A 72,089-nucleotide genomic window follows, 5' to 3' on the forward strand; every position below is an offset into this window, starting at 1 on the left:
CTCTTAAGGCTCTTCGATCAGATCGAGGAGGAGAATACCTTAGTGGGGAATTCCGGGACTATCTCAAAGAAAACGGCATAGTCTCACAATGGACACCTCCGGGTACACCTCAACTCAACGGGGTGTCAGAGAGGAGGAATCGGACCCTATTGGATATGGTCAGGTCCATGATGAGCTTCACTGATTTACCTATGTTCCTTTGGGGAGATGCCTTACTCACAGCGATTTATTTATTGAATAGAGTTCCCTCTAAATCCGTTCCTACCACACCGTATGAGATATGGCATGGTAAGAAACCAAGTCTGGGTCATCTCAAGATTTGGGGATGTCCGGCCCACGTCAAGCGACTACAGGCGGACAAGTTAGAGGCTAGGACCATAAGTGCTCGTTTTATAGGATATCCTAAAGAGTCATTAGGATACAATTTTTACGTCTCAGAGGATCACAATGTGTTTGTGAGCCGTCATGCCATCTTCTTGGAAAATCAGTTTATCCTTGATAGAGGCAGTGGGAGGAAAATTGAGCTTGAAGAGAAAGTCTCTGAAAAGCAACGAGTCATGGATCCTATAGAACCCATTCATAAGAGCCAGTACACGATGTCCCTCGACCACCTCGTAGATCTAGTAGGGTCTCCCATCCTCCCGATAGATACTTAGGTATACTAGAAGAGGATACCGAGGAAATGTTCCTAGTGGGAGATAGGGATCACATACAGGATCCCAAAACCTACAACGAGGCGATATCTGATATCGATTCCGAGAAATGGCTGGAAGCTATGAAGTCAGAGATAGACTCCATGCATTCCAACCAAGTCTGGACCTTAGTAGATCCACCAGAAGGTATTGTACCTATTGGATGCAAATGGATCTACAAAAGGAAGATAGGTTCGGATGGAGAGGTAGAGACCTATAAGGCAAGGCTTGTGGCGAAAGGGTATAGTCAGCGCGAAGGCATTGACTATCAGGAGACCTTTTCACCTGTAGCCATGCTAAAATCCATCCGAACATTGCTTGCCATTGCAGCATTTCATGATTATGAAATCTGGCAGATGGATGTGAAAACTGCTTTCCTGAATGGATATCTTGATGAAGATATCTATATGGAACAGCCTTTGGGTTTCACTTCCAGTGATGGAGATCACAAGGTCTGCAAGCTGCAAAGGTCCATCTATGGACTAAAGCAAGCATCTCGGAGTTGGAACACTCGTTTCGATGATGCAATCAAAACGTTTGATTTCATCAAAAACGAAGAAACCGTGTTTACAAAAAGGTTAGTGGGAGTGCTGTCGTTTTTCTCGTACTGTACGTAGATGACATTCTCCTGATTGGGAATGATATTCCCATGCTAACCTCGGTCAAGGTCTGGTTGTCAAAAGAATTCTCCATGAAAGACCTTGGGGAAGCATCCTATATTTTGGGAATAAAGGTCTATAGAGATAGATCTAAAAGGATGCTTGGCCTTTCACAGAAAATGTACATAGAGGAGGTGCTGAAGAGGTTCAGCATGGAAAACTCCAAGAGGGGTCTCTTACCCCTAAGGCATGGAATTCATCTCTCCAAGAAGATGTGCCCCAACACATCTGAAGAGATTCAACGCATGAGCAAGATTCCTTATGCATCGGCAATAGGAAGCCTCATGTATGCCATGCTATGTACACGACCTGATATAGCTCTTGCTGTGAGTGTCACAAGCAGATATCAGTCGAATCCAGGTGAAGAACACTGGACAGCTGTGAAGAATATTCTTAAGTACTTGAGAAGAACTAAAGATTTATTCTTGGTTTTTGGAGGATCATCAGAGTTAAAGGTAGAAGGGTACACAGATTCAGACTTCATGACTGATGTCGATGACAGGAAGTCAACATCTGGATACGTGTTCTTGTGCAATGGTGGTACGGTGAATTGGAAGAGTTCTAAACAACCGATCATTGCTGATTCTACTATGGAAGCTGAATACATCGCCGCCTCTGAAGCTGCTAAGGAAGGCTTCTGGTTCAAGAAATTCATTGCAGAGTTGGATGTGATGACATCAGATGCCATAACACTCTACTGCGATAATAATGGCGCCATAGCCCTTGCTAAGGAGCCAAGGTCTCATCAGAAGTCTAAGCATATAGAGCGGCGCTTTCACCTCATACGCGACTATGTGGAGAAGAAATATGTAGAGGTGCAGAGAGTAGACTCCGCGGATAACGTGGCAGACCCGTTCACTAAGCAGCTGAGTCAGCAAAAGACTGAAGCCCACCTTGAGAAGATGGGCCTAAGATATATGACCAATTGGCTTTAGTGCAAGTGGGAGATTGTTAGATGTATGCCCTAGAAGCCAATTTGGCTGACACATTGTTGATTCTAGGGACATAATTTTGTACTTGACTATTTATTATTGAATAAATAAAAGGCATCTTTTCATTCATATTGTTTATGTGTCTATGAATCGTCCAAGAAATTAATAAGATGATGATACATATTCTCAAGAGTTGAGAATTTGAGCCATGTATCATTGGTGATTAATTTCTAAATGCTCCTGATCAATGGATCATCACGAGGACGGTGATCGATCCGATCAGTGCACAGATCACTTTCCTTCTGGATGGACGAGACTTGAGTCCACAGTGTAGGGACACTGAAGTGATAGTGCAGGTGCTTGTTAGAGAACAAGGGTACTGAGCGTGACCAAGACAAGAAGTCACTTGGATGTCTATCCACTCGTCAGTGACTTGCTTGATGTTGCAGTAGTGTGACTGGTCCTTTGACCTGCGGTGCTTCGGCTACTCACAGTGAGGTTATTGTAGTTTGACTGCACACATACATGGTCTCTAGCCATATGGGTCCATGCAGTGTAGATTGGCTGCAGTAAGTTCACTGTAGGAGTAGGGTATGCACCTATAAGGAATCTATCGACCTTGATAGAAGAGGAGTGATCCTATGTGATTTGTTAGACTGAGTTCTAAGACCTTGGCCAGGGCAGTAATATAAAGTGGAAAAAGAGTTTTCCACTATCGAACTCAAGTCGAATAAATCTTGACATATGACAGACGATGGGGTTTGACGAGTTGTCCATGACCTCCGTCCTGTAGGGATCCACGATAGTAGGACTGTATCACATGTTAACTGCACCTAGAGGTTCATCATTCCATTCTGCTGGGTAGCCACTACATGCTGCTAGGTGTCACTGGTGGATGGTGGGACTCATAGGGATTATCTTGATGATCGATAAACCCTAATGAGTTGAGTTGGAATCGTTCCAACCCATTGAAAGGAGTTTTCAATGATATGTGATAGAGATCACAATATATCTCACTACCAGTCAGAATAGAACCTATGGGGTCACACACACTAGAAGTATTGACCGATCCGATGGTTGAAATCGTGATTAGGAATCACGAAATCAATTTGATTGATAAGAAGTTGAAGAAGGAACAAAGGGAATTAATTAATTGGACTTAAACACAAATCCTACTTCGGGTAGGATTCCTAGAGTCCTAATTGGATTAGGACTGGGAATCCTAGTTGGAGTAGGACTGGGATTCCTACTTGGAATAGGATTCCTACAATCCTAATGAGATTAGGAATTTTGAATTAAAATTGGATTCCTACTTGGAGTAGGATTCCTAGAAATCCTAATTGGATTAGGACTTCGGATTCAAATAGAGTCCTAATTGGATTAGGACTAAAATTAAATACATCCTAATTGGATTAGGATTCCTTAAGTCTAAATTAATTATTAATCTAATGAATCAACATGACTCCTAATTGGATTAGGATTGAAGAGTTCAATTGAGTCATGGTTCATTCAAGTCCAATTGGATTAGACTAGCATAGATTGAACCCAATTATTAATTTGGTTAACCTAATTGGATTAGGATTAAACCATAAGAGAGGCACCTAATCCTCTTTGGGAGGATTAGGGCATCACAAGAAGGAGGGATCACACCCCTCCTCCTCTCCTTGTGTGCGGCATGAAGAGAGGGGCCGGCGCCCCCTCTTGGAAATTCAAGGGCTCCTAACTTTAGGAGCCCTTGATGGTTATAAAAGGAGGCTAGGGCCGGCGCCCTAGCATCTTTTCTCCTTTGCTGTGGCCCCTCCCTCTCTTCTCCTTGGTTCAGCCGCAAGCAAGGAAGGCAATCCAAGTGTTGGTGGCCTCCTCCCTTCTCCTTTTTTCCAACGCAAGGAAGAAAGGAGGTTTTCTTCTTCCTTCTTCATCCTTCTTCTCCTTCTCAAGCACAATCAAGGTTGATTGAAAGAGAGGAGATCAGCCATCAAAGTCTTTGCAAGGGAGCTAGCACCCCGGAAAGACGAGAAAGATTTGATCGGTCTTCTACTTCGTGTGGATACCTGTAGAGGCCGGACGTTTGAACGGCTTCAAGCGAACCCTCTTCCGAAAACCACGAATTCAGATTTGCAGTGATCATCTACCCGCACAAGATGAAGATCTGATCTTCCTAATGGTTTTAAAAGTTTTAATTCTTACCTAATTACGAAAGGTCTCGAAACAACGTTCATGCGATGAACGTTGATCCCGCACATGCTCCCTTTCCGCTGCCATCTGATTTTGTTTTGAAATATCAGCGGCATGGGCGGGTTCCCAACAGAGTGCACCTAGGGGTGGCAAGCAGGTCGGGTTGGGTTAGATATGGGTAGGTTGGATGCAAGTCGGATCAAAAATTCGTCAATCCAAATCCAACATATTTATTCAATAGGTAAAAAATTCAGATTTGAGCCTGACTTATTAATTAAAGAGGCAACACGACCTTCCCTACATAACCCATTTGTTGAATAGGTCAAAACAAGTTATATGGGTCAAACAAGTTAAGTGGATTTTTTTTAAAGAATTAAATAGATTTAAATAGTTTTAAATAGGTTAAACAGATTAGATTAAATAGTACAGAAATGGGTTAAGCAAATTTTAAACAAGTTAAACATATCTTAAATAGATTAAATAGGTCCAATCATAAACCCGACACAATTAGTAAATGGGTCAAAACAAGTTAAACCGGTCAAAAGTCTAAATTTGGACCTAACTTATTTAATAAACAAGTCTACAAAGGTTAACTTATTTATGACCCAAATCCATTTATGTTAAATCTGAACATGCTTAAAGTGGGTCATTTGAAGGTCGAGTTATAAATTACCACCCTTGAGTGGATCTCTACTCAAATTTGGGATCGGGTCTAGATTGGACAATGGAAGTCTCAGATTGATGATCCAAGATATTGGATGTGATTTACTATCTCTAAACTACTTATATACTAAAATCATATGATTTGGAGATTCTGGCCTATGCATCAAGTAGCTAACATATATATATATTGCTAGGTTATTTAGACTGTCAAATTTTTTGATCACTCGATGCAAATGCTAGGGTTCTCCAATCCCAAGATGCTGCTCGCTGCATAGGCATGCAATGTCAGGTTGCATGAGATGAAGCACGAGGGCTGTGCAATTGTTGGTTAAGGTGGTTGTAGTGTGAAATGGATCTATCAATTGACTAGTTTAGTATGCTGTGAGGCATTTCAAGGCTCAAATGATAGCTGCAAGAGAGTGTTGAGGTACTGGAGCCACAAGAGTGAGGTAGGCTAGCCGTGTTATGACACAGCCGAATTCGGTTCATGACACGGCCGTGCTATTGCCAAGTTAAGCATACAATAACACGCAGCCACTTTAAAACTTCAAATTGTAAACAACTATATTCATGAAAGTCATTAAATGTTCATGTATTAAAATGCATACAAAGCTTCTAAAAACCATATCTACAATTAACATTTGTCTTTCCCATAAACCTGGAGCATGTTACGCTTCTTGTTCCTATCATCTCTTATTCATCTGTAAAAACATAATAAAATGGTGTGAGCTATAAAACCCAGTAAGTAAACAAGCATAATCTTATCGGATCAAGCATAATGTTTTGCATGCAAATACATTATTCAAAGAACAAACATTTTAAATAAAGAAAGCATTTATGTAATAAAACCGGTCATAAAACTATGCATGTCCATTCATGCAACTTCATAAATATGATTATGCATCATAAAAACTTTTGCCATTACTCCATGCTTTGAAATCCGTACTCTCAGATAGTAGTGCAGCTATGACCGCTCTTATTCCCACGGCAAGGCCTTTACCACTGCAGGGTGTTCTTCCAGTTACTATTACCCACTGGCGGGGGTCATAAAGCCAAGTTACTTTTACCCCACTGGCGGGGGTCATATGCCTAGTTACTTAAATTACCCACTGGCGGGGGTCATACATTAGCGATCTGAGAGTTCTTAAAAACATATCATGCTTTTCATAATTCTTATTTCATAGAAACATTGGAAAATGGATAATGGCATCATGATAAATAGAATTCATGATCATGCTGAAAACCTTGATTTTCGTGCAACTTATGTACCATCATAAATTTATATACCTAATATGATAATCATGATGAATGTCATTTAATTAAAATCATGCAACTATTGCTAACTCATGCTTGATCCTAATTTTGTAGAAACATAAATAATCATATACAAATTTCATAATCATGTAATCACATCTATTGATAAACCATAAGATTATCTCAAGGTTACTTACCTTAGATTGCCCACCAACTTTAGATTTTGAGTGCCAATTCTTTAATTACCTAAAAATATCATTAATTACTTGTTCAATTTCAACGTTCAACTTTAATTACAATCTTTCTTACATTAACATTTTTCAACTCATCTATAGGACTCAACTTCACTGTTAGGTCTCAAACCTGGTTCAATTTCTGATTTGGGTCAACTCAAATAATCAATTTGGGTCTGACCCAATGTCTGATTTTGGTCTAACAATTTCTGATTCGAGTTGACCAAGTTTCTGGTTCAGGTCTGAGCCTAATTGTATACTGGTTCAGATCTGACCCAATTACTGGTTCAGGTCTGGCCCAATTACTGGGTTTAATATTATTGGGCTCAAACCAGGGCCTAGCCCGATTTCAGGCTTCCCAGAGCCAAATTTATTTGAAGCCCAACTTGAAATCATGCCCAATTCGGGCCCACTGAACTTTTCATTTTTTTTTTCTTTTCCTTTTTCTTTTCTTTTTTTCTTCCTTCTTTTTCTTTTCTTCCTTCTTTTTCTTTTCTTTCTTCTCCTCCCTTCCCGAATCTTCCTTTCCCCTTCCTCTCTTCTTTCGTCCCGATCTCCTCTCCCTCCTTTTCTCCTCTTCTCCCCTGAAGCAAGGGGGCGAGTTCGGAAATGCTCAGGAGGAAGCCGACCCGGAAACTGGTGGGCTGCGGCCAACCAGCGGCGGCTACGGCGGCCGTGGCCCCTCCTGCAGTGGCCGCGGCCCAAATGGCCGCTCTCCTCCTCCACCTCCGGTGGAGGAGATGGGGTGCGGCACCCATCGAGGAGCAGCGGGGCCCAGCCGAAGCCGGGGGTGCTCGCGTAGAGGACGGCCGATGTCTGTGGTCGGCCCGATGGCGTCCGCAGTGCCCTGAGCCGGCGACATCCATGGTGCCCCAAGCCGGCGGCATCCATGGCAAAATGGGGAGATCCCCCTTCGGCTCCTCTCCTCCGGTCATAGATCAAGCCGGTTCCACCTATGGAAACCGAACTTGCACGAGCCGAGGACCCTCCCCATGAATCGAGAGGTAGGTTCATCTTTGGATTTTTAGATCTAGGGTTTTAATAGGAAGGGGAAGCCACTGTTGAGTGGAGGGGAAGGTTCTTCAACATGGGCCATCAATGGTTTTCGGTCAACCGATCCAGTGCCGGATGAATGCCGCCCCATGATGAGATCTTCCCCTCTACTACATCATCTCCCTACCCATCTTTCACTATTAACCATCTCCTAGCTAGGTTAGATCCAGCTTAACAGCATGTAAATGGAGGAGTTAGAAGTTTACCTAGCTCCGAGGAGCCGTGAAATGTTTCCGGCGAGCTCCTATGTCTGCTCCGGCGGCACAATGTGGTGGCGAGTTGGAGATCCTCCCCCCTCCGGCGCCACTGCTCTCGGTCCGGCTCCTTGCACAGAAGAAAGAGAGTAAGGGAGGTAAGAAGGTGATCAATGGAGTCCCCTACAGCGGACTCCAGGGCTTTTATAAGCCTCCAGCCACCTCAGAGGGGTGGGGGACCGCGGCTGTTAGGCAGTTTATTTTCGACTAAGCTATCCTTGATGATCCCATGATAAAAGGTTTATTTTGAATTTACTTATGTTTCATTTGTGCTCCAATCAAATATTCAGTGATGAGTTGGGTTTGTTGGAGCAAGATCTCGTCACACCATCAAATGCCCAAGTCGGTTATTTGAATTGTGTCCACTTGGAACTAGGCTATGGTTTGCAATTTTGTGTTTTTTTTTTGTAAGACATATTTATTATATCAATCTAGTGAAAATACACCCATAAGAACTAGAAAATAAAATATGCAAAAATTCAGAGGGTATATTTCCTATTTCAAAACCAAATATATTTATCTCCAGAATTATTTTTTTTCGAAATCTTGGAAGACAAAGGTACCCTGGTGACTTGGTAACATGACAAGCAAGTTAGATATTGTGCTAGCTTTTCAACTTGCTGCCATATAGAACTCTGTTCAAGATGAAGCATAGATACGTAGGAACCAAGAAAACTAGACCATAGACAAGCTCCCTACGCCCAAATGAACTTGTTTGATCATTAGGAAAATCTAATCACGCCTAAAAATTACTTGAATGGGTTAATGATGTTGCTTTGCATATGAACAGGGCTAAACATCATATAAACGGTGTCTCAAATTACTTGAGGTGGTTTAGACAAGGTTGCCTTCATACGAATAAGATCAAGTCTATTTAGACAAGCAATGATATCTCATCAAACGTTTATAAATAGATGCATATGATCTACTTTGGTACATGGTTAATCCAAATATACAATGAGCCTCCAAGTTGAGCAGAATGGCCATGAACACCACCTCCCGCACTGCATCTATGATGACTTGAAATTTTTATACCAATTTAATGGGATTCATACGACCTCCTCCAAGGAGACAGACCTACTTCGAATCCCACAACTATATACTTCGGCCGATTGCTTTCATCTCTTATGCTCAAAGCAACGTTTTTTTAGTCTCTGCCAAGCTACAGCCACCATGGATGGGACAAAGCAAGGTTTTAAGCAACTCATACAAACCCCCATTGAAACCTTTAATTGACTACTATAGGAGTTACATCGGTGTGGGCCGTTTTTATGAACGGCATGGCGTTAGCAGATGTGGCAGGATATGGCTCTTGACAGCAAGCATGCAGCATGGCATCGTCCTTAGTTGACGCGTCATGGCGTGGCCAGTAAGCAAAACATGGTCCGGTGAGGTTGTAATGCACGGCCACATGTGCGGGCGTAGGCGCGCGCATAGGTGCGCATGTGGATGCGGCCGCAGGCGAGGTCGGGCTCGCTTAGAGGCCGCAGCATATATTTGGCGAGGTCAACTCAATGGGCACTGAGGTCGAGCCAACTTGGGGGCCGCGACATGTTTAGTGAGGTCGGCTTAGCGGGCTCTGAGATCGGCCTAGCCTTCTCAATTCTGAAGTCTGCTCAGTAGGGCGCCCCGAACTCGAGCCGGGGCGTCATTGTGGTACCTGCGGTCAATGGGCCCTCTTCAGCTCTTGGTCGATCCTGCAGGGCGCCCCGAGGTCATGGCAACGGAAAGATCTAGCCAAGGTTGGCTTGGCCTTCGGCGAGGTCCGAGGTCGGATTGGCTCTCAGTAAGATCGGGGTCTGGCGTGCTCGGCACTAACGTCTATTTGGCTGAAATTGGGTGGTCCCACGTTGAGGTAGGACAATCCATTTTGCCTCTCATCAGCTTCCTTTGACATAAGCCCGTTTGTGCCGGATCTATGAGATCATTAAGCAAAGGCTAGAGACAGTTGGCGAGGACCTTCGTAATGATCTTAACATAACTATGAACCAAACTGATGGGCCGCAAGTCCGATGGCGCTTTTGCTGCTGCTTTTTTCGGGATAAGAGTGGTCGTGGCATAGTTAAGTCTAGAGAGGTCCAGGTTTTGGGCATGCAATTGTTGAAAGAGTGCAAGAAGATTATTTTTAACGAAATCTCAGAAATGCTGAAAAAACACAACGTGAAACCACGCGGCCCGGGGCTTTTATCGCCTTTGAAACCAAACCCAGCTTCTTTGATTTCTTCTGAGATGAGGGAGTGGAGTGGGGTAAAGCGCTTGCCAGTCAAGATCCATCTAAGAAGACTTGGGCTCATCAAAAATTATTTTAAAGTACTCAATGAGGATTCTTTTGATGTCCTTTTTGTCTACATAATTAGAACCATTCCATTCAACACCAGAGATCCAATTGATTTTCCTTCTAAGGTTGGCGTTCTTATGGAAAAAAGCAATATTGTTTTCCCCATCCACGAGCCACTTGGTCTTTGCCCTTTATATCCAATAGATTTTGTCTGCTTTTTAGATTTTGTACAACTGACCTCTAAATGATTCCCTTAGCTCCCTTTTAGCAGTAATGATAGGATGCTGTTCCTCCTTTTGGTCCAGTTCTTGAAAAATTTTCAAGAGCCTATTCTTTTCTTCTCTCTCTGATAATGTGATCTTCATTGACCACCATTTGAGAGCTTTTCTAGTCGCCCTTAATTCAAGAACCAAGTTCACCGCAGTATCTTCTGAGGATCCCGACTTCGCCCAAGCCTGAGCAACAACATCTGAATGCCAACATAATTCAGCCAATTTCAATCAAATCTGAAAATTCCTCTTAGTTCTTGCAAGCCCGCTAAGGAGAGTTATAGGTCGTCCATCTCTACAGACATCATGAATCTATCCAATTTTGCGAAGATCAGACACTCTTCGCTTACTCCAAGTGTAGCTTTGGCCTTTGAGGAGGAGGTCCATCAAATGAGTCGACCTGATGAGCGAGCGAAAGGCTTTCGATATTTTCCGAGCTTGAGAGAGACCATTCCTATCTTGCTCTTTAAGTGTAGCATTGAAGTCCCCTCCAACAATCCATGGACCGGGGTAAGCCGAGAAGATTTGTTTTACTTCTTTCCAAAAAGGATTCTTGAGGGCGTCGTCTGTGGAACCATAAACACAAGTGAAGATCCAGTTGATCTTGGGCTCACAGAAAATCTATTAATGCCACTTCTAATAACTTCAAATCTCGCATCATTCCGACCAACAAGTATACCCCGTTGACCCATCTTGGGTCAAGCATTCTTCAAACAATTCAGCTCCATCATAGCATCAGCAGCGATGGCGATTCCTCCATTGCCCTCATCATCCTCGGCCATGCCAGCTAAATTGTCCCTCTTGCAGTAAACCTTGTCAAAGTAGCGGCACCCCCAACATAATTATGACAAAAGAAACTCTGGAAAAAAAAAATGTTCAGGAGCTAGTCCTTGCCACAAAACAAAAAGATGGACAAATTGAACCTTCTTGAATCCGATATCTTCTATCCCTCCCGTTCTTTCCTTCATTTTTATAAGAAAAGCAGTCCACCAAAATCTTTTATATGAAAAATAGTCCATCAAAATCTTTTATATGAATATCTAAACATCTCTAAAGTTTTAAGATTATCTCTTCCCCATTGCTCAAAAGATTCTTTCTTCCACTTGTACGCCCATGACTCATCTTCCTTGTCATGGCCCCAAAGATACTCGAGATAGTTTTGCATGGAAGGGAGAATTGTTGGGGAGGAGATTTTGAATCAGATCTTGGAGGTTACTTGGTGGTGCTCAAGGCCATGGGAGGAGGCGTGGAATATCTGGAGAGGCACTGGCGGGAGACTGCCAAGGAGCCATGGCATCAAGGGAGAGAGGAGGTCTCTATCTGCACTTCACAAAAGCTCTTGTGTTTCTGAACCTGCTGGCCCCGTGCGGTTTCTGAAACTTTATCACTAACCATAATTAGCGTTGATGGATGGTGCATCCATCAATTACCTCAACTATTTGTACTTATGAAAAGCTTTGTGTTTGACAGTTCTAAATTTGAAAGGGAAGTTGCAGATGATCATCTCCACAAGCCATATATCATCGGTAACACTCAAATAGGCTGCCATAGTAAGGGGCTACTAATTAGAGCCTTGTAAGTGGATCTGCATTGCAAATCAAGCTGCATTGTAGGCAGTCCACCTGCAATGCACCCCATCCCGGTTGGTGGGTGCTAGAATGGGAGATGCGAGAAGAGAAAGGGACAGTAAGGTCGAGCAGTGGGGCTCAGACTTCACGGCCTACAAAGAAGTCCACTAACGGGGATGGCCAAGAGGCAATCAGGGCATCAAGGCAACCCTCTTACCACGATGGCGAAGGACCAACATGAATGGTTGCAGCAGCACCGGCGGTCACGATGCTGCATGACTAGTCATGAGCTGCATGACTGCATCCCTCTTGGTCGGTGGGAAGCAATGGGAAGAGGGATTGCAAGGAGCTCTGACTCATCCCCACAGCAGCCACGATGAAGAGTGTAGGCTACGGGAGGCAGCAGCAAAACCTTGGATTTTTTTGTCAGGAAAGGGTGTCGAGTAGATAGTAGTGGGACGCAAATGCCGTGGCTAATGAGAGTCCTGAGAAGGGTATCAAGCAGAGGGAGGGGCATGGACACCATGGCCAGAAAGGGTCAAGGGTCAAGGGTCAAGAGAAGGGTGATAGCCGAGGGTGGTGAGAGGGCTAGGAGGAGGGCGTAGGACTTTTTCCAGCAATGGTGGGAGTCAGGACGATGCAATAGAGCAAGGCTGTGCCTAAGCGAGGCAAAGCCCGAGAAAATTTTGGCAGAGTTCCAAAGTGATACTGACGTGCAAATTGTTGGTGGCAGAATAATTGAAGGCTTCAAAGTGCTCGAGCAGCTGCCGCGACCTGCAGCCCATTTGGGTGTGGGTTGGGCTGCAATTTTTGTGCCTCACCTGCAACCTGAGGTGCAGCTTGTGCCTCACCTGCAACCTACGAGGAAAATCAAGTCATTCTGCCATTCTCCGGCCCTGCATAATTTAGTGTATCAATCTCATGAGACAATAACATATTAAGATCATATTTTTTCATGAAAATGTAGCAAATATTAGCAAAGCTAATGATCAACTCAAAGATTAATAGCAGCTGGCATGCTAGATGGATGATAGACAATAATGTTTCATCCATGACATTAAGCATGCCCACACGTCTTCAATTCGGTAGCCCATATAAGAATAGCAAATAGGACAACTAGACCATGTCCCTCTTTACTGTGCATGCCCAAATATTTACAGATTGTAATATATATGCATGCTACTCACGCCTCTCTCCGGAAATGAGATCTAACACAACTCGCTTGATGCTTCCACCATTCTTTATCAGCAGCTTCTTGTTAATATCGTTGTCAGAAAAACCCTGCAACAGCATCAACCCATTAGCTTCCTTGACCATACCAAAAAAACAGTAACATAAGAGGTCGTGGTGCAAAAAAAAAAAAAAAAAAAAAAAAAAAAAAGAAGCAAATACAATAGCCATGTCTCACCATTTCCTGCAGCTCAGCAAGAAGAGGATCCCATTCAGCAGAGTCACACAGATCATCAACAAATTGCTCCAGGTTGTACTCTTTCGACCTTAGAACCTTCTTGTTTAAGTCAATCCGTTTAACGTCCAAGAGATTGGCAACAGATTGCTCCAGGTTGTAGTCATTCAGCCTCAGAACCTCCTTGTTCAAGTCAATCTGTTTGAAGCCCATCTCTTCCAGCGTCTTCAGCAGGGTCTGCTCTACTGGGTTGTCGGAAGGTGGCACAGCAGCTACCGGAGATGCATCGAATGAAGATGCCCGGAAATCAATAAGAGGATATGACACTGAGATATCCACAGCAGGCACAGGCTGTGCAATTGCATCGCTGGTAGCAGGCTCTGCACTTGTAATTGGGATTTCAGTAGCCAACGGTTTAACCAACTCACTGGTTGTGCTTGGGAAACTGGGTTCTGAACCAACACCATCCAAGGGCTCAGCATTCACATCAATGATTCCTAACTCATTTTGTCCACTACTTTCAGGAGGCAGGTTCAAGTTGAGATCAGTTGGGAAGTTGCCGCTAGAAGAAATTGACCGAGACATATCCACCTGTACAGCCAACGTGCAAATTGATGATAATTAATTGTATATCCATAATCAATAATGTTAAGACAAGAATAATACTATGTCACATAAGAAACACCTGGATAAGAACCCAAACTCGTTGCCCAAACTTCTGTCCAGAGGGTGATGCCAATCTCCAGTATGAAACATACCGACCAGCCCTTGATGGTGCGGTGAAGTCAACAGCTATGTCAATCTCTGTCTCCACAGGGAAGCCATTTACTGGAATCTGTGTAAGTTAGGATAACAATTTAATTTCAGGTCCAATTGACTCGCAGTAAGTTAATCTCAAGACTATCTGCTAGCAGGTGACAGGTTTTAAAAACTCAAAACTAAACGGAAGCACAAAAGCATCTTTATTTATCCACCTCCAACTGAACCGAGCGGCGATTTGCAAATTTATCTCCACCAACCCACAAAAGCTGTGTACCGCAGGGCCATGGGGTGATGCCATTATTGCACATCCGCCAAATCTTAGTAAATGGTGTAGAAGGAGGCATCAGAGTTCCATCCAGGACAGTAACATCTCGAATAAAGCAACTTTCCAGTTTTGCCCTTAGTGGTCTCATCCCCCAACCATGAGCAGCATGTGATGAAGGAAGCAGATATCTAGAGTGCTGTTATTATACAGAGGACAGACAGTTAAGATCTTTTAAATGCAGTGAATAAGCTGAACAGCATGTTAACATCATACGGTATTGTAGAAGTCGTTGTACAGTCTGTGAGAAATGGGAGAAGCTCTGTCTACTCTGGTATAATCAGCTTCATTACCCATCTCTGAGAAACAAATACTGCACAAATCATAGTCCTCTTTCCTGCAAAGTGAAAAACCAAGTTAAAACAGGTCATGCATGGCAACCCTGAGAAGCACAAGTTTATCACAAACAATTGGAAACATGGAATATCCTACACATTGGACTTGAACCGCGGACCAATGATGGGATGCATTCCACAGCCATCACATTGGACGCCCCTGTGGAAAGTTCGAAGCGTACTTTCATGGTATCCATCACCCTTCCTGTACTGATGGCCAATAGGGAAGAAACCACCTGGCAGAGGCACATAAGATGTAAATGCGCTGATATGCTTGTTGGTAGGGACATCAACTGGAGAACCGAATCCATGATTTGATGCTGAAGGGCCCATGCCAACAGGAAGCGGTTTGCTGTTATCACCACTCATGGTTTCAGTAATTCCATAATTCGGTGCAAGAAATGGGTTCTGTGTCTCATAATTCTGTGAACTGTGCTCTGCAGTGTGATCAACAGGAGGCATAGAGAAAGGAGCAGCAGATATAACAGATTTTCCTTTACGATGAGCATCACTGCTTTCTTTATCATGGTTTATATCATCATTAGTTGCCAAGATGGGGACCTGGGTCTCAGGCAAAGTGGGGGTCAGTAAATCATCAATTGAGGGATATCCTGGCGTGTGTGGATTTGTAGGAATATCTGTATTAAGATCAACAGGAATTTTGACCCTTCCACCTGAGTTCACATAATCACTTTCACGATGCTTTTGCATGACTTCTGAAACTGGATCAGCAGTATGAGTATTTGGTATTACAGTTGATAGTGAAGCTGAATCATTTAAAACTTTTGGCCCATCACCAATATTAACATCCATTGTTTGAGCTGATGCACCAGTGGATGTGTCTGATGAGTCACCAATGGGACTGCTAGAAGGCAGATTAGCATTGGATAATCCCAGTTTGGAGAAATAGTCCATAAACTCAGCAAATGCAGGTGCAGATGACACAGTTTTTAAGAAGAAATCCTGAGAGAGATTTGAAAGTGCACCGCATGGCTCAGGAAGAGATTTCAGTGCTTCATCAAGAGCAAAACTAATCTGGGGTTGTCGATTTTTGATTTGTGATGACATTTCGGGAGCAGGTTTTGCTGTCTGAGATTCTAGATCAAAACGTCTACCACTACCAGACTTCAGCTGAACATTAATCCGGAGAGGGTTCAAACGCTGACCAACAACAGCATCATGCAGGTCATCATCATCACCCAGTGTTACAATGTCACCATCTTCATCAGTATAGGTAAGAATTAGCTCAGCATCTGAGCTGAGATTGAAAGAACTAATAATCTTTGATCTGAGTTTGTTCATATCGTAATCCATACTAAATCCATGGACACGAGCACCAAATCGCTTAAGAGTATCACCATATTTGACCTGGAAAGAAAAAATGACTAATTTATGCTATAGATCAAACTAGAACAATTATGACCTTCAAAATTAAATCAAAAAACAAATATTAGATCCATATGGCCAATTTCTACAATGGGAAGCTATAGAAATAAGTACGATGTAGAAATAAGCATATTAGAAGAGGTTATGAAGTCATGCCTACACTTTAACAGAAATTGAAAACACAATCAGATAGCAATATGCACATGCAAAGGATTTCAAAAAAGATTTTTGAAATCACCCGCACCCAAACAAAAAAATATATGAGGAGGTCTGAATTTTTCTTACAGAATTCAGAGACACAAGAAATTTACATAAACTAAAAATGGCATGCAAAAAAAAAAGAGGGATAACCTTACAGGTAGAAAATGTAAAAGCTGATAGAAGATCACAAGAAAAAAAATCTACTATAACACACATACATATGTAGATTAGATAAAATTCATTTCTCACAACAATGGGCTTAATTAATTGATGAGGTACAAAATCCCATTATGCAACCTTCCAACATATCACTAGAAGACATGCAAACAAGCTCCTAACACAAGTTTCAATGCATCTTCAAACCACATTTGTAGCTAGATCTTATATGGATGGAAACATTGGAATTTTGTGGTTGAGTCTTTTATTCCCCTATTAACAAACATTGATTATGCATAGATTTCATAGATCGTGCAGCGTAAGATAGAGAGTGACACAAGAGTTCATCAACTAAAAGAACTAACTTGAAAGCCCAGCAACCTTAATTAGGCATTTGACAAGGGGAAAAAGAAACACATGCAACTTTGACTAGAATGAATCAAATGGGAAAGATACAATATAATTGGTGAAAATACAGAAGAAAACAAGGAGAAGATGTGATTGTTGTCTAGTTTACTCATCTGATAAAATAAGAGAAAGCAGGTGGATGTCCTATAACTGATATAAGCGATGATAGAATGAGGTTTAGAGTTCGTACAATGCAGTTTAAGGAGTGAAATATTTTTCCAAATCATAAACTATGGCTGTCTCCATTTTCTAGACAAGAAGAATGCCGACAATATCCGAGCAACAAACACCCTCTAGAATTATCAGAAACTTATTTTAATGAGTTACTGTCCTTGCATTCTAAGTGCAGTGGGAGTATGATATAAAAGTGGAACTAAACACAAATAAGTACTAGCGAGCATCAATCCGATCCTTAAACTTGCATCTCCCAATTCGACCAAACCAAGAATACATTTGCCAACCATGACTATGAAAAGACACAAAAACAAAGGGTAACCACAAGATCAACTTATTTTCCACCAAAATATTTATAAAGAGATGGTTCATCACCCACTCTCATTTGATATTCTAGCAATATGTTCATGAAAGGCAGCAAATCCAATCAAAAATAAAGCACTTATGCAGTTGCCTAGGATGCACAAAATCATTATTTTTCTCCTATTACAGAGGAAAGGGTGAATAAAGGATCAAGGACCCTTTTAGTGGAAGGACCCTTTTAGTGGAAGGACCCTTTTGATATACAGAAGGGATCAGGGACCCTATATATACATATCTTGTCAACTGCACATGGTATATGCAATCCGTTATACATAGTATATATAATCAGCTATACTTGGTATATGCAATCCGTTATACATAGTATATATAATCAGCTATACATGGTATATGCAATCAACTATAGATGGTATATACAATAAGCTATTCATAGTATATGTAATCAGCTATACATGGAATGTATTCCCAACTATAAATAGTATGTAGTATCGCCCATGATCTTAGACATGATTACCAAATCAAGAAATATCCTTCCATTCACATCCACCCTCAAATTGATGCTGGGGATCAACAAGCATCAATCTGTCAGTTAAATAAGCATGACCAACATGTGTCATATATTTGGTGAAGAGATCTGCAATTTGATCAGGAGAGAACACATGAGAAAGAACAAGATTTTTATCTAGCACAAGCTCTGAATGTAATAACAGTCCACCTCTCTGTGTTTTGTGCATTCATGTTGCACAAGATTGATAGCAATTCGAATGGCACTCATATTATCAGCACAAAGAGGTGTTGGTTGTTGACATGACACACCAAATTCCATAAGAAGCTGATGAAGCCAGACAACTTCTAAGCTAATGGATAATATAGACCGATATTCAGCTTCAATAGAAAACTTAGCAGTTCGAACCTACTTATATTTCCAAGAATTTGGTAATGAACATAAGAAAACACACCAACCAATGGTAGAGCAACTAATATCAAGGCAACCCGCAAGTTCTGAACCTGCAAAGGCTGTAAAAGCAAGGAAAGAACGGGAAGCAAAGAAAAAACCACGATCCATCGTGCCTTTAAAATATCAAATGACATGATGAAGTACTGTTATATGTAGTCGTCATGGATCAGAAATCAATTGACTTACAACTTGAACTACGAATGAAATATTTGACCGAGTTATCGTAAGATATATAAGACTTCACACAAGGCACTTGTATAAAACTAGATCCGAAATGGGTTGTCCATCATTCTTCAAATTCACATTAAGTTCCACAAGCATGGCAGAAATCTTGCCATCCATTAGATTAGCTAATTTGATCAGATCTTCAGTATATTTTCGCTGACTACGAAGTAAACCCTGTTTTGAGCGAGAAACCTCCAGGATCTTTCATATGAAAGGAGGATTGAAGAAAACTCTTGAGCTAGTCAATGCCCTTGATATCACTATCTGTCATAATCATATCGTCAACATAGGGTAAAAGAATAATAATTCCATTAAAGGTATGATGAGTAACCAAGGAGTTACCATTGGAACTCTGTTGAAATCCAACTGAACTAATGGCACAACAAAATTACTCAAACCATGTGTGAGGAGGCTACTTCAGGACATACAATGATTTACGAAATTTACACACCAAGTTAGGATTGGAAAGACAATACCCAGAAGGAGGCTCCATGTAAACAGTTTCTTTAAGATGCCCATAAAGAAAGGCACTCTTTACATCCATTTCATGTAAAGACCACTTGTTAGGGGAAGCTACAACAACGAACAGTAGTCATTTTGACTACCGGAGACAATGTCTCTTCATAATCAATCCCATATTTTTGTTTATAACCTTGAGCCACAAGTAAGCTTTATACCCAAGTAAGCTTTACATCGATCAATTGAACCATCAGACTTTACTTTAATAGTATATACCCACTTACTGCCAATCATAGAAATATCAGTAGGTTTATAAACTAAATCTTAAGTGTGACTAGTCTCAAGTACATGAAGCTCTTTGGCCCTTGCTTTTCTCCAACACTCCTGATCCACTACTTGCTTATAGGTAGAAAGAATTGAAATAGAATTAATCATCGTAAAGAGGTGGACGGACCAAACCATTCAAGAGCTTAACCTAACTAATTTGGAGGATGACCCAAGTTGGAACAGATAGAACAACATAGTGGTGGAGGACTTATGCATTAATCAGATGATGTAGAGGCTGGAATAGAAACATTACCAAGAAGGGGGCTTAAGGAAGGGCCTTTGGGATTATGACCAGTGGGAGGCATAGTTAACATTTCCACTATTGGATCTGAAGAAGTAGCTTCAACACAAGATGTGCCATTAGTCTCCCAAGGCAAACTATCTGAAAATCTAGGCAAAAGAAGGGGATTGATTGGATTGTTTGGACTCATTGAAAGGATTATTGAATTCTTGAGAGGAATTATAGTAATAGAAATTTTCAAAGAAAGTAACATGGCGTGATACACTCATGCATTTACATTGGGGACCATAACAAAGATATCCTTTTTGTTTATAACTATAAACAAGAAGCACACACGGAGTCAACTGTAATCTGGAGATTTATATTGTGCTCGCCAAGCACAATCAAATTAAAGGGAGACACAAAATAACACATCAACGATGCAACAATGTCCAAATATCATCGGAGCAGCAACATCAAAAGAAGGAACTACTAGTGTTAAAGGGACATGTGTTTGTAGGCAAAAACCATCTTTGTAGAGTTTGAACCAAACAAAAAAGCCTTTGACAGGCCAGCTTCTTATGTATTTGATATGGCGCCCGCCACAAGAAAACGGGTTTATGATTTAAGCCATGTGTAGGCAGCTTTAGCCTATGGACAAGCATGCATAAAGCAAACCTCTAAAACTAGTAGTATGAAATTGACCCCCCTATATAGTTAGCCAAAGTTAAGCCCAAGAAGTTAGGGAAGCTTATACATTAATTCCATTAGCCAGCCAGCATAATCGGAAAATACAGAAGTGACATGGAAACACTTCAAAAGAAGCATGTAAAAATGGTCTGAATTTATGGGAATTGAAAAAATGGCAAGCATTAATGGATAAAAATAGCTCACGAGGTAGGACTCCAGTACTAGCTCATAAATATCCATCCAGTCCATGTACTTGAGTGAGCATTCTTTAACATAGCAAATGGGATGATAACCAACATTAAAAAACAAAATCAATCAACAATGGTTGAAAACACATGGATGGTATCTTCACATGAGAACAAAAGACCATAGACTCTCAAAACAAACAAGCCCGCATGCTTCAACAAACCCTCCAGTACTGATACAGATACTCAATAGCCAATCTCCACATGAACCAAAAGAATCGAGAAGAAACTATTATTAGCCTCTGTCTGACACAGAAGGCCATATGATAAAAGGACATGATTAATTATGACCAGCTAAAACTAAGGCTCATAGATCAACTTCTCCCTCGGGCCTGCATCCCTTCCAAAGAAGGCATACCACCAAGTATATGGCAAAATTACAGCACCAGGACAAAGAGTTTAGTGTAACAACATAGAAACTCTGGCTCATAGAAAGTAAAACTACAAAAAAAAATAGCTTAAAAAAATCAAAACAGATTATTTCTTTTCGTAAATATAAACTTGATTATTAAAGCCATCTCACAGTCAAGAATCCAGCACAACTTCTAATAAACAATTATTCATGACAAAGAACTAGATATCATATGAACGAAAATATGTTAATCACAATACAGCAATCACGAATCCAATGAAATAAAATAAAACTCAGCAAACAAAAACCAAAAAGCACCTAAAAACTTTCGTATCCATGTAAATTAGATGGAAAAATTAGCAGCTCATCCATCAATCGAAGAATGGAAAGAGAGAAAAAAAAAAAGACCTTGATCACCAATTCCCAGTCGCGAGGACGCTCCATCTCTGGTGAAACAACGCGGGAGAAGGGAAAGATCGATCGAGCCAGCGTATCCGTGAGCCGCAGGATCGAACCGCGACGAAATAAACCCTAATCCTAGAGCCTAAATCGGGGAGAGATGGATGAATAGTGGAGAAAGGGGAATCGTTAGAGATACAGAGAGATCGAGGAGGAGTTGGAATCCAAGAGGACGCGCATTCGCCAGCCCTGGAAGGGAAAGGTGGCCGAGTGAGCCCTCAGTCGTTTCCCGGCTTTTATTGCCGATTGCCTTCGTCGGCCAGAAAACACGATTTCATGAGTTTGCCCTTTCTGTTGTTGATTCCACGCGTTGGTTGGAAACCCGCGTTTAGTGGCTAAAATGGAAACCGTATTAACCTCCGGCAAGATTCGAGATAAGATAGAATTCTGCTTAATTTTCTAAGTTATATCAGGTTACTAGATGATAGGTCTCGAAACCAATCTTAGCCGATGTGGCAAACCGACCAATAAGAGCTTACCATATAACCACCGGCTAACCACTCAAACCTTATTATGTGGCCGACCCAAAAGGTACGCAAAGAGTTCTTCATATTTCAAACTTTTCTCCAGTTAGCAACAGCTCAACCATGATCGCGAAATTGTTTCTAAACAAACGTGATACACGAGTAATCCCCGCAGTTAAGAAGCACATGCACAATTCACGAGCGAAATATGTGGATTGTTTCCATAATGGCCACTGTATTACCCGAACTACCCGACGATGAGCTCCGGTCGTCACCTATACAATGCATTCCCCAGGCCCCTCCAAATAAGTTCTCTTTTGACTCTCTTACGCTGCCTCTCTACCACTCCTAGGTCTTCTCCTATTCTTTGAGAACCGTGTTTAACTTAGGCATCGAAAGATCCCCCATCAAACACACCCGAATGGATGGACTTCTTTATATTTGTTGTTTCAGCTCCGATTTAGTGTTGGTGCAACGGTTAGAGTGAGAGCTCCACCTTCCAATGCCAAATCAAAGATGCACAGCGTCGAAGCCATGACCATCCAAGTGTGGCAGTTACTGAACCATCACCACGGAAGCATGCAGCTACCCTTAACCAACCTTTCCGATCTAGACAAGAGATAAGCTGAGCACTCCAACAACCCTGTCAGCTCAATGCCTTGGTCGGCTCAATTTTTAGTGGCAACAGATTGGCACTAAAGAAAGAGTCTTAATTCCATCCTTAGAGATCTGACTGATCAACAGGAATCTCACAGCCATAAAATCAAGAAGAACGCAGAGAGCATCTATAGCTACCTAGCAAGACATATCTTTGGAGTCCGACGGCTCTTTATAGAACCCTCAAAGGGCTCCTCCTCCATAGGAGCCACAACCAGCATTGTTAGTTATTGCTGAGCAGTTTCATCTGCTCATGCACTTGGTTCAAACACTTATCATAGCTGTTCAAAATCTACAACATATGGCTACCAATCAGCAGCAGCAACAACCATAACAGACTCGTGCACTAAGCGACCAAGAGGACCCAATGCAGCCGAATCATTACACCAATCCATGGAGCCTAGGACAGGATCGATATAGTCATTATTCTCGCCCATAGAGCACAAAGTGAGAAAGAAGGCACTGATCACCGAGTTCACAATCTCGGGAGGAATCGACGCCAAATCATTCATCTATCACTGATTAGAGCAAGTTTTTAGTATAGAAACTGATCTCGATCATAAGATCAAGGAGATAGATCGCCGCCTCGAAGCTTTGAGGGGCCGCAACGCCGAGGTTGAAGATGACATCGACTTCACCACCGAGCTCCCATTCTCGTCAGAGATCATAGAGGAACCTCTCCCTCCTCGGTTCAAGATGCCACAACTAGAGATCTATGATGAAACTTCTAACCCCCTAGATCACTTGGAAAGCTTCAAGACCCTTATGATACTCCAAAAGCCAACAACATGGTACTTTATCGAGCTTTTCTAGCTACTCTTTGTAAAGCAGCTTAATTATGGTACATCGGGCTTCAGCCGAACTCGATCCACTCATTCAAACAGTTCAGCTGATTGTTTGCGGCATACTTCATTAGTAGCCACAAGCAGCGAAAAGGCTCGGAGAGCTTATTTGCTATTATGTGGCAGGAGGAAAAGCCCCTCAGAGACTATGTTAGCCATTTCAACGCAACAACTCTGGAAGTCTGCAACCTAAAGCACTCGATCACAATGACTGCATTGAAGTAGAGACTAAAGACCTCTCAATTCTTCTTCTCCCTTGAGAAAAAGTTTCCAAGAGACTTTTCTAAGCTTCTTGCACGAATTGAGAAGTATGTAAATGCAGAAGAAGTTATGGCAGCTCGATGGGAGTCAATCGGAAAAGAGAATAAATAGGCTCAAGGAGAAAAGGAAGAGCCTAGAAGGGAACCAAGAAGCGATGACCAAAGTCCCTGCAATCCAAGAAGTCCACCATGTATTTCGAGATTACATGCCTCTCAAGAGAATTCAAGAGGAGATAGGAAGCTTACTTAAAGATGGTTGAGGAGGAATGGGAGCAGGCTCTTCACGAGGTGGAGGATGGGGGTCGGATCATGCTTTCGTGCACTATTCCATTCGCTTGGGGGTTTGAGTCTGCTTCATCCATTGGGCGAGCTGCTTTCGGAGAGCCATTGGAGGCCAAATCGATCTAAGAAAGATGATATTTAGGATTTGGAAGGGGTGATTTTGGGAGGGAAGAGACTTCGAGAGAGTTTCGAGCCGAAATAGAGAAGAGACAAAATGAATAAAGCTTGGGATGACTTAGGTATAAAGCCTATCTCCCGATATAGAGGTCAACTTGAACTAATCCACGAGTCGACGTCTCCTAAGAAGGCTCAACCCTTCTTTCTCACGAGCCGACTCCTCCATAGCCTACATCAACTTGAGCTAACTCCCTTCCTTTTGGGAGTCGACTCATAGCTCCCCCTCAATCCAAGTGATCAACTTTCTATAACCAGGGGTCAACTCTTTAGATTGGGAGTTGGATCTATAGAAGAGAAAATCAATAGAATGATGATCAAATTAGAGAATGAAATCAGTTTGATAAGAGAGGTTTATTGAAAATTAGAGGCTTTTGAGATGAGGCTTTTAATGGAAAGGATCACAAACTCCTAGTGAAAATATTAGCTAGTTGTCTTTTAGAACTACCAAAATCAAGCATTACATTATTGTTTTGAATATGATCTCTTATGAAATGATGTTTTATCTCCATGTGCTTAGTTCTCTTAGGAAATGATATTTTATCTCCTTTAAGGTAAGCTCCTCCATCTCTCTTTCTAACAAATTTGTATCATCACAAGCATATTTATTCCTTGATGGAAGATTGTTAGTTTTATCAAATACAACATATATGGATTGCTCCACCACTAGAGTTTTTTTATTAAAGACTCTATATGCATTACTAGTGAAAGAGTAGCATCGAATTTACCTAGCCTATATTTTCCATTATTAAGCACAAAACACTGACATTCAAAAGTATGGAAATATCCGATGTTGGATTTTCTTTCTTTCCAAAGTTCATAAGAAGTTTTCTTTAAAATAAGTCTTATTAATGCATGATTTAGGATGCAACATATTGTGTTGATTGCCTCCACCCAAAAATATTTTGAAAGGTTGCTTTTACACAATATGGTTCGTACTATTTTTTTAAAAGTTCTATTTTGTTAGGGTGTCCTAGCTGCAGAAAAATTATATTCAATACTATTTTTATTGCAAAATTTTTCAAAGTTCTAATTTTCAAATTTAGTTCTACGATCACTTTGAATATATAAAATTTTTAAACTTCTTTTATTTGAAATTTTCTATATAATTTTAAAAATGTAGAGAATGCCTCATCTTTGAGTGCTAAGGATAAAACCCAAGTAAATCTGAAATAATCATTAGTAATAACATAGCCAAAATGTCACCTAGGCCTGTGGACGTAGTTGGCCCAAACTAGTTGATATGCAATAATTCCAATGGCCTATAAGTCGAAACTACATTTTTTGATTTGAATGAAACTCTAGTTTGCTTTCCTAGCAGACATGAATCACAAATCTTATCTTTTTCAAAGTTTATCTTAGGCAATCCTATAACTAAATCTTTTTTAACTAATTTTGAAATTGAGTCCATGATAGTATGAGCTAACCTATATTGCCATAACCAGCTAGTCTCATTGACTTGGGTATTCATTACTACTAAACATTTTACATTTTGCATGGGGAGATCATCATGATCGACCATGTAAACATTTTCATGCCAATGTCCTATGAATTTTATGTCATTATCTTTGGGACTAGAAACAATGCACATGGATGCTTCAAAAATAACTTTAGAACCCTTATCATAAAGCTAACTAGTACTAAATAAATTATGCTTTAAGCCATCTACTAACAACATATTTTCAATAAAGATTGATTGGATAATACCAATGCTATCTATACCGATGATCTTCCCTTTGCTGTTGTCACCAAAGGTGACCACCCCTCCATCCTGCTTTTAGAGTGATAAACTATGAACCATCTCCCATCATGTGCCTTGAGCATCTGCTGCCCAAGTATCATCTTTTATTTATGCTACAGGCTACTAGACACACCGACATTATAAAAATTCAAGTTTTTAATTTAGATGCCCAAGCTTTCTTGGGTCCTTGCAGCCTAGTAACCATGATTCCTTTAGGAGCCCACACCTTTTTAATAGTTAATTTTTCTAATCTTTTAGAGTTGCAGGTGATAGATTTATGACCCATTCTACCACAGCTAAAACATGTTACATTAGTAGAATAGTTACTTGATGATTTAACAAACATGCTTTATTTTTATTTTTGCAGTGAGTTATAGCCAAGGCCAACCTTTTTATATACTGCACGTTGGCTATCTAATATCAGTTATAATTTTTTTGATCTTGAAGTAAATTTGCCTATAAGAGGTTTTAATCTATCTACTTCTTTCTTTAGGTTTATATTTTCATCAATTAGAAGTTTCTTTTTCATGAAAAAATCTTCCTTTTCTTTAGTGAGACTTTGATTTAAATTTTTATGTTCTTTATTTTTTGTCCTTGTTTCCTTAATTCACTTAGAAGATCTTATAAAGCATCTTGAAGTTCTTCTATAGTGAAATCAATTGGAGTTTCAGAAATTACCTCCTCCTCATTAGCCATGACGCACAAGTTTGCTATTTCTTCTGCTTTTTCCTCCGAGCTCGACTTATTGCTTTCTTGAACTTTTTGGGGGCCTTCTTAGGGAGAGGACAGTCTTCCTTAAAATGTCCTCATTTCTTGTATTCATAGCAGACCATCTGATCCTTCTCTTTCTCCTTGATGGTCACTCCTTTGGGGGTGGGCTTCTTGAAACCTTGCCTTTTCTTCCTTATAAATCTTCTGAATCTCTTAGCAATCAAGGCCATCTCTTCATCTTCGTCAGCAACCTCAGACTCTTCACTTCCTTCTTCATTGGCATCTAAAGAATAATATAAAGCACTCATGGCTTTAGCATTGATTTGAGCTAGTTTCTTATTATAATCATTTCATTCTCTTTCAGGCTTAGGAAAGGACACTCCATCTGCAATCTTGATGGGTGTGTGTGGTCCATTGATTATGACACCCCACATGTCATAATTTAATGCTTGAAAATATACATGCGCACTTTCCAATATATGTAATTAGTGCCATAAATAGTGGGGGATGGTTAGTCGACTAACCCTCAGCAAGGGAGGATCTAATTTGGGCTGCCATAGATCTTTTTTTCATTAATGATTAAGTCAACAGGGGGTCAAGAGTACCAGTTCTGATACCCCTTATTGCCCACCTATGCAACCTAAGAGAGGAGGGGGCGTGAATTGGGTTATAAATATTTTAACAAGCATGTGCAATTAAAGAATTTGATTTTCAATGTGCATGTAAAGTGAGAATGCAAGTATATGATGCAAGTAAAATATGAAGTATAGAAAGAAAGCAAGAGACACTATTTATAGTAGTTCAGTGCCAAACTCAGCACCTACCTCCACTCTCTAAGAGATACTTCTTGAGAATTCTACTATAATCTATTCAAATATTGCAACCTAATTATTTTACACAGGCTCACAATCAACCTAGTTGATTTTTAATGGTAATAAATCACTACCACCTTTTATCGAAGCCTTCCTTCAGCTTGATTTGAATACAATACAATGTTTCCAAGTTTCAAATATGCTTTCACTAGTTTCAATACTTGAAACTTGTTACCATCAACACAAAATAAAAATACAAGAAGATTAGCTCCTTGAAGAGCAGAAGATTAGTCATTGAAGCTAGTGAGCAAGCTTTTGTTGACCTTAATGTGGACTTGAAAGCTCTGCAGTTAATTCTCTTAAAGTATGGTGGATGTAGTCTTTAAGGTTTACACTAAATGCTTCACTCTTTTTACTTGTTTTTTCTTCTTCTTTTTTCATTCTTTAGGTGTTCCAATGCATTTATAACTTGAAAAATCATTGGAAGGTTGTTTCTAGACATTGGAGAGGCTGAAATAGCCATTGAGAGTGAATATTGTCATTTTATTTTTATAAATTAACTAGTCGTTACTATTGTTAGATACAGACAGGTCAACTTGACTTTATTAGGAGTCGTCTCATAATCTTCAGTGGCCGACTAGAGATAGCTCTCATTTTTTCTGTATTTTATCTTTCTCTTGTGGCCATTATGGGGTCTACTCGTCTACCTTTGGGATCAACTCGTGCTTGGTAGGAGGTCGACTCGTGATCCACTTGGGTCGACTCATAAAAGGGCAGATTTTTATTGCTTTTTGTCTTTCTATCTGTAGCCATCTAGGTCGACTCTTTCTCGGCAGGAGTCAACTCGAGATTCTCCAAGGTCGACTCGCAGAAATATAATTTTTCATTGCTTTCTATCTTTCGCCTGAGACTATTTTGAGGTTGACTCTGTTGGGAACCCGCCCATGCCGCTGATATTTCAAAAATTAAATCAGATGGCAGCGGAATCGGCATGCATGGGTTCGACGTTCATCGCATGAACGTTGTTTCGAGACCTTTCGTAATTAGGTAAGAATTAAAACTTTTAAAACTAATAGGAAGATCAAATCTTCACCTTGCGCGGGTAGATGATCACCGCAAATCTGAATTCGTGGTTTTGGAAGAGGGTTCGCTTGAAGCCGTTCAAACGTCCGGCCTCTACGGGTATCCACACGAAGTAGAGGACCGATCAATGTTTTCTTGTCTCCCCGGGGTGCTAGCTCCCTTGCAGAGACTCCCTTTGATGGCTGATCTCCTCTCTTTCTTTCAACTCTGGAAAGTGCTTGAGAGGAGGAAGAAGAAGGATGAAGAAGAGGAAGAAGATGAGCCCCTACGCAGCCTTCTTCTGTTGCTTGCGTTGGATGAAGAAAGGGTAGAGGAGGAGGCCGCCAACACTTGGTGAGCTTCTACCCTTGCTTGCGGCTGCAACTAAAGAGAGGAAGAGGGTGGCCACGGCACAAGAGGAAGAGGATTCCAATGCCCTAGGGCGCCGGCCTCATGGTGCCTTTTATAGCCATCAAGGGCTCCTCCAAAGTAGGAGCCCTAGATGGTTTTCCAAAGAGAGAAGGGGGGCGCCGGCCCCTCTCTTCATGCCGCACACAAGGAGAGGAGGAGGGGCGTGATCCCTCCTTCTTGTGATGCCCTAATCCTCTTCCAAAGAGGATTGGGTGCCTCTCTTATGGTTTAATCCCAATCCAATTAGGATTAGCCAATTGGGTTCAATCTATGCTAGTCCTAATCCAACTAGGACTTGAATGAACCATGACTCAATTGAACTCTTCAATCCTAATCCAATTAGGAGTCATGTTGATTCATTAGATTATTAATTAATTTAGACTTAAGGAATCCTAATCCAATTAGGATTTGTTTAATTTTAGTCCTAATCCAATTAGGACTCTATTTGAATCCGAAGTCCTAATCTAATTAGGATTTCTAGGAATCCTACTCCAAGTAGGAATCCTATTTTAATTCAAAATTCCTAATCTCATTAGGATTGTAGGAATCCTATTCCAAGTAGGAATCCCAGTCCTACTCCAACTAGGATTCCCAGTCCTAATCCAATTAGGATTCTAGGAATCCTACCCGAAGTAGGACTCTTGTTTCAAGTCCAATTAATTAATTCCCTTGGTTCCTTCTTCAACTTCTTTATCAATCAAATTGATTACTTGTGATTCTTAATCACGATTTCAACCATCGGATCGGTCAATACTTCTAGTGTGTGTGACCCCATAGGTTCTATTCTGACTGGTAGTGAGATATATTGTGATCTCTATCTCAATATCATTGAAAACTCCTTTCAATGGGTTGGAACGATTCCAACTCAACTCATTAGGGTTTATCGATCATCGAGATAATCCCTGTGAGTCCCACCATCCACCAGTGACACCTAGCAGCATGTAGTGGCTACCCAGCAGAATGGAATGATGAACCTCTAGGTGCAGTTAACATGTGATACAGTCCTACTATCGTGGATCCCTACAAGACGGAGGTCATGGACAACTCGTCAAACCCCATCGTCTGTCATATGTCAAGATTTATTCGACTTGAGTTCGATGGTGGAAAACTCTTTTTCCACTTTATATTACTGCCCTGGCCAAGGTCTTAGAACTCAGTCTAACAAATCACATAGGATCACTCCTCTTCTATCAAGGTCGATAGATTTCTTATAGGTGCATACCCTACTCCTACAGTGAACCTACTGCAGCCAATCTACACTGCATGGACCCATATGGCTAGAGACCATGTATGTGTGCAGTCAAACTACAATAACCTCACTGTGAGTAGCCGAAGCACCGCAGGTCAAAGGACCAGTCACACTACTGCAACATCAAGCAAGTCACTGACGAGTGGATAGACATCCAAGTGACTTTTTGTCTTGGTCACGCTCAGTACCCTTGTTCTCTAATGTCCCTAGAATTAATAATGTGTCAGCCAGATTGGCTTCTAGGGCATACATCTAACAATCTCCCACTTGCACTAAAGCCAATTGGTCATATATCTTAGGCCCATCTTCTCAAGGTGGGCTTCAGTCTTTTGCTGACTCAGCTGCTTAGTGAACGGGTCCGCCACGTTATCTGCGGAGTCTACTCTCTGCACCTCTACATATTTCTTCTCCACATAGTCGCGTATGAGGTGAAAGCGCCGCTCTATATGCTTAGACTTCTGATGAGACCTTGTTTCCTTAGCAAGGGCTATGGTGCCAATGTTATCGCAGTAAAGTGTTATGGCATCTGATGACATTACACCTAACTCTGCAATTAACTTTTAATCAGAAGGTTTCTACTGCACCCTTAGATACGGCTTAACATTCAGCTTCTAAGGTAGAATCTATAATGATCGGTTGTTTGGTACTCTTCCAATTTACTGAATCACAATTGCACATATTTTGATGTAGACTTTCTATCATCAATATGTGTGCATCCTTCTACCTTCAACTCTGATCTTCTCCCAAAGACCAAGAACATGTCCTTAGTTCTTCTCAAGTACTTAAGACTGTTCTTCACAGCTATCCAGTGCTTCTTGCCTGGATCCGACTGATATCTACTTGTGACACTCACAGCAAGAGCTATATCAGGTCGTGTACACAGCATGGCATACATGAGGCTTCCTATTGCCGATGCATAGGAAATCTTGCTCATGCGTTGAATCTCTTCAGATGTGTTGGGGCACATCTTCTTGGAGAGATGAATTCCATGCCTTAGGGGTAAGAGACCCCTCTTGGAGTTTTCCATGCTGAATCTCTTCAGCACCTCCTCTATGTACATCTTCTGTGAAAGGCCAAGCATCCTTTTAGATCTATCTCTATAGACCTTTATTCCCAAAATATAGGATGCTTCCCCAAGGTCTTTCATGGAGAATTCTTTTGACAACCAGACCTTGACCGAGGTTAGCATGGGAATATCATTTCCAATCAGGAGAATGTCATCTACATACAGTATGAGAAAAACGACAGCACTCCCACTAACCTTTTTGTAAATACACGGTTCTTCTTTGTTTTTGATGAAATCAAACGTTTTGATTGCATCATCGAAACGAGTGTTCCAACTCCGAGATGCTTGCTTTAGTCCATAGATGGACCTTTGCAGCTTGCAGACCTTGTGATCTCCATCACTGGAAGTGAAACCCAAAGGCTGTTCCATATAGATATCTTCATCAAGATATCCATTCAGGAAAGCAGTTTTCACATCCATCTGCCAGATTTCATAATCATGAAATGCTGCAATGGCAAGCAATGTTCGGATGGATTTTAGCATGGCTACAGGTGAAAAGGTCTCCTGATAGTCAATGCCTTCGCGTTGACTATACCCTTTCGCCACAAGCCTTGCCTTATAGGTCTCTACCTCTCCATCCGAACCTATCTTCCTTTTGTAGATCCATTTGCATCCAATAGGTACAATACCTTCTGGTGGATCTACTAAGGTCCAGACTTGGTTGGAATGCATGGAGTCTAACTCTGACTTCATAGCTTCCAGCCATTTCTCGGAATCGATATCAGATATCGCCTCGTTGTAGGTTTTGGGATCCTGTATGTGATCCCTATCTCCCACTAGGAACATTTCCTCGGTATCCTCTTCTAGTATACCTAAGTATCTATCGGGAGGATGGGAGACCCTACTAGATCTACGAGGTGGTTGAGGGACATCGTGTACTGGCTCTTTATGAATGGGTTCTATAGGATCCATGACTCGTTGCTTTTCAGAGACTTTCTCTTCAAGCTCAATTTTCCTCCCACTGCCTCTATCAAGGATAAACTGATTTTCCAAGAAGATGGCATGACGGCTCACAAACACATTGTGATCCTCTGAGATGTAGAAATTGTATCCTAATGACTCTTTAGGATATCCTATAAAACGAGCACTTATGGTCCTAGCCTCTAACTTGTCCGCCTGTAGTCGCTTGACGTGGGCCGGACATCCCCAAATCCTGAGATGACCCAGACTTGGTTTCTTACCATGCCATATCTCATACGGTGTGGTAGGAATGGATTTAGAGGGAACTCTATTCAATAAATAAATTGCTGTGAGTAAGGCATCTCCCCAAAGGAACATAGGTAAATCAGTGAAGCTCATCATGGACCTGACCATATCCAATAGGGTCCGATTCCTCCTCTCTGACACCCCGTTGAGTTGAGGTGTACCCGGAGGTGTCCATTGTGAGACTATGCCGTTTTCTTTGAGATAGTCCCGGAATTCTCTACTAAGGTATTCTCCTCCTCGATCTGATCGAAGAGCCTTAAGAGGTTTTCCAGTTTGTTTTTCTACTTCATTCTTGAACTCTTTGAACTTTTCAAAAGAGTCAGACTTGTGTCTCATAAGATACACATACCCATACCGTGAATAATCATCGGTAAAGGTAATGAAGTAAGAATAACGTCCCCTGGCTAGCACATCGAATAGGCCACATACATCTGTATGTATTAGGGTAAGTATTTCAGTGGTCCTCTCCCCATGTCCTACAAAGGGCAATCTAGCCATTTTTCCTTGAAGACAGGACTCGCAAACTGGATATGACTCGGAAGTCAATGAGCCGAGAAGCCCATCTTTATCCATTTTGTTCATCCTATCCTCTCCAATATGGCCAATGTTGCCCAGTAGATACAACCCAAGAGGGGGGGTGAATTGGGTCTTTTAAAACTTTTATGCTACTTTTAAAACTTTTTGATTAACTATGCTAAGTTGTATAGATGCACAGTGAAAGTTAAACTTAGCAAGGGTTTGATGTATAGACTTCGACTTGATTAAATATGCTTGCAACTAAAGGATGTGCGGATAAGAATTAAGCAAGCAATTTATCTAAGTAAGTAAGTGTGTTAGTTAGACAATAACTAGAGGCATTACAAACACAAAGGACATATAGTGGTTCGGTGCACCCCAGCACCTACATCCACTCCCCAAGACCTCTTGGGAATTTCACTATAATCCTACCGATTACAGCCGGTTGTTTTACAAGCTTACAACCCAACTTGTTGTTTTACGAGCGCACAACGAACTCGGTCGGTTTTCCCAGGCTCACCGACTAGAACCTCCCCCGATTGTTTTTCCGGGCTCACAATCAAACCCTTACATGTTGGTTTTACCCTCGGCTCACCAACAAACCTATCACCGTTGGTTTTTCCCTTTGGCTCACCAACAAACCTTAACACCGTTGGTTTTTCTTTGGCTCACCAACAAACCTTAACCCCTTGATTCAATCCCTTGATTGAATCAAGTTACAAGATATTAAAACAAAGTATAAGACAAAACAAAGCTTCTTAAATAAGCAAATATGACAATATAAACAAATAGAGTAAAGAGAAGCCCTCAAACGAGTTTTGAAGATGGAGGAGCTCGGCTTCTTCTTCACTTGATCCTTCTCTGATTTGGCATGAAGTAGAGGATCCCCGAGGCAGCACACGGATGGAGAGGAAGCTTTCGGATTCACTTGGATGCTCTTCTTCTCTCAATTTCGTTTTGGATGGCCCTTTTGTGCTTATGGGAGATTTCCTTTGTAATCTCTTTGAGATCTCTTTCCTAGATGATCTCTCCCACTTCCATGAGTTCTCCCCTAGCTCTCTTCTTGTTTTTATAGCTTTAGATGGCGTGGAAACAAGAATATAGCCGTTAGAGATAAGAAAAAGAGCCGTTGGACACAGTCTGCATTTCCTGACAATGTTACCGTTGGGATCGGAGTCGACTCGCGCGATCAGGAGTCGGCTCGCTTGTTGCAGGAGTCGGCTCGTGTTTTACCGGAGACAACTCGGCCACTGTTCCAAATTTGAATTAATGTGCTTGCCTCGACTGGGAGTCGACTCGTCTTAACCTGGAGTCGACTCGCCAACTTCTAGAGCTGACTTGGCAATTTCGGAGTCGGCTCATCCACTGAAGTCCGTGGATCCAATTTTGAATTTTGTCCTCTCGAGTCGACTCGACTGTCCTGGGAGTCGACTCGAATCTCAGAGCCCGAACTCCCGATCCTTTGTCTTTTGGCTCGTCCAGTCTTGGAGTCGACTCAAACTTCCTCGGAGTCGACTCGGCTCTCAGTTTCTGAAAGTTGGTCTTCTCCCTTTTGACGTGAAGCTATCGTGGAGTCGACTCGAGCTGTCTGGGAGTCGACTCGAATCTCAGAGGCAGTAACTTGATCTTCTGTCTGTTGATGGTCGCGCAGTCTCGGAGTCGACTCGTGTATTGCGGGAGTCGACTCGAATCTCAGAGTCCATGAAATGCTCTCTGACTTTTTCTTTATGTACCGCTGAGAGTCGACTCTTGCTTTCTTTGGAGTCGACCTGCCAACCATCGGAGTCGACTCGCGTTCCACTGGAGTCGACTCGAATTTCAGACCCGAAAACTGCTCTCTGACTTTTCTGCCTGTGACTCCTAAGAGTCAACTCATACTTCCCTGGAGTCGACTCGGTAAACATTGGAGTCGACTCGAATTCCTCAGGAGTCGACTCGAAGACTATTCTTTCGAATTTGTCCTTTGATTTTACTCCTCCAATTTGAACCTTTTGAACTTTAAACTTAGGCCAATGAATTGTAGCTTTCTTCTAACTTTTCTTGAGAGCTTTTGGAGGCCTTCTTGTGTTCTTCCAACTTGCTATGTTCCTTGCAAAATAAATATCTTTCTCCTTGCAACATAAACATTAGTATCTATACTTCAAGGTTTTGTGATCATCAAAATCAATCTATGAATCAATCTTTGGGTCATCAATCTCCCCCTTTTTGATGATGACAAAACTTGGAGTATATGCAATATAAAAGATATTGTTTTCTAGAAGTAATACATAGCAAAGTTGCATGAAGTAGAAAACATATATTTTTAAAACATACTTCATGATAATGCTTTAGATTTAATCAGCTTAACACAATCAACATATTTCAATTTAAGCTGATTTGTATTCAATTCAAAGCATAAAGGCATTATGAGCATATACTTAGATATTTGCATATACTTAGATATTTCTCCCCCTTTTTGACAACATCAAAAAGATAGGGAAACATTAAGCACAAAGATAAGAACACTCAAATATTTCTTTCCCTTATTGTACTCTGATTTGAATGTTAAATTATTGCAAGGATATGAATCATATAACTTAAGGCAATAATATTGGAATCAGATTAGTGAGCACAGATCAGAGCCAATGAAGATAGTTTTCAAGAAGTTTTCTAAGTTGATACCACAGATAGTTTTCTAATCAAGTGTAGGTGGAATCTTCCTTAGGTTAATTCAAGAAGTGGAAATCTAACCTCTCTTCAATAATAAGTGTGAAAGCTTGTTCATTTAAGATCTTGTGCCCAATCTATTAAGTATTTTATCAACATGAGAGCAATTTAACTAATTTTCTGAGTATAAGAGCAATATATTAAGTATGATTGCAAAGTGCTTTTATGGTGTAAAAATATTGTGGCATAAATACCAAAATATGAATTCATGCAATTTATAAGATATCTTAGAGTATACATAAAGTTCAAGGCTTTGAAGGTTCTTTTAAAGCTCTTTTAAAGACTTTATTCTTTTATTCCTAAAAAAAATTTGATACATAAAAATATGAATTGGCACACAATTTAAGTTTTAAAGATCAAGTCAATTAGGACTCATTAGTGAATATCAAAATAGATTTTCTAAAAGATACTCAAGAAAATTTTACACGTTATTCTCCCCCTTTTTCATTAAGTTAGAGGCTCTTTAAGCTCAACTTGCAATTTGGTTCATGATTTATGCATAAGATATACTAACCAAATAACACGCCTCAAGGTGTATCATAAAGATTTTCAGATTTAAATTTCAGATGATACATATTGGAGAGTATTAGGATCACTTTTCATTTAGTATTCTTTCCCTCTCCTTTAGTTATAGATTTATGCGATTAAGTTCCATAAGATCTTTCCTTCTGAAATTTTCTTTCTCCCCCTTAATTGATCATTCCATTTTAAGAGTTTAGAATTTGTAGATAATGTTCAATAAGATTGTCAATCTCAAAAATATATTTCAGCTTATTTTCATAAGACTCAAGGTTTGAGACAAGACAACCTTTATAGAACTCATCTCAAGGTATAAACTTATAATTAAAGCAAGTATTGTAATATAAGGAGGTTCATCAAAATTAATCCATAAAAATCAAGGTATGCATCAAAATAAAGTGTCTTTGGGATAGGATACTGAATATCTAAATCTCCCCCTCAAAAGATGCATTCTTCTTTAATCATTTTAAATTGTTGAATTTCAGATTTTAGTGATAAACGTGAATAACACTGAAATTCTGTAATATCAAGAATGTAGAGTGATCTAGAAATATTCAGAATTTATAGTAATCACTCTTTCTAATCCTTTAAGAACAAGTTATGCTTTCTCCTAATCTTAGAGAAAATGTATAAAAGTATTAATCAGAAAATGATTCAATTGAAGCTCAATTTCTTTCAAAAGCATTTACATTTTCTTTCTTTTAGAGTCATTTGAGTGAACTGAAATATTTCTAGTTTTAAGATCATTCACTCTATTGATATTCTGATGGGAATTTTTAAGAATGTAGGAGAGAAAAACATATAGATGATCATTGAGGTATATATATTTATAGAACTCAATTTCTTAATCATAGTTTTTCACCAATGTATTCATGAAACACAATAAATCTTTTTAATATCAAAATAAGATCATATATTTAGAAATTTTTGTTTGCAATCAAGATCATCGAAAGACACATCATTTGGACCAATATTAGTACATTTTAACGATAAGAAAAGATATGTTTCGGATGCGTATCGGAGCAATCAACCAAGGCATCAAAATTAATTCTGTTTTTCTTAAATTAAGATTTTATTTTAGAAATCATATTGAGTTTAAGCTTTTATACGAAATCAGATTCTGAATTTCATAAAGATTTTCAAAAGAGGCTTTCAAAGTCATAATTTGAGATATGGATCTTCCACATTGTAGCTTATCTTAAATCATTACGATTGAAAACACATATTTCAAGCATATTCAGAATATTTGTATTTATGTTGAATTTTGGTATGAGTTAGCACATTATATACCAAAGTTAAGTAAGTTGATGGATAAGACAAACTCAATTCATTTTGCCTAAATAGAGATATCCTTCTCTTCTCCCTTTTTTTTTTTTTTTACAAATTTATTTAACTTTCAGATTTTAACGATGATTGTGAATAACAAATCTGAATTTTCTTTTCAATAAAACTAAACAAAAGATGTTATGTAGCAATTCAAACATTCAATCAAATTGTCCAAGTATGAAACATTACAAAATATTGAGAATCCATAAATCAAGACATCATACCATATGCAAAATATACCATGTGTTAAGTCATGCATTAAAATACTAAGAACAAGAATGTCAAGGATCAAAATCAATTCTTTTCAAATAAACTCCTCCTATTTAAATATAATCTTGCAATGATTTCATCCTTAAAGTGTGTTTTCAAGTGATTAAAAATTTGACTTAATTCTACTTTCATTTACTTTGTTTTTCATTTATAACTTTCTTATGCTCTATACTCTATTTGCTCCCTATCCGGTGGAGTTGGGAAGGGGCACGAGGTACTACCACTAGCCTCCCTCTTGTGCCGTCCCTAATATGCCCTACACCGAATAGTTGGGTCAAATAGTGCCGGGTACTACCACTAGCCTCCCCATTGGCACCATCCCTATGATGAGCAATATAGAAAGGTTAAAATGTTTACTTCAAAACCTCCCTGTTTAAGTGTAATTAATTATGGATTTTATCCCTTCCAAAAGAATGCTCACACAAGTCTCACAAATGTGTCGAATATATTAAGTTTGTTTTGCTTTTCCTTAAGGTTGAAGTGTTTGCCTCTACTTGGATTTTACTTCTCTTGAATAATATCCATTTTCTTTTCTTTATCTCTCTCTCTTTTTGTTATTCTCAAGTAATTTTCATGAGAGAGCAGAATAGAGAATTAATCTCACGTATCATATATATGTATATCATGCAAACAACATTTTCATTATGCTCAAGGATTCATAACTTCTCACAAGTTATTTTACATCAACATTTTAAGCATATACTTGTGTATTTCATGGTTATGACATAGGCAAAGATATATTTTAGTTTGGATTCTATTTGCTTAAGATAATTATTAATAAGATAAGTTAGCCTAGTGTTAATCAACTTATCTTAAACGTTTGTTTCTATCAAAATTCAGAATATGATTTATTTGTTATCAATAAAATATGATTCATTAAAGTTAGATTGAAGTCTTGCACAAGGTCTTATAATGAGCATACAATCTGGTCTACTAGCTGTATGATAAAATAATTATTCTATCATGCTTCAACACAGCTTTAAACAATAGATCTACTTTGCTCATCCTTTACAATTTCTACAAGATGGGGTCATAGATATACCTTCTTCACGCCAATCCTCTATAAGAGTTTTCTTGTGGACTAACATTGGTCAATGAAGATCCCCTTTCCTGTTTGTCTTAATTTGGAGTTTGAGAGAAGATGTTAATTCATTCATCATATTTCAAACTCACCTTGCAATATAACTCTTCATTAGTAGAACCAAAAATGATGTCATCAATGCATACTTTGAGCAAATAAGATTCACTAATTCTTCTTTTTGATCCATAGATTTATCACTATTACTTTCTATCAAAAAGGTTACTTAAGCTTTAATATCATGCTTTTGATGCTTGTTCCAAGTTATATATTGCATTATCATATTTGTAATGAGTGTTTTCAAATATGGTGGTTATTTAACATATATCTTCTTTAATAAAATAAGTACCTAGGAGTGCATTCTACACATTCATTTGACAAAATATAAAGCTCATGAAGCAAGCACATGATAATGATGATCTTTACTTCTAATCATGCAAGAATCTTTATCAAGATCTATTTACTCTTTTCTTGATTTAGTCTTTTAGTAGTCATCAATTTTTCTTCATTAAGTGCATATCTGAAAAATCCAATTTTGATTCTAATTATTAACAAGTTTTCAGATTGTTATATGTAAAAGATTAACGGTATACATATATAATTTAATTTTAGTATCTTCATAATAAATCATTAATCTCATAAAGAATAAAATGAAATGATACTTCTACAACTAGAATTTTTCATGAATGTTCTATATGCATTGCTTGATGAATGGTATCCAAGGATAGACATATCTCTATCAGATTTGGCATTATTTTTCATAAGAACATATCAAGCATAACATGTACGACTGAAAAATATGAAAGATATGCAATGGTTCATTTTCCATTTTTCAGAAGATCAAAAGGAGTTTTCATCTAAAATAGATCTAATAGAAATCATATGTATGACAAGCAGTGATGATAGCTTTTTTTAAAAAATCATTTAAGTAGATGACTATCATACACAATTGTCTTTTTCATTTCTTCAAGAATTCTATTACCCCTATTTTACTTAAGATGTTCTTGGTGCTGAAATAGTTAATTTCTGCATAAACTTTATCAGAATTTTGGTTTTCAACTCTGTGCCATGATACTCTTTATCTTCACAGTTAGGAAATCTTTATCATTTGAAACACTTTTACAAGATTCAGCAAATACAGAAAATATTTTCAAGTTTATTTTCCAAGAACAAATCCAATGTAAGCTTTTGAAAACTTAGAGATGGAAACAACATCTTTAGATTTAGAAATAATTTTTGGTTGTTTCCTTAGTTAGCATGCATAGCAAAACTTTGACCTTTAAGAAGATAATTTAAGTAAGCCAATGGCAAGGTCTTTTGAGATTAAGTATATACTAGCATGAGTTGATTTTGTATGCTAAAGATGGTTTCTTTAATCTTGGTATTCATAGTGCATATATTTAGAAACATACCAAGTACACATTATCATATCTATGATCAATAAACAATAATGCCATGGATAAAAACTCTCAATCAAGCATATAGAGAATTTATAGAATTATTCTTAATAAATTAATCATTTTGCAACTTATCCAATAGTGAGTAAAGTATACTATGAAGTGATTTGATCATATTTCCAAAAGTATTTTCTATATCACAAAATTGATCACTACTAGCAATTCATATCAAATACTAAGCAAAAATAATGATGAGATGCAAGGATTACTAATTTTTGTTAATAACTTTTCATAAGTATATTTTAAGTTTCTTTTGTTCCATGGGTATCTTGGTACACCTATGTGTACATCCTCATTTTCTTATTTTGGGTACCCAAGCTTGCTTGAGTCCTTGAGAGTTAGGACATATGGTTCCTTTTGGAACCCATATCTGTTTAATAGTAATAACTTTACCATTTGATTTAATTATACTAGAACGATAGGTAAAGTTGTTATTCCCATCCTTTTCATTTTTGAAATAACTTATCTTATTTAATGGTTTGCTTGATGAATTGATAACCTTTTTCTCTAGAGATTTATTGTTAAGTAAAGGAATCAAGCCAAGTTTTGATTTATCACAAGCAACATATTGGCTTTCAAACATCATTTTTAATCGTTCTGAGCTTACGGTGAATTTGTTAATAAAAGATTTTAATTGATTAATTTCTTTACTTAAGTTTTGATTTTCTTTAATTAAGCTATGATTTTTTTGAATCAATTCTTCTAAAAATGACCTTAAACTTTTATTTTCAGAATTTAGTTTGTCTTGTATTTCAGTAATAGAATTTCTTTCTTTTGAAATTTCCAAATTTAGCTTTTTAAGATTTTTATTTTTTCTAGCTAATTTTCTACATTCACTATACAAATCATGAAAAGCATTTAATAATTCATCATAAGAGAATTCTTCTTGAAAATCTTTTGAGGTAAGAGTAGATTCAGATTTTACCTTGTCTTCTTGTGCCATAAAGCACAAGTCAGTTACCTCTTGTAGTTTCTTGGAGCTAATATCATCATTGTTGCTCCTAACCTTTATTTTTTGGCTTGACTCTTTCTTGGTCAAGGCTTTCTTCCTTTTTATCTCTTTCTTCCTTTCTTCTTGCTTCCTCTTTTTCTTTGTCTTTAGGAAGCTGATTTGCCTCGGAGTCGACTCGGACCTTATTGGAGTCGACTCGACTAACTTGGGAGTCGACTCTGAGCTACTTGGAGTCGACTCGACTGAGGGAGATTCATCACCCTTTTCTGCAGTCTCATTGTTAGTATATAATTGAAGCATATGAGAGCTAATCTGAGATTTATCATAAATATTTTCTAAAGTATCCCAGATCTCCTTAGCAGATAAGCATGTCGAAATTTCATTAAACTTTGTTTCTTGAATAGCACAATATAATATGTTCATAGCATTAGCATTTAATTGTGCTAAGTCCTTCTCATTAATATGAGAGAGTGTGTGAAGGTCATTTGTTATGATTTTTCATAAATAATAGTTTTGTGATTGAATAAAAATGCGCATGCGTATTTTCCAATGTGGGTAGTTTATACCATTAAACAGTGGAGGTGTATCAATTGATTGTCCTTCTCCTAGAAAACTATCTATTTGAGTTGTCATGATCTTTGGCTCTAGTCGGTTAAGACTACAAATAATATTTGAGCACCTGCTCTGATACCACTTGTTGCCCAGTAGATACAACCCAAGAGGGGGGGGTGAATTGGGTCTTTTAAAACTTTTATGCTACTTTTAAAACTTTTTGATTAACTATGCTAAGTTGTATAGATGCACAGTGAAAGTTAAACTTAGCAAGGGTTTGATGTATAGACTTCGACTTGATTAAATATGCTTGCAACTAAAGGATGTGCGGATAAGAATTAAGCAAGCAATTTATCTAAGTAAGTAAGTGTGTTAGTTAGACAATAACTAGAGGCATTACAAACACAAAGGACATATAGTGGTTCGGTGCACCCCAGCACCTACATCCACTCCCCAAGACCTCTTGGGAATTTCACTATAATCCTACCGATTACAGCCGGTTGTTTTACAAGCTCACAACCCAACTTGTTGTTTTACGAGCGCACAACGAACTCGGTCGGTTTTCCCAGGCTCACCGACTAGAACCTCCCCCGATTGTTTTCCCGGGCTCACAATCAAACCCTTACACGTTGGTTTTACCCTCGGCTCACCAACAAACCTATCACCGTTGGTTTTTCCCTTTGGCTCACCAACAAACCTTAACACCGTTGGTTTTTCTTTGGCTCACCAACAAACCTTAACCCCTTGATTCAATCCCTTGATTGAATCAAGTTACAAGATATTAAAACAAAGTATAAGACAAAACAAAGCTTCTTAAACAAGCAAATATGACAATATAAACAAATAGAGTAAAGAGAAGCCCTCAAACGAGTTTTGAAGATGGAGGAGCTCGGCTTCTTCTTCACTTGATCCTCCTCTGATTTGGCATGAAGTAGAGGATCCCCGAGGCAGCACACGGATGGAGAGGAAGCTTTCGGATTCACTTGGATGCTCTTCTTCTCTCAATTTCGTTTTGGATGGCCCTTTTGTGCTTATGGGAGATTTCCTTTGTAATCTCTTTGAGATCTCTTTCCTAGATGATCTCTCCCACTTCCATGAGTTCTCCCCTAGCTCTCTTCTTGTTTTTATAGCTTTAGATGGCGTGGAAACAAGAATATAGCCGTTAGAGACAAGAAAAAGAGCCGTTGGACACAGTCTGCATTTCCTGACAATGTTACCGTTGGGATCGGAGTCGACTCGCGCGATCAGGAGTCGGCTCGCTTGTTGCAGGAGTCGGCTCGTGTTTTACCGGAGACGACTCGGCCACTGTTCCAAATTTGAATTAATGTGCTTGCCTCGACTGGGAGTCGACTCGTCTTAACCTGGAGTCGACTCGCCAACTTCTGGAGCTGACTTGGCAATTTCGGAGTCGGCTCATCCACTGAAGTCCGTGGATCCAATTTTGAATTTTGTCCTCTCGAGTCGACTCGACTGTCCTGGGAGTCGACTCAAATCTCAGAGCCCGAACTCCCGATCCTTTGTCTTTTGGCTCGTCTAGGGAGTTAGAAGTCCCTATCCCTAAGGGGAAACCCTCTCGCTCACTCCGGTATACCGATCATATGGTGAGGGGACTCTCCACCGGATGGATTTTCACAAGATGGAGGGTACTTAGATTAGAAAGTCATCCACATCCATACCATCTGAGCCCACTACTCATCACTCACCTATCTCTGACCATGATCAGGACCACTTCACAGATCCTTCCACCTTCCCATCCACAGCTGGTCTCTCATTCACTGTCGAGCCCTCGACCTCTGCTGGACCTTCCACAATGCCACCACCTCAGCTGCCCCTAGAGGTCAGGATTTGTTCTGAGCAGCTCCGAGAGTTAAGGGATGACATAGTAAGGGAACTCAGAGGCACTACTAGTGCACCCTCCACTGACCTGACCCCCTTCACTGTAGCAGTGTCAGTAATGATTGCTGAAGTCAGGGAAGAAATGGCAAGTTTGCGAAGTCTAGTTCAGGGTCAATACATGAGCCTCTTAGCTATTAAGGAAGACATGAGGTAGATGCAAGAATCCACAAGAACTGAGCTGCTAAGGTTAAATACTGGAGCAGAAAGGCTTTCAAATGCAGTGATAGACAAGTTGGATACAATCAATGAGAATGTAACCTAACTGACCCAGACACAAGCTACGACGACTTCAGAAATTATTGCACAGCTGGGGAACATCTCTGAAGGAATGAGTTTGGTTTTGTGGGCTCAAAGTCAGAATTTGGGCGCATCATCTTCTTCCACTAGACGTCCTTAGATTTGTATTGTTTTGTTATCATTTACAATCCTTTTGGACTTTCATTCAATGTACTCAAATTTTGTAATCAATGAACTGAAGTCATTTTCTGAAAAATTGAGCATTGTGTCTTTTGTGTTATGAACATTGATTGCATTGACTCTTAGTCACTCCACCTTTTTGCTATGATGACAAAAAGGGAGAGAAAGTATGATACATATATGTAAAAGGAATCACTAAACAAGAAATTCTTTAAGTCAAATGTGATACAGATTTTCCCTTCTATAAAAGAGAATATTAAAAGAAAATTCAGAAAACTTGAACAAAGTTCAAACAAAATTAAATGCACATGCTAAGGGGAAGAATCTATAATTATAAGAAGCAAACTCATTAAAAACATATAAGCCAAACAATTGATTGTATGAGTTGAAGGCTTATATAATTTCAAATGAAATGGGGAGCTTTAATTTCAGAATTTACTGACTTATACCTTTCAATTTTTGGATATATTAAATGACTAGATATTTGAATTCATTTCAAAACTTTACCATGAATCACTTCTTGTATGAGCAATTCACTTTACAAATACTCAATATTTTGTCATCATCAAAAAGGACGAGATTGTGGAGTGATTGAGCATTTTCTAATTAATTTTGATGAGCTCAAAGCATTTGAGTATATTGTATGTTATACTAATGAATTCAATCGAGTGTTTCAGACAAATATGTATGAATTTCTAGTTAGGTGCCTTGAGCTTTGGTTCAAAATAATTTGGATAAGTATCGAACTCAATTTGAACCAAAGTCTGCATTCCGAGTTGACTCTGAAAGATTACGAGTCGACTCTGAGAAGTTTAAAGGTTCTGGCACAAGCTCGAGTCAACTCCGGTACTCTACGAGTCGACTCCGACTGAGAACAGACAGAAAGACAGAAAGAAGAGTTTCAGACCCTGTCAACGAGTCGACTCCAAAATGTTTCGAATCGATTCCGATGCTTGCCGAGTCGACTCCTGAGGGTTTCGAGTCGACTCCAAAGGGTAACAGACAGAAAGACAGAACGATGGATTTTCAACCCTGTTACCGAGTCGACTCCAGAAGGTTACGAGTCGACTCCGACGTTTGGCGAGTCGACTCGTAGTTTTGTCCGAGTCGACTCCCAGAGGAAAGCAGTCAAAAAAGCAGAGAACCAATCTCGGAAATCTTGTGAACGAGTCGACTCCAAGAGTTCCAGAGTCGACCCCCATATCAGCCGAGTCGACTCCAACAAAGCGCGAGTCGACTCCGAGGCAGATCAGCTCAATAGACAGAGAATCGGCATTTCGGACTCTGAGAACGAGTCGTCTCCTGAAGATCTTGAGTTGTCTCTCAAGACAGCCGAGTCGACTCCAAGAAAATCCGAGTTGACTCGAGGAAAAAAAACTGAAAAATGGGTTTCTGGAACCCTGAGAACGAGCCGACTCCTAAGTGCTCGAGTCATCTTCAGATATTGGCGAGTCGACTCCAGGTTTGATTCGAGTCGACTCCAGGCCAGGACAAGCACTTTAATTCAAATCCTGAACAGTGGACAAGTCGTCTCCAGTAAAGCGTGAGTCGACTCCAGATCGCACGAGTCGACTCCGATCCTAACGGATACATTGTCAGAATGTGCAGACGGGACAGAACGGCTCCAATCTCTCTTTAATGGCTAGTTTTCGAATGAAACCACTTAAATAGCTAGAGTGAACAGTAGAAGACAAGAAGTGAGCCATTCAATCTGAGCATTAACGCATTTCAACCACCAAGAGCTTCAAGAGAGTAAATCCAAGAAAAAGAAGAAAGAAGAGCATTCAACTCATTCCGAAAAGCGCTTCCTTTGCATTCAAGGCTCCCCTACTGTCCTTCAACCTTCAGTGCTTTCAAGAGGACACTCAGAAATCGAGAAGCCCCTACTTCCCCATCTAAAATCTGTTTGAGGGCTTCTAACTTTATTCTGTTTATATTGACTCACATCTGCTTTTTAGAAGCTTTCTCTGTGAACACTTAAACTTTGTCTTTCTTACTTGATTCAATCAAGGGATTGAATCAAGGGTTGTAAGATTTGTTGGTGAGCCAAAGATAAAACCAACGGTGTAAGGTTGTGGTTGGTGAGTCCGGAAAAACCAACTGGATTTGATTGTGAACTCGGAAAAACAATCGGATGGTTCTAGTCGGTGAGCCTGTGAAAACCGACCGAGTTCGTTGTAAACTCGTGAAAACAACAAGCTAGGTTGTGAGCTTGTAAAACAACTGGCTGTAATCCTAGGGATTATAGCTTGGGGAGTGGACGTAGGAGCAAGAGTTGGCTCCGAACCACTATAAACTTTACTGTGTTTGTATTGGCTGATTGTCTCTTACTCTCTCTTCACTCACTGCATCTAGTAAACTAACTAATTTGCTTACAATAGTTTTAGTTAATTACTCATTATAGTTTTAATTGGTCAATATTTAATTAAAACCCAATTCACCTCCCCCCCTCTTGGGTTGTCTCCTTGGGCAACATCCTCTATAATGAAACTATGATTATAGCTTGAATGATAATCCATAAATGATATGACTTTATGTTGACTTGCTGCATCAATTAATATATCTGTGACCAACATAACATATTCATCCTTCGATGTGTCCTTATTCAAATCTCCTAAGTTGATGTGTACTCATAGCTTTCCATTTTCTTTGATGACCGATACAATATTCGTCAGCTATTTAGTTATCTGGCTGTTCTTATAAAAGTAGCTTTAAACAATGTCTCACCTTCTTCCTTGACTGTCAAAGTTACTTCAATCGACATCCTCCTTTTAGGTTGTTTATAAGGTTAGAACCCTTCTTTGATTGGTAGTCTATACTCAACTATCTTTCATTTCGAGCCTGGCATCTCTATATAAGCCCATGTGAAATAATTCTAGTACTTCTTAGCAGGTCTACCATTATCTCCTTATCCTCTGGGCTTTGAGTTCGATAGCCCACTAATGAATATTAGTTACTATTGAGAACTAGTACCCAAATTGACTTCTTCCAAGAGATGTTGTACCATGACCTTAGTATCTTTCAATTTCGATGGAGCAAGGCTAAGTTCCTCTAAATGGATTTCGTCAGAATCTTCTTCATGTATCTATTCTATGCAAGCCAAAGTCCAGTTTGGCGCTAACTCTACATAGGTCGTTATTGATAGTCAACTTTAAAGATCATGCAATAGCACGTATCTGGTAGGATAATGATTACGGGTATCGATCCACAGGGATTGGGGTATAGTTGTTTTCTTAAAAATATTTAAAAAAGAGAATTTGTGAAAAATATTGAACTAAATAATTTAATAGAAAATGTAATTAAAATGATATCAATTGAGAAAACCTAGGGCAAGAAATTCACCACTAACATAACAACAAGGATTAATTGTATTTTAATTTATTCTTGGATTAACATGCAAATTGGCTACAAGCCTAATAAGCATTCAAATAAAGTTTCACAAAAGTAATTTAGGAACATCTATCTTCGGTTGGCATGAAATGTTTACTCTAAACTAATGTGGCAGGACACTGCATCTTTCCTAAGCATGGGTGATCTTTTATTAACTTAGTGATCATGAAGAACAGTTGTATAAACATCATACTTAAAATCACAGAAATTAAACATGAGATAAAAGAGGATATCCATTAAAAACAATAAGTTCATACAACTCTAAGAATATAAAATTAAATATATAAAATCCGTGTCCCTTTGTTAGGGCTGCATCCAGCCCTAGTGAAGAGCTTTGCCTTCCATACAGATGCGAACAACTGCACTGCAGGGGTACTTCATGACGATTGGCTCTCCCTCCTTCCTTCTGTTGTCTCTCTCTCTCCCTCTTCAAGTAACATATTCCAAAGAGTTGCCGAAGAGAAGTGGATCCCAAGCGAAGTTGATTCCTATGCTTCACACCTGGGTTTTTATAGGCCGCCAACTCCCCCTCTCTCATCCTCTGTGGCTGATCCGAATGGGAGGATAGGCTCGTGGAGGCTTCATCTCTTCCGCGGATGAGGAGAAATATTGCCATATCTAATCCGGACATTGAGAAGAGGATACGCTAGAGCTGGCTGATTGCGGCTGCTTGGATTTGTTGAGTAGAAGATGATCCAGAAGAAGCTTGGAACTTGGTTGGCAACTGGATAAGGATGGATTATGCTGAGATTTGCTGGATGATCATACGCAGACGCTGGGAAGAGGCAGATGGTTAGAACAAGCTGGGACTTATCCGTGGATGCTGGAACTGGGTGCTTGGGACTCGGCTGGCAGCTGGGATTCCGAAATTTGCTGGGAGATGTTAGGATGTTGTCCACGGTTGAGATGAAGACTGGATCAACGTGGACGTGATCCAGAGGGATATTGGTTGCTTGATCCGAACGAGAGAAGAGAAGATCATGAACGGGATGTGGGCTGCGGAGGACGTGGACCATGCACGCATGAGCTTCGTTTGTGGAGCGGGATGGCTGGGAGATAATCCGGAAGGATGTTGGATTCAGCTCTATCTTGGGAGGATAAGCTCGGGAAGGAGGATGAACTCTGTTCTGTTTTCGAAACAGGGGAGGATGTGGATTGTGTGAGGCTTGGGAGGAGCTGGAACTTATCCGTGGGAATGGAACCAATCCGGGCTAGCTACGGGATCAGGATGGAACGACGTCGTGGATGAAACGGTTGGGAGTGAGCGGGCGATGGGAAGATGAACACGGTTGAAGCTGGGAGTCCCGAAGAAGAGGGTGGTTGCTGGCTTGGTTTTGTTCATGGGATACGGGAGCTGGGAAGGATGTGGAAGAGTCTGGATGCACTCGGAATGCATGCATGAACGTGGATAAGGATGCAATCCATGATAGAGTTAATCCGAACAGGATAGAAGGAAGAAATTTGGGAACGGCTGTGAAGTTTTTGGAAGGAATCACGAAAAAAATGGGACCTTGATACTTGGTTCCGAAATAGAGGAAGATGAGTCGGGATGCAGGGATTTCGGAAGACATGGGAAGCTGAATTCCTGGGATCCTTTTTGACGTGGATGAAGGGGAGAAATGATTCGTGAGCTGGGAGTTTGGTTGGATTTGTGAACGAGATGTGAGGAGTGGTTGTGGATTCCAGAAGTTTGAGTGATGAACTTGGATGAAGATGGATCACAACGGGATGAAGGTGGGTCACGAGAAGTCGTTGTTAATGACGTGGAGGAGTTAGAAGAGAGACGAGAACAACATGGGATGTGGACACTAGGGACTCTGTTCCGAAACAAGGGGTAAGGCTGGATTCGTGAGGCGCGGGAGATCACAAGTGGTCGCTGGGAACATGTCCATTTGGCTAGGAACCGGAGATTTGAGACTATTCGGCTGGGAAGAGGCCAACGCTAGAATTCTTTAGGATTCGTGCGGCTATAGATGGTATATTTTGAGATCTGAGAGACAAATGATTGAAGGGATTCTATTATTTTTAAGGTTAAAATAGGAGAATTGGAACACATGGAAAGAGAGTTGGAACGTGGAAGAAAATTAGGTGATCTTGTGAAGAGTCGGGAATTAATGGAGAAGCACTGGATTTTGAAGGAGAGTTCTTGGAGTCGAGTCCGGAGAATGAGAAATTGTGAAATGATGCAGTATAGGTTTAGGCTTTATCTAATTGAGCTTGACTCGACCTGCATATATTAGGCTCAATTAATAATCAAAATCGAATTAAAATGCATTGATGAAGGTGAACATATTTTCTCATGTTTAAACTTAAAATATATATAAAAATACTAATAAGTTTTATGTGAAATAGATTTATTTATACATTATTTGGCACTTATCAGTTATCCTTACAAGTGTTTCTTTTACGGTCTTGACTCTTTTTGATATTTCATCCATTGATCATGTCTTCAATAGATGTCCTTTCCATACCCACTGGCTTTGAATCTTCAATATGTATGCCAACCTTGAAGAAATAGTCTCCATCATATTCAATGCCATGAGACTTGTCAGCCATTCATATTTATCATGCCCCGAGAATCTAATATGGACAATGTCCAGATCATATAGTCATTTATTAGCTATATTGGCATTTACCAAGAAGATCTTGTTACTTATAATAACAACCTCCACCTTGTCCTCGCCATCCTTTGAATTTAGATTCCATAAAATCAATAGTTGGTGTAGGGAAGATGGGACATAGTAGTCTATATGGATTCAATCCTTCCTTGTAATGCATCTAAGTGGAGATCACTTCAATCACAAAGAAAGCAGTCATTGAGACTCTAGTTCCTGCCTGGAAGTAGACTAGAAACACTCCCTTTGGTTTATAGGAGTCAATTATGAAATTGGTAACTATTGGACTTGATGGACGATAAGATCCTTTCCAATTCAAAGACAATTTTTCAAACCTTGGATCTTACTATCTAACAAGAAGCACTAATTTCCACACAAAGTCTCCAATACCAAATGATTTTGATTTAACTTTCTTGTCATAAGAGTGAATGATTTTAATCATTTGTGCATGCAATTTGGACCAATGGACTAGCTTACGCAGTCGAATGGTTATCTCTAATCGTAGCATTGCATCATGGTCATGGGTTAAGGAATAGGGAATCACTCTAGTGGTCTATCTTATTAAAGTTCTATATCCCTATAATACTTGTGATAGGAATTCATGCCACACTCTTGGCCTATCTTTAATAAACATTCAGATATTTAAATAGGGGTTGTCTATTTATTGCCTTGAGCATAATACAATGTAGACTGGTTGATGCAAAAACCTGTCTCCTCCACAAATTCCAAGACATCTTGATCAATAAAGACAACCCTTGATCTATCATAGTAGTTTCTGATAAGCTGAATTTGTGAATTATGTGATACTTGATGAAGTTAATAATGACAACTTGATTAACTGATCTCATAGGCACTACTTCCATCCATTTCGTAAGGAAATCTATAGCCATGACAACAAACTTGTGACCAATGGATGGAGGTAGATGAATCTAGTGGATTACATCCATAGCCCAACCTCTGAACAGCCATGTAGTTTAACAACATAATATAATTCTGCCGCTCAGAACTTGAGGTCCGTGTCTCTAACATGCTTGGCATCCTTTGAAGTATTTCATACAATTTTCCAACATCTTCAACCAACCTTGGTGATCAACTATCACATTTTGGGCCCTGCTTGATCAATTCCATAAATTCCTTCATGAACTTCACCCATCACTAGCATGGACTCCTCTTCACCAAGGCACCTCAGTTATAGTCCATCCGGCTATTTCTCCTATATCTCGTCATCTTTCAATACATAATTCATGATTCTCAATTTCACTTTTCTCTCAGTTTTGGCCGAAGTATTTATCAAATACTGGATGATAAGGTACCTCCAATCTCTCTAGCCAACATTTAGGGCATATACTGTCACGCCCCTGCCTCCGCGGGGCATGTGCGGCACCCAGTGCCCACGTGGAGGCCACATGAGAAAAAAATACGGAGCTCTCCTGCCAGATATTGTCTGGTTTCGGGGCCCGCACACACGCTGCTCAGACCCCCTCCGGTTTTGTTTTCCTTCCAAAATGCGTCTGCAGGATTAGGAGACACCCGCCTCATATGCCCAGGCTCTGGAACGAGTCTTTTCGATATAGAACTATTGGATCTCATACCCTTCTCACCATCGGATAAGAGCTGTCCTTGGCTCTGATACCAAATGTCACGGCCCCTCAGCGTGGGGCACGTGAGGCACCCAGTGCCCACATGGGGGCCACATAAGGAGGGAACACGGGGCCCTCTTGTCAGAAATTGTCTGGTTTCTGGGCTTCATGCAAGCGTCCGGTTCCGGGGCGTGACATATACCTTATATAGTGTTTGTATGCCAATCTACTTTACAAATACATATGTCTTCAAATATTTTAACTCCTGAAGTCGTTTGTGCTAATTCATTAGCTTCCTATTTTTTTGACTTCGAGAACAAACTTTAAGGTGTCCTCACTGAAACTCTCAATCAACTTAATTGCTTTTATGTGATATCATACAAGCACCTTGTTGCAACACTTGTATTTCCTATAGAGTTGCTTAATAATTATTGGAGAGTTGCCCATCACTTCTATTGTTGCAACTCCTATGTCTAGTATCTCTAGACTAATAATCAATACTTCATACTTGGCTTGATTATTTGAGCAGGAAAAACCCAACTAAAAGAAAATACTATTCTTTTGCTAATGGGAAATTTGATTAATATCTCCACTCCAGTCACTTCTTTAATCTTTAAGCTGTTAAATGATAACTTCCAAGGGTGTAGACCAATCCCTCCAATCTTGACTTGCCATATGACTTTCTCATCAATATCAATGTAAGGATGATCGGCGAAGTAATCGACCAAAGCTTGGCCTTTCACAGCCGTTTGAGGAATGTAATGCAAGGCAAACTCGGCCAGAGTTATTTTCGATTTGCCGATGCTTATATGTATGATCGAGCTAGCATATATTGGATCACTTCACTTGCCCAAACATGTAAACAAGGACATGTAGTATATAATATCTCGACTTTGTATAAGTATAATACAAATCTAGATAAAGTTCCAAAGTATGTTGTTGCTCGATCTCTAACAATATGTTGCTTAAATAATATATGCCTTGTTCATGTCCTACCTCATTATCTTGAGCTAGAAAGTTCCCAATAAAATCTTCAATTGTAGAGATATATAACTTCGATGAAACTTTTGCCCTTGGAGGGACTAAAATAGGGTGATTGGCAAGATAGCTCTTAATCTCCTCAAAAGCACACTAATATTCATTGGTCCATTTAAATTTGTCCTCAGTCCGCAACTTCAATAATAGTAAAAAAATTGAATCTTTCCCACATAATTAGATAGGAAACTAGGGATGTTAGTAGGGAAAATTTGGTGTGGTTACCAAGAAAACTGAAACCAAAAAAGACTACCACCGTCCAAAACTGAAACCAAAATAAATGATTTTAGAAATAAAAAACCATAACCGCCACTAAGAAAAATCGCAAAACCGAAACCGTACCACAAAAACAAATATTGTTTAAGTTTTTTTATTCATTTCAAAATTTTCATATATAAATAACCAAATTAAAGATATAATCCATAATTGTCATAATATAATTCACTAAATATAAAGAGTATTAAGGATATTAAATATCAGGTATGTTCGGTTTCAGGTTAGGTTTTGGGTTCGATGTCGGGTTTGAGTTCTGGAAGAATCACCAAATTCATAACTAAAACTAAGATTGAATGGTTTTAAGTTCTTAAACCCAGTACTGAAACCATCACCATTAAGTTTGAGGATGAGTAAAATACTTAGGTATCCATCCTTGTTGACATCCTCATGGAAACGTCCATCGAAAATTTATCTAACCAAGTAGCCTTTGTAGTTGCTTCTTGTTATGTGATAGCCAAGCTTGGATTATTGCCCTCACTTTATCCTTTTCTATCTTAATTCTCCTCTGGTGAATCAAGAACCCCAAGAAATTATATGCGGCAACTCCAAAGGTATACTTCAACAAATTCATCTTTAACTAGTGGGTCGTCATCCTCTAAATAACTTTTTTAGGCAAACCAGATACTCGGGCATACTATATGACTTTACCACCATGTCATCTATATAGATTCCCATGAATCAACTTAACATATCATAAAAAATTGCATTCACAGCTCTCTGACAAGTAGCTCCTGCATTTTTCCGGCTGAAAGGCAACACCACCTATTCAAAGAGTCCAACTAAACCTATATACTGCAAAGCAATTTTGTGTACAACTTCCTCAACAATGAATATTTGGTTGTAACCAGAATGGCTATTCATAAATGATGATGTTTGATGTCGGTTTGCTACCTCAATCAACATATCCACAATCAATATAGCATAGTCATCTTTAGGGATGGCCATGATCAAATCCTGGATGTCAACATGCACCTATAACTTTCCATTTTTCCTAAGGACTAGTATAATATTTGCTAGCCATTCAATAGACATGGTGGTTCTTATGAATCTAGTCTTAAATGACATCTCTAGTTTCTTCCTTTAGTTTTATTGTTATCTCGACTGACATTCTTCTCTTACCATGCTTGTGTGTCTTATACCCTTCCTTGATTGGTCGTCCATGCTCAACTGGTCTTTGATTTAGACAAAGCATCTCCATGTAATCCCATGCAAAACAGTCCTAGTATCTCATAAGCAAATCCACCATTTTCTTCCTATCATCTGGGTTCAATATTCCACTAATGAACATGGATCATTATTAAGAGTAGGCACCCAAGTTAACTTTCATCCTTAGTGTCCTTCATTTTAGATGGTGTATGGCCGGGTTCTTCTATCCGAATTTTGTTAGAAATTTCATCTTCATGTATGTATTCGGCCATGCAAGCCGAAATTGAGTTCAGTTGTTTTGACTCTGCAAAGGCTACTATACTAGCAAGAATTTCTTTCATAGCCTAACTCCATCTAAACCTTCATCCATCGATCTCATTTTGAGATACTGAGCTAGTCCTTATTGCATTTTTTAAGGCCGCGAGGCTTGTTGGCCTCCCATACTTGTCATATATTGAGAGTGATAATAGTGGTAGAGGAAATGATGCCTCTTTTGTTGTACTCGGTGTTAATGATCAGGTAGGGTGACCGATGGTTTAATAGTCTTCAGCGTCTGATCAACCCTAAGGGATTGTGATTCTTGGCTGATCATCCCAACTTTCTCCTTTTCTTCTGAGGTTCTTACGTCTCAGCTAGGTTTCTTGATCGACCGAGTCAAGTGTTGTTGGCTTCTCATAGTCCTCTACATCATTAGATTCTAGGAAAAGGTTTAGCTAGCCAATTATTACAATGTTGAAGACCATAAGAAGGCTACTCATGCAAAGGTTCCAGGCAAAAAATAGTCTATACTGAAGTATGGAGGATTTTTGCATGCCCTAAAATCTAGAAAAAGCTAGAGCTAGCCAAGTTGCATGAAACAGAATGCCATGTAACATAGGGTGGCAGTTGTAGTTTTGAGATAGATCATCCAGATGGCACCTTTGTAGTTAACTTGAAGAGAAAAATTTGCTTTTTTATGGTACAAGAAGAGAAGAATTTGTAGGTGTAGGAACTTTGACCTAATTGGAATACCATGCTGCCATGCAGCTATAGCAATTATGTTCTCAAGCAAAGAGGAGGAAGATTTTGTAGGTACTATTGGTACTTCAAAGACATGTTCTTGAAAGCCTATGAACCAATTTTTAAGAATGTACTTGGAATGAAATCTTGGGAGCCCTCCTAGTTTCAGCAAATTGCTGCACCAACATTGAAGAGACCTCCTAGCAGGCTCAAGAAGTCAAGAAAAAGGGAGGAGAATGAAGTACAAGATCCTTATAAGCTCAAAATAAGTGGCACCTCTTTGGTGTAGAAACTATTTGGAGTGGGGGCACAATACCAGATGCTACAAAGGTCCTAAGAAGGATAGATCTCCAAAGAAACCAATGCCCAAAAAAGGTAATGGTTTATCCAAGCAAAAAGGCAAGCCATGTGGTAGGATTGGTGCCAAAAGGGAGAGATCTAGGAAGGAAACAACTTAAATGAGCACAAAAAAGGGAAAAATTCTAAGAAAGGAGACAATTCTTAGAAAAGAAAACATTAATTAGACCATTATTTTGTATTTTAAATATTTTGTTTCCAATTTTCCTATAAAGGAAAGTGTTAATTTAATCATCCAAGCTAATTGTACTTTATTTCTAATTTTAGGTAACGGATGATAAACAAGATGCTGCCATAGTCAATACCAATGGATGTGAGGTACATTGCATCATCTTGTACTTTACCAGATTTTCTTCTCACTTGGAGATGTACTACTTCGTATTTACCATGTTTACTTATGATTTGAGTTCTTAGGGCACATCCGCCAAGTATCATAGACTTGCAACATGAGCATATTATTGCAAGCACCCCAAAAGGACCACCTATATAAAGGAACCATTTTGTTCTTGGTCTCACAGAGGGCTGGCTCAACCCTTAGGCGACTGAGGAAGTCGCCTAAGGCCCCGGCCTAAAGAAGGGACCCCCTCGGATATCTTGCTTTCTTGCTTCCCTATCCCAATCCAGCACTCGAAAATCTCCTTCAAAGGCGGTGGGGCTCAAAGGCTCGAGTCCCCACGATGCCATTCTGCAGTTTTCGAGCCACCCATCGGTCTGCATTTTTGGGTTTCTGCCATCGCCGTGAAAGCTTTCGTTACTATCTCTTAGATTGCAATCGATCGATCAAGCGTGGTATTTCCTTACTATCCTTCTTTCTTTTCTTTTAAGATTTTCATTCTTGAAGGTTGTAGCTAGAGAGGTTTGAAGAGGAGGAGGTCAAGGTGGTAGCAGAGGAGACCCTCGGGGGACTCGTGGCGGGCCTTCTTCTTGGACCTGGTGGAGGCGGCGACTGTGGGGTCAGGGCCAGGGGAAGGGGTCAGGGCCAGGGGCAGCGTTGATGGAGAGAGGGGAAAGGGAGGGGTGGGGCATGGGGTGGTGGCAGAAGGAGCTGCGCGAGGGATGTTTGATGAATGGTCTGTGAGAGGAGGAGGAGAGGGGGACAGGGCGGCAGGTATAGCAGGAAGGGAGGGGAGGGGAGGGGAAGGAAGGAGAGGGTTTTAGAAAGTGAGGAGCGAAAGGAGGCATGTCGGAAGAGAGAGAGAGAGGGACTGCGACGAAAGACCAGTGGCCCAAGGGCACCAACAATCGTGCCTAAGGAAGGATTTCTGTCGAACACCCTGATAGAAAGGTATGGGTGACCATCGACCGAGGAAGGAGAAGATGGGCGAAACCGTACCGGAGGCCGATGAGGAGCGCTCGACGCCTGGGGCCTAGAGCATTTTACACACCATGTGGATGTCATAACTTGAATCTAGTATTGTGTGATGTTGCTAACTCATGCTCTCAGGCTATATCTTTTTTTGGGCATGAATATTTGGTATGATATATTGTTTGTTGTTAACTCAGCTAGTAAAAACTTACAATTTGAAGACATGCATATTGATGTTGCTATAAATCAATTAGAAGGTCTTATTTCTTATTTAAAAAGTTGTAGGAAAAATGGATTCATGTCTGCTTTGATTTTATCTAAAAAAATTGTAAATGAAATGAAAATAGAACCTGCATTTCATGAAAAACGTGTGATCCGTAGAAGAAAATAATTTGATGAAAATAGTGATGATAAGACAACAAGATCAGCTGAAGAATCTTTTAGAATTGATTACTTTTTATACATAGTAGATCAAGCTATTTCTTCAATTCAAAATAGGTTTGAACAATTCACCATATATGAAGATGTTTTTAGTTTTTTGTTTAATTTTAGAAAGTTAAAATCTTTGAATGAAGAGGATTTTAAAAAATATTGTCTTAATTTTAAAAACTTTTCAAAGCATGGTGAATATTCTGATATTGATGGTGTTGATATGTTTTCAGAGTTAAAAATTTTCAAAGAAGTTTTACAAGCAGAAACTAGCATCCCTATTGATATTTTAAGTTTTATAAAATATATATATATATATATATTCAAATGTATGCATTGCTTACAGAATATTGTTAATAATACCTGTGACAATTGCTTTTGCTGAAAGAAGTTTTTCAAAATTAAAGCTGATAAAATCTTATTTGTGATCAACTATGTCTCAAGAAAGATTAAATGGATTAGCTATATTATCGACTGAAAATAGTATTTTAATGAATCTTGGGTGCAAAAGTTTGATTAGTAATTTTGCATCTCAAAAAACTAGAAGAATTAATTTTGAATAAATTTTTTAAAGTATTTTACATTTATTAAATTTTTTATCATTTTTCGAAAAAAAGGCCCTTCTTAGTGAGTTAGCCTTAGGTCCTCAAATGCATTGAGCCGCCCCTAGTCGCACACTAATAGTGCCAACCCCCATTCCCACAGTTCATCGTGTACATCAAGAAAGTTATATATAGAAGGGGCAACATGTCCTCACAAGAACTTACAATGAGCAGCCTCGGCTGCACCTCGCAGGAGTCAGACTCAAGTGAATGTAGTCTCAAGCTCTTGCTCTAACCAACAATTTTAAAAGCCCTCTTAGAGAATTTGATACCTCAAACACTATATCATAGGCATTGTCTTTTGGAAGAATCATATTTTGCCATCTCACAGTTGATATAGTGTATATGGTGTTTGTTCTTGTGATACTTTTTAATTCAGTGGTGGTTACAATGTTTTCTATGATGTGGTCTTTTATGAGGTTTTAATGTTGTACATGACTGTATAGTGCCCAATATTGAAAGATTTTCAATGGTTTCCTGTTGCTGAATATGAACTTTACATATGGGTGCAGGATTGTGACAGGTTTCTAATAGGATACATGTGAATGATTGTCATTGTAATAGGACAATTTAAGGTGCCGCATACTTATTGTTGTTGTAACAAAATAGTTTTATAACTCTAAATTCAAGTGCTAAGTTTGTTGGATGGTTTCTAATTGAATGCATTCTTGGCACTCTCGAGTTTAAAGCACAACTTTGTTGAATGATTTTTATTTTAAAACATATCTAATGCTCAAAATTATTGAGTGAATCATGGATTAAAAAATTGTAGAGTAGCACGTACTGAGTTTAAAGTTCAGTTTTGTATCAGCTCTCTGTGCCAATCTTGTGCCACTTACTCTAGTTTAGCTTTAGACCCAGTTTTCTACTAACAACCAATCTAGTAATCTTTACTCCTCCCAAGTGATTAATGTTGCAAAGTGAGAAGTGAGTGAAAAATAATGGACAATCAGCCTTCATAGTGGTTTTAAGTATCAGCTATTGCATCCAAGTTGGAATATGTTAAGTTGAATCTTGGACTGATAAATTGGATTCATTAATGGCCGAAATGTGATTCTACAATGTCTAATTATTGTAACATATCATTATGGTCTATAAACATGAGAGATAAGGATAGAACTAACATCAAATAGCAAACATTTCTATTCATTATATTCTTTGCAAATTACAAGAAAAACCCCAAAAGTTCAATTGAGAAACTGTTGGACCCTAAAAGTTCAAAAACTTTCCACTTCCCCCTCTCCTAGTTACTTTATCTACATATATTTTTGGAGTGAAGCTCTTCATGTTAACCCTAGCTGCCCACTTTCTAGCCCACTTCAATACCAACACATCCCTTTAGACCACCCAATAAGCAATTAGGCACCATGCCAAACACTTTCTACTCACTTTGCAAACTCAGATCTCATTCTTTGGATTCTTATTTTTTTGGATCAACTTGTTAATCATCTATCTTGTATGTGAGTCAGGATGGACGATCATACCATTGCAAAATTCCACATCATCTTTTTGTTAGCAGTGACAAATTGAAACATATTTTTTAATTTTATCCAAACAAAGAATTACATAAAACTTGTTCCATAATGTAGAGTGCAAAAATTGGTTTTCATAAAACACACCAACCAAAACAGCCCCTTAAAATGAATCTAGATTTAAATTTCTATATAAATATTATATTGCATATGCAAAGATGAACTATCGAAACTTCTAGTACTTGTTGGAGTTTCTTACATTAAAAGTTATATTTCTTCATAGCTAATATCATACAAAAAAAATGAAAAGGTTTGTTTTTTTTCCCTCTCCATGCATATGGCTACATTCTGATCTACTAGTTTATGGTGCGATGTTTAATATGCTATGAGATGCCTAAAACCTATATTTTATAATAAAGAATATTTTTCATGTTAGGCAATAATAGAAGTGAAGCTCCATTTCATAAAATGAATAATCCTAGCTATGGGCGAGTTTGGATGCTTACTTTAATGCTATTGCTAGTGCATTGTGGCCTATGATGGTAAGGGTGATTTTCAACTATCAAAATGTCAATTTTTGTTCATTTGCTTTATGTTTATCCTAAATTAACTACAACTAACTCGTAGAAATAGAAATTTGTATAACACTTACCACTTAGTGTAGAAGGTTTAGGATTGGATTCCGGTTGCAGTCCCTCTCTTAGAATAGGGTGGGAATAAGGGTAAAAGGTGGGGATGTGCCCTTCCTAGTCCCAAAAGAAAAAAAGAAATAAACATTGATACATTGCTTGGTTATGGATCAACAAGAAGAGAGACTTAAAAGATCAGTTTAAAACCCGAAGGTTGTATTCACATAAAAAAACATGTTGATACTTATATTGATAGGTACATCTAGCTTTATAAGATAATTCTTTTAAGTCATTAAGTATTATCTTGCTTATTCAATAGACAATATGCTTCTCTCTTGATCATTAGTTTATATCATGAGAAGTAACTCATTTTCTTTCAAATGAATTATAAATTCAACAATATGCACATGTTAAGAAAATCTGAATAAAACATTTTTTAAAAACCATAGAGATCAAATAGGTCTAAATAATAAACTAATCCAATTAAGAAGAAAGAAGTAATTTCCTTCATTCTTTCAACTCAAATCTCTTAAGAAAATATTAGAAAAGATGAAAAAAATGGCGAAAGTAGGGTTTAGGTCCCTTTTTCTTTTATTGATAATCTCTAAACTTACATAGTCTCTATTTATAATAGTGAGGTGTGTTCTTGCACAATTTGGGTCGGACTCTTCTTTTAAGTTGAACACGACTAGCTTGTTCAAAATAAATATAACTAGTATAAATAAACACAAAAAAGTTAAAATACTACAGAAGGTAGATCTTGACTCCTATATCAATTTTACCATCGTTGCTCCATCTAATTCTTCTAGGATTGTGCGATATACGAGGTTAAAATCTTTCCCAAATAAAAATTTTCGATTTAATTGGCCCTTTTCGGAGCTCATATGGTGGAATTGAGACATGATCGCTAGCTACGCCACACCCTTTAGACGGGCTACATCGTAGAGCTCGTAAAGTTATTTGATTTTAAAATAAAATCATCCCAATCGAGTGTCATATCACCAAATTATGGTTTCAAGAAGTTCAACATGCGATTCAGTTTTTCGATATGGCGAATCACACTTCTGGACTATTTGGTTCCATTTGTAATAGCCAACATGGTCGCATTGAATCTGGTGATCCTCTTAAATTATAAACCCGATAAATCAAAGGAATATGAGAATTAACTTAAAGACTATGTGCAAGGCTATAAGCTTCGAGAGACCTTAAGCTTTCATTAAATATCTTAAACAAGTTGCTTGTAAACAACTCAACTTTGACTCAAAATTAAATGAAAAATTTTTGAGTTCCATCGACACATTACCAAACAAGTTAGGCTATTGGTCTGGCTTGCTTGAGCTTAGCTCGTTACAATTCTAATCGGAGTCATGACATAAAAAGATGGTGGGAGATGTGAGAAGAGGGAATTAAAGCCAGATAAGTAGAGAGATGAGGGAAGTTCAGAGTTCTTTGGTGTAACCTTGCTCAAGAGAAATAAGGCTACAAACTAATGAGCTCCAAGAATCCCAATTCACATGCATCCCATTGCTTCGTGGTAGGAAAAATAAAATAAGATCCAAGAGAGATGACATCCGGAAAACAACATCATGGTCCCCATGGGGTGGCCTCACTATCCTCCCACCAAAAACCCATCCCAAAATATTCTCCACACAAACAAAGGAAGACTCCATGTTACCCATCCGTGAGGTTATCAGATCACTTATATTATAACAATCAAAAGAAACAAACACCAACAACAACAAATAGCACAGATGGATCAATAACAAAATAAAAAACTTAACAAAATCTCCTGCCCAAGAGTCAAAAACACTGACCTACCCACTCTCTCGGTCCACCATCCCACCTCCTTTGCCCTCCCACCTTGTTCGAGCCCATTAAAGCCAGCCTAACCGACGCCATAGCTCACATGACGCCACCTCTCCCTTTCCCTTCCCTCTCTCTCACCTCCGCAACCATACATCCCCCTCAGAAGACATGGGACCCCACTCCACCAACAGCCTCATGCATGTTTCTTAATGTGACCCAAGTACTTCCCCCTGCCATTTCATCAGACGGCTGTCGGCTGTGAGACCCATAAACTTTTTTAATCCCCCCTAGCTGATCTCCCTATCCTATTACCCACAGGGAGTCGGTAGAAATAGTATTTCTTGTCCATGCAATTAGGGCCGCAAATAGTCGGATCGGATCGAATTCTGAGTGGCCCTAATCTGACCTAATTTTTTGTTCGGATCCTAATTTTGGACCCGGACCCAACTCGGTTGAAAATCGAATCGGGTCGGATCCATGTCTATAAATTTTGATCCGACGGATCATTCGGATCGAATCAGATCCATATATAACCCAAATCCGGCCCAAAAAGTTAGCTCAAATGATGCTGTCACTCTCTAACTTCCGAGGCCCAAATGATGCTGTTCTAAAATGGGTCGGGTCTGGTCCGAGCCAAGGTCGAGATTGGGTGGATCCGACCTGATTCGAAAAATAGAACGGGGCCAATTTTAGGATCCGACCCGGTCCCACGTATCCTAAAATTCGAGTCGGATCGGATCTTAAGCGGGTCGGATCGGATCAGATCACGAGTCAACTCGACCCATTTGCAGCTCAACATGCAACCTATCTAACTTATTTTAATCTATTATAGATCGAGCTAGATTATTTATCTAATAAATAGTCATAAAAATCTATAATATAAACAGTAATGCTTAACGTATCTAATATATTTTAATCTAAATTATCTGTCCAATAAAATAAATAATTTAAATTTAAATTGATAAATTTTTGCTCTATCATGTATTCAATCCCATGCCTATTTTGTTAATACGATCAGATCGCCACCTCTACGTAAAGACCTATAACATACATTATTGGTTAAAGATCCAATGCATATCTTTTTGGTACGATCGGATTGCCACTTTTGCATAAAGACCTACAACATACATTATTGGTTAAAGAAGGAAAAAAAGATGAGGATGGTTCCTCTCACCCTTTTTTTTTTTTTTGTGCATCCCTCGCTATCATACACGCAAGCAGTCTCACCACCTAATCAAATTGAAAATCTGAGCAATAAAAAATATTGTACGTAAGGAGAGCCTTGTGGACATTACTTCAATTTTTTATCTGTGAAGTGGGGTGCGTCCCCCGCGTTAAGGGTCAGAGTGCCCATGTGACCCCTTGATTAATTTTTTTAGGGGACAATTCTTCGAGTATTTTATGCCAACATAATGCACCAATTGTGTACCACGGGATCATCAGTATACAAATATTGTATGTTTTCTTGGACTGAGTGCTGGAGAGTACGATCTTATGCCTGTTTCTTCCTTAATTCATCCTCTATGAGCCCATCTAACTTGGTGGCCCGCAGCCGAAAGACTTCGCTCACCACACGCTCCGCCCCACTAGATTGATAAATAGAAAGAAAGTAGTAGTGGAAAGTAATCTGGCTAGATTCTGGGCTGGATAGATTTGGAGTTTAACTTTTTTGTGAATTTTTTTCTCTGGTTTTGAAAGGAGAAGGGAAGGAAAGAATCAAAAAGTTTTTTTTTCCATGGTCTGAGAGAGAGAGAGGAGATATTAATATCATGGCATAGGGGTGGGGGAGTCATTTCTTGAGCAACTGCATCCCAAGCTGAGGGGTAGTTCTAAATACACCCCCCCGATTGCTCAGGACACCCCCCAAAAATTAAAAAAAAATTAAATACTCTCTACACCCCCCCATTTGCTAAGGACACCCCTAAAAAATTAAAAAATCCTAAATTACCCTTCACCCTCCCCACCCCCTCACCTAAATTGCTCTCTACACCCCCCAAACCCCCCCCCCCAAAACCCCGCTCTTCCCCTCCAAAACTCCACTCCAGCCGGCTTCTCCCTTCCGCCCAAAAAACTTCGTCTCAAGCACCTCAAGCACCTCGCCGGCGGCCAAACCCCCTCCGTCTCCCCCTTCTCCCTCGCCCAAAACCCCCTCGTTCCCCCTTCTCCCTCTCGTCGCCGGCATTCTCCCCTTCTCCCTCTCGTCGCCGGCATTCTCCCGGAACCACCTCCCCGGCCATCTCCCGAGCAACGAGCACCTCGCCGGCGCCTCCACGACCACGTCGAGGTAGCTCCCCGCCCCCCCGCCTCCAGTGCTCCGTTCGGCACTGGATCGCTGAACAGAACCCTTCTGTTCGGCTGAACAGTGCCGAACAGAAGCCCTCTGTTCGGCAACACTCAACCGAACAGAAGCCTTCTGTTCGGCTGCACGGTGCCGAACAGAAGCCTTCTGTTCGGCTGCACAGTGCCGAACAGAATGGTTCTGTCCGGCTCTGAGCAGCCGAACAGAAGCCTTCTGTTCGGCTCTGTGCAGCCGAACAGAAGCCTTCTGTTCGGCACTGTGCAGCCGAACAGAAGGCTTCTGGTGCCAAATCGCGTGCCGTGCTGAATTTTGTGCCGAACATTTATGTATGCAATTGAATTATTTTCTTTGATATAGCCTAACATTGAATTTCTATATTTTCAGACATGGATCCCCGTCCCGCCAGAGTTAGACCTACGGCGTCAGCTAGGAGACGTCGTGCTAGGATTGCTTCTCCCGAGCCTGCTCATATGCCATCGGACTCTCCTGAGTCAGAGCATGATGATATGCCCGCTAGGGGCGAAGACGATGAGTCCGTTGGACCATGTCCAGGAGGTCCAGAGGATGAGTCCGTCCTGATCAGTTTCAGGACGCATATAGCAGCTTCCATCTGGAGGCAACAGGTATTGTTTATTTGTTATAGCATTATATTTTGTTTATTGATGTTTTATAAAGTAGTAGTAATTATACATTTATATTACAGGAACGAGCTCCACTAAAGTGCATGAACCATACTGCCAAGGTTGGTGAATGGAAGTGGTGGTCTTCAAACCAACCAAATACCAGGTTCAGAGCACTATTGAGGCAGTCGGGCCTCGTAGAGTTAGTACAGTGCTCTTATCGATTCATCGATAAGATTCTGATTTCGGGCTTCGTAGAGAGATGGCAGCCCGAGACGAACACCTTCCATATACCATTTGGCGAGATCACTATCACGTTGGATGATGTATCCGCCATTTTAGGGATTCCTGTCGCAGGTTCCTCAGTATCAGTTTCTCCTGAGAGGATGAGTGATCGGGATGCTAAGGAGCTACTTGTGGAGTTGTTGGGGGTGTCAGCTGGAGACGCGCGTCAGGAGGTACTGTCATCGCGCGGTCAGTCTGTGAGGATGGAGTGGCTGAGGACTCAGTTTCACTCTGTATCTGATAGAGACAGGCAGCAGAGGATAGAGTGTGCAGCACGAGCCTATTTGTTATTTTTGTTAGGCTGCACACTCTTTGCTGATAAGAGTGGGACCAGGGTGCCTATAGCGTATCTGTGTTTACTGCGGGATCTGGATAGGGTGAGCACATATGCCTGGGGTACAGCTGCCTTAGCATATTTGTATCGGCAGTTGGGGATTGCGTCGAGGTCATCAGTGAGACAGATCAGTGGTTATATGACGCTTCTGCAGGCATGGATTTATGAGCATTTTCCAGCACTCAGTCCTCACCCGTCGCTCGAGTATACTGATGCCAGTCCCCGCGTGCACCGCTGGATGCCCGGTACTCCATCCCGTACCACGATGGACCATTTAGTGGTTCTACGTGAGTCATTGGACCTTTTGAGCATCGATGAGGTACGTATCATATTACCATTTGCTTGTGTTTGTCAGTACTTTTAATATGCGATATAGTATTAAACTGAAATGGACCTTTTGTTTTACAGGTTATTTGGGATCCCCATCATCGGCTTCGGGGAGATCGCCCATATATACCCGTCGCATTTTTTAGTGGCTCCATCAAGTGCCTTGATATCGTAGAACCCTATCATCCAGAAAGGGTTCTTAGACAGTTTGGTTGTATTCAGACCATCCCTCGAGCGCCACTAGCCCCTACGCGAGCCAACAGAGGTTCCACAGCAGGCTCGTACCGGATACATTACTCCTATATGGATCAGCTTTGGGAGCGGTGGGAGGACCACGTGCTGAGCCAGGCGAGCAGGAGCCACCCAGTTATCCGGCCATCAGACAGCGTACCGGGATACATGGAGTGGTATCTCCGTATCACGCACGTTGCAGTTCAGCCTCCTCATCTGCGCTCGAGTACTCATTCTGGAGCTAGGAGAGGTCATGATGATGCTGACATGCACCGGCGGCGTAATGCAGCTGCACTCGGTATCAGTACCGACATTGTACGGATGGGTCCCTCAGAGGCTACGTCACTAGGTGCCGGGCACCTATATGATGCTATTTCTCAGATGCATCAGGTACTTCTGGGTGATGAGCCTGGCCCGAGTACAGCACCCTCTCATTCGGATCCAGGACCCTCTCATTCGGACGTACAGCAGTACACGCGTCGACGATGGCGTCATAGGGATTGATGATGGAGCCTTTGTAATCTTTGTAAAGCCTTTGATATTAATGAAAAATATATATTTTTGGTACATTTACGTGTAATCTTTGTAAAGCCTGGCCCGTTCTATTTTACACAAATATAACAGTGCACATAACAATCAATCTAACAATGCGAAGACAGATATTTTTTGATTTATATTGATGATGGAGTTTCACAGTACATGACTCTAAGAGGCCAAAAAAATTTACAACTTTCAAAAATTGTACATATATAAATAATCAATCTAACTCTACTGTCTCGCTAATTATAACATTAGGTGAGATGCTCTCTTTGAACTGTTGAATCCGTGCTTCATATGAATTTTCCCATCCGGTAGCACAAGGAAGATGATATTTTCGCCAGTTGGTCGCTACTGGCGGAACGGGATGTCCCGACAACAAGAACACCTTCAAAATTAGAAATAAGAAAATATTAATAGCTACAAAATTATAAATAAGCAAAATTAAATAAGCAAAATTAAATATTTGCAAGTGTTGTGAACGTAGTACCTCAACAAAATGATTTCCATTTACGAATCCGATAGCGATATCTTTGCGGGATAGAAGAGGTACTGGCACAGAACGGAGAGGTAGGAAGGTCAGACATTGTTGCAATGAGAGATGGTATAGGACAACATTATAGCAGGATGCTATAAGATGACCCATGTCCGGCATAGTCATCCATCTGTCATATGGTGGACAATCATCATAATATGATAATGCATGAGTGATCTCAGCAATCGTCCCTTCCACACCATATAATGTGCGATAGTGGTCCGAATGACATTGCAACTCTTGCAATAAATCCTTCCTAACACGCACCCAGTCATCTTCTCCAAATCCCAGTAAGTCAGCTATTGCCCTAAATCCGCAATTCCCATCAGCTTTTACATCCTTGATATGCTGGATGTATGGTCTCAAGGCAGAAGGAATAGCATCAATATAGATAATGGGCGTATGTGACTGGGCTCTAGTACGAAAAACCTGCAAATAATATCAAATGATAGAAAATATGTAACAATGGCAGAACATGTCCCGTATCGGCACATCTCGGCACGGCACATCCCGTATCGGCACATCTCGGCACGGCACATCCCGTATCGGCACATCTCGGCACGGCACGTCCCGACATGTCCCGTATCGGCACATCTCGGCACGGCACGTCCCGACATGTCCCGTATCGGCACATGACATACCGGCACGGCACGGACCGTCCCGTAGACGTTGTGATACCTATTGTAAGGAAATAAATATTTGGTACTTACCTTTTGCTTGGGCCGTCTCTTTTGAATCTGAGTAGATGGATTGCGGATGGTAACTTTCTCAACACCAGGTGAATAACTATCCTGTCCAGATAGAACCAACTCAAACGCAGACGGGTCACGTCGAGTAGACGTATCAACCTTCAGTGAAGCGCGCCCACGTGAACCGGTCTTCCATTTTGCAGGCTCTAAAAGAGGTGTACTATCTGGACTTGCAATCTCTCGTAACTTCTTGATCATCTGCAATTGAGAAGCCCCATCTAACTTCTTGAATCGTAGCGCAATCAAATCTAACTCTGCATCACAACTCAACTGAATTGGCTGCACGGGGGGGGTAGGCAGAATATCAAGTTTCCTCCAATGAGGATCTATGCAGTCGAGAGGAATGGGCCGACCTTCCACCCTGTACCGCGCAATCTGGTGAGCACATGGTATACCATGTGTGCGTCGAATAGCGCACCCACAATTTGAATCATCAAATCCAACTGAATTGGCTCGTTTCGATTGGGCGAGGACATGATTTAACGCACTTATAGATATGAAACCTCGCAACTCTTTGAATTCAGCTGGCTTGAAGTTGTGCTGCACTACCAATAAACTCTTCTCCAATGAGGCTTTAACGGAGCTGTGCTGCAACTCAATCAATCCATGTATTCTAGTCCAAGATGACTCGAAACTTCCTTGGCTTGATCCAAGCTGCTTTTTGAGCTTTGCATGTGCACTCTCAACCCTAGTAAACAAATGAAAGTTAGATATAAGAATTGAGGCAAATTAAAATTAAATGAGTCTTTATTTGTGATACCTATTTGTCGTCACATTTCCGTAGTGCCTGCATGTATCAGTCCACGCCGCAACAAATCTTTCCTTGTATTTGCTCAGCCAAGTATCTGACACATACTGTAGTGCATCTGGATAGGTACCGAACTCTCTCTGCAGTGCACTCCAGCGATCATTATACTCGTCTTCCGTGGAGGACAGCACTAGTACATTCCAACTCATAATAAATTTATCCCATTTCTCCTTCAATTCGAAAAATTTTTTGCACTTGGCCAAAACATTCCTACTAATATGCCATCTACATAATAAATGTCTAGCAGTAGGAAATACTCTATGAATTGCATTCATCAAAGCCAAGTCTCTATCTGTAACAATCAACTCAGGCAAAACATCATCAGCTATGACACTGCGCAATCTCTCTAATGCCCAAGTATAGCTTTCTTCCCCCTCAGAATTTAAGTATACAAAAGCAACTGAAAATGTCATGTCAGTAGATGTCACCCCCACAATCTCTAAGAGCGGAAGACGATACCTATTCGTCTTGTACGTGCAATCCATTATCAACACACGGGGAAATGCACGGAACAAATCAATGCTGCCAGGGTGTGCCCAAAATAAGTCATGCACAACATCCGTATTAGTACAATTCCTATGCCACTCAATATATTTAGCCTCTGATAATTTACCTAATAGATGTTGCATTTCAGACCTCCCGGCTTTCTCTGCAACCTTAAACCGTTGACGTACATTGTAGATAGTCTTGATAGTCGTAACATTGAGGGCATCTCTTTCCTTCAATGTGGATAATATGTCCTTTGGACGAACCAAACTCTTCGACATATCCACTAACAATTCCGTCTCCTGCTCAGATAATCTCCCTGCATATGAGTGCCCCTCCAGATTCTCTGCAGCGGGATGATTGTGCACTCCACATACGACCAGTAATATCCAATCATCCGCAGTATCCAATTTCTTTCCTCTTAATGCAAAAGGGCATCCACACTTCTTTGTCCCACAGGCAGTCTTTATTCGCTTTTCTTTTGTGGTTCGGTACGTCCCACCCCTCTCACAACCTAACGTAATTCTGGGTTTCTTAGAAATGGTACCTGCATCGGATGATTTGATTACAACAACAAAACCATTTCGCCTCCCAGCTTCACGACACCAATTACACAAGTCCTCTCTACTCTTGAAGATCTATACATTAAACAATTTATGTAAGTACACAGTTGTAAAAATAGCTCGCTAAACTAATACAAAATTGCACAATATATTATAATACCTCGTAAGTTGTAAATTCGCTTGTGTAATCCAGTACAAATTCTGATCCAATTATACTCGATTCGGTTGTAGCATAGCCCTACATATAAAATAATTTATCACCAAGAATTAATGAATCAGAGGATCTGTTCGGCACAAAATTCAGCACGGCACGCGATTTGGCACGAGAAGGCTTCTGTTCGGCTGCAGAGTGCCGAACAGAAGCCTTCTGTTCGGCTTCAGTGTGCCGGACAGAAGCCTTATGTTCGGCACTGTGCAGCCGAACAGAAGCCTTCTGTTCGGTAGAGCGTTGCCGAACAGAAGGCTTCTGTTCGGCACTATGCAGCCGAACAGAAGCCTTTTGTTCGGCGATCCAGTGCCGAATGGAGCACGAACCGTGAAAAAAAAAAACTTTCGAAACAAGGTGGAACACGTACCTTTGCGGCCGATTCTTCGTCCCAAATCACTAGTTGCTTGTCCATGCTTCGAATGGGGCTTAAATCTCCTTCAAAGATCGCCTAAACGATGTAAATGGATCGAGGGGTTTAAGGGGGGTTTGAGGGGTGGTTTTTTTTTTCCTTTTCAAAACGAAACGGAGGAGGAGACGGAGGAGGAGGAAGGGGGGTGTACTGAGAAAATTTCAAGGGCAATATGGTAATTACACTAAAGGTTAGTTTGGGTATTTTTTTTTTGGTTTTTGGGGGGTGTCCTGAGCAATCGGGGGGGTGTATTTAGAACTACCCCAAGCTGAGGGGTAGTTCTAAATACACCCCCCCCGATTGCTCAGGACACCCCCCAAAAATTAAAAAAAAATTAAATACTCTCTACACCCCCCCATTTGCTAAGGACACCCCTAAAAAATTAAAAAATCCTAAATTACCCTTCACCCTCCCCACCCCCTCACCTAAATTGCTCTCTACACCCCCCAAACCCCCCCCCCCCAAAACCCCGCTCTTCCCCTCCAAAACTCCACTCCAGCCGGCTTCTCCCTTCCGCCCAAAAAACTTCGCCTCAAGCACCTCAAGCACCTCGCCGGCGGCCAAACCCCCTCCGTCTCCCCCTTCTCCCTCGCCCAAAACCCCCCCGTTCCCCCTTCTCCCTCTCGTCGCCGGCATTCTCCCCTTCTCCCTCTCGTCGCCGGCATTCTCCCGGAACCACCTCCCCGGCCATCTCCCGAGCAACGAGCACCTCGCCGGCGCCTCCACGACCACGTCGAGGTAGCTCCCCGCCCCCCCGCCTCCAGTGCTCCGTTCGGCACTGGATCGCCGAACAGAACCCTTCTGTTCGGCTGAACAGTGCCGAACAGAAGCCCTCTGTTCGGCAACACTCAACCGAACAGAAGCCTTCTGTTCGGCTGCACGGTGCCGAACAGAAGCCTTCTGTTCGGCTGCACCGTGCCGAACAGAATGGTTCTATCCGGCTCTGAGCAGCCGAACAGAAGCCTTCTGTCCGGCTCTGAGCAGCCGAACAGAAGCCTTCTGTTCGGCTCTGTGCAGCCGAACAGAAGCCTTCTGTTCGGCACTGTGCAGCCGAACAGAAGGCTTCTGGTGCCAAATCGCGTGCCGTGCTGAATTTTGTGCCGAACATTTATGTATGCAATTGAATTATTTTCTTTGATATAGCCTAACATTGAATTTCTATATTTTCAGACATGGATCCCCGTCCCGCCAGAGTTAGACCTACGGCGTCAGCTAGGAGACGTCGTGCTAGGATTGCTTCTCCCGAGCCTGCTCATATGCCATCGGACTCTCCTGAGTCAGAGCATGATGATATGCCCGCTAGGGGCGAAGACGATGAGTCCGTTGGACCATGTCCAGGAGGTCCAGAGGATGAGTCCGTCCTGATCAGTTTCAGGACGCATATAGCAGCTTCCATCTGGAGGCAACAGGTATTGTTTATTTGTTATAGCATTATATTTTGTTTATTGATGTTTTATAAAGTAGTAGTAATTATACATTTATATTACAGGAACGAGCTCCACTAAAGTGCATGAACCATACTGCCAAGGTTGGTGAATGGAAGTGGTGGTCTTCAAACCAACCAAATACCAGGTTCAGAGCACTATTGAGGCAGTCGGGCCTCGTAGAGTTAGTACAGTGCTCTTATCGATTCATCGATAAGATTCTGATTTCGGGCTTCGTAGAGAGATGGCAGCCCGAGACGAACACCTTCCATATACCATTTGGCGAGATCACTATCACGTTGGATGATGTATCCGCCATTTTAGGGATTCCTGTCGCAGGTTCCTCAGTATCAGTTTCTCCTGAGAGGATGAGTGATCGGGATGCTGAGGAGCTACTTGTGGAGTTGTTGGGGGTGTCAGCTGGAGACGCGCGTCAGGAGGTACTGTCATCGCGCGGTCAGTCTGTGAGGATGGAGTGGCTGAGGACTCAGTTTCACTCTGTATCTGATAGAGACAGGCAGCAGAGGATAGAGTGTGCAGCACGAGCCTATTTGTTATTTTTGTTAGGCTG

The 72,089-nt window shown here is 40.3% G+C and overlaps 1 protein-coding gene across 1 annotated transcript; it reads right to left on the bottom strand.

Annotated features, from left to right (window-relative positions):
* Positions 1-12,954: 12,954 nt before the first annotated feature.
* LOC103697200 (protein JOKA2-like) lies at positions 12,955-21,716 on the bottom strand. The gene is made up of 7 exons (XM_008779006.4): positions 21,385-21,716; positions 14,952-16,222; positions 14,736-14,856; positions 14,410-14,658; positions 14,121-14,270; positions 13,439-14,026; positions 12,955-13,311 (listed from the first exon to the last, which is right to left on the bottom strand). The coding sequence occupies exons 1-7, from the start codon at positions 21,418-21,420 to the stop codon at positions 13,210-13,212; spliced, it is 2,517 nt and encodes an 838-aa protein (XP_008777228.1). The 5' UTR covers positions 21,421-21,716; the 3' UTR covers positions 12,955-13,209.
* Positions 21,717-72,089: the final 50,373 nt, after the last annotated feature.

This window comes from Phoenix dactylifera, chromosome 14 (genome assembly GCF_009389715.1).
Source record: "Phoenix dactylifera cultivar Barhee BC4 chromosome 14, palm_55x_up_171113_PBpolish2nd_filt_p, whole genome shotgun sequence".
NCBI classification, from domain to species: domain Eukaryota; kingdom Viridiplantae; phylum Streptophyta; class Magnoliopsida; order Arecales; family Arecaceae; genus Phoenix; species Phoenix dactylifera.

What these genes read in the sequence shown, in the direction of transcription:
- LOC103697200 (XM_008779006.4), bottom strand. Translation starts at nt 21,420, where the DNA reads ATGGAGCGTCCTCGCGACTGGGAATTGGTGATCAAG. An exon ending in ACAACGACTTCTACAATACC is followed by an intron (nt 14,659 to 14,735) that starts GTATGATGTTAA and finishes GTATAATAACAG; the next exon opens with CACTCTAGATATCTGCTTCC. An exon ending in GAGTTTGGGTTCTTATCCAG is followed by an intron (nt 14,027 to 14,120) that starts GTGTTTCTTATG and finishes TTGGCTGTACAG; the next exon opens with GTGGATATGTCTCGGTCAAT.